Source organism: Zea mays, chromosome 8 (assembly GCF_902167145.1).
Source record: "Zea mays cultivar B73 chromosome 8, Zm-B73-REFERENCE-NAM-5.0, whole genome shotgun sequence".
NCBI classification, from domain to species: domain Eukaryota; kingdom Viridiplantae; phylum Streptophyta; class Magnoliopsida; order Poales; family Poaceae; genus Zea; species Zea mays.
Window position 1 is genome coordinate 45,503,713 of NC_050103.1, and position 72,089 is coordinate 45,575,801.

The 72,089-nt window shown below is 45.1% G+C and overlaps 1 protein-coding gene and 1 pseudogene across 3 annotated transcripts; one reads left to right on the forward strand and one right to left on the reverse strand.

Moving 5' to 3' along the window:
- The first annotated feature begins 24,570 nt into the window (after positions 1–24,570).
- Positions 24,571–51,352, forward strand: LOC100382371 (uncharacterized). Of its 3 annotated transcripts, none has more exons than NM_001175116.1 (12): positions 24,571–25,104; positions 41,726–41,959; positions 42,172–42,354; positions 42,468–42,572; positions 43,399–43,476; positions 43,617–43,698; positions 44,390–44,552; positions 48,450–48,785; positions 48,880–49,098; positions 49,784–50,384; positions 50,470–50,532; positions 50,696–51,227. In NM_001175116.1, the coding sequence occupies exons 1-12, from the start codon at positions 24,964–24,966 to the stop codon at positions 50,876–50,878; spliced, it is 2,388 nt and encodes a 795-aa protein (NP_001168587.1). In that variant the 5' UTR covers positions 24,571–24,963; the 3' UTR covers positions 50,879–51,227. The 3 variants fall into 3 exon arrangements, with proteins under 3 accessions (NP_001168587.1, XP_008655223.1, XP_020397816.1); XM_008657001.3 differs by lacking the exon at positions 24,571–25,104 and adding an exon at positions 25,642–25,659 and having other exon boundaries at positions 50,696–51,352; XM_020542227.1 differs by lacking the exon at positions 24,571–25,104 and adding an exon at positions 36,844–36,906 and having other exon boundaries at positions 50,696–51,352.
- Positions 51,353–52,456: 1,104 nt separating this feature from the next.
- On the reverse strand, positions 52,457–53,902 carry LOC103635148 (probable protein phosphatase 2C 12; annotated as a pseudogene).
- Positions 53,903–72,089: the final 18,187 nt, after the last annotated feature.

A 72,089-nucleotide genomic window follows, 5' to 3' on the forward strand; every position in this document is an offset into this window, starting at 1 on the left:
AAAAATTCATAACTAGAGATTCAGACATCAAAACAAAGTGATCCTAGACTTTCTAGAAAGATAATGAAATTGTCTGCAAATCATTTATAAACAACCCAGGTGGATTTAAAGTGTATCAAGGTGAAAAGACACTAGGAAGGCTTTGCTGTCCAGATTTGGACAGATTCAGTCTTCACACTTTAGACATCCATAACTTAACCTTCAGATCACCAAAAAGAGTGATCCAAGGCTTTTTGAAAAGATTAGCAAAAGTACTACATAACTTTTATAATCACCAAGAAGTGATTCTATGTTTAACTAAACCAAACAATTCAGTTTTCAAAATCTGTTCTGATAGTGGACAGAATATAGCAATCATTTTATAAAATTCATAACTCTCAAACTATCAGGTTTATTGCCATAAAAATTTAACACAAGTAAGATAAGAAAGTTATCTACAACTTTCTTATAGTTGACAAGGACTGATTCTAAGTTGAACTTAAGCAAACAATGCAATCTCTGAAATATGTACCGACATTGGATAGATTGAGTTACTGAACTTACGAAAAGCATAACTTCTAAACGATCAGGTCTGTGGCTGTCATATTTTAACACAAGCAAGGTAATAAAGTTATTTACAACTTTTCTATGTGGCTTTTCTACAGAAAACATAATTTAGTTCATTAAATAAACAGCACGACGAAAACAGTGCGTGCAGCCCAAAACAGCAACTATAAATTTCAGCTCCTATTTACTTCAAGAATTGTCATGTTCTAGAGACTGAAATTACTCTAACACTTTACTAATTATTAGAGTTGTAACAAACAAATTAGGACTAACAAGTCACTTATAAATTTCATCCGAGTCATTTCGTGCGCTAGAGTTATTACCACACAATTTAACAAACACATGCACCAAAATAAAGTACTTCGGCACACATGTCTGACATCACACAAAATTATGATGAAGTACTAATATTTAACTTTAGACCATCATGACATAACCATTTAAAATCTAATTGGTTTTAAGGTGTAACTCAAGCATTCCATGAAACATGCATGATTTTGTTTACTCCTATTTTTTCACTAACTATTGTAATTATAAAATGGGTGTTATTTTAGTACCATATGAAACTATCTAATTTGGGGCTGACATTTTTATGAGACATAGGTAATAACAAATCATGACCAATATATAAATTTCACATACCCATGTTTTATATTTTATTTAATACAAAAATATCAAATTGTTAATGCAATAAAGCTTGTGAGAGCAAGTTAATTCATAAGACTCAGGGGAGATATGAAACTCGAGATATGAATTTTTATAAGCAAGCCAACAAAACAAATTTCACGATTTTAGGAGCTATAAAACTAGATATATGAATTTTTGAACACAACACAAGAATCTGCAACTTTGTGTACTCACATCTCGCCTCGGGCCCACTTGTCATAGACTTAGGGGAGGTCTTCTTCTTCCTCTGGACTACATGAAGATGGACGCATGGCTTGCTGCGTGTGCCGTCGAGCGAAGTAGAGAGGGGCAGATAGCGTGTGCTGGGCCTCGTTCCCTTCATCACCCAACTCAAATCCATCCCAAACCTCCACGCACACATGCATAAGTGAAAGGAGCCTGGACAGCACCGGCCATGGCGAGGTTGACCGGCGCATGGAAGAACAAGGGCGATGGCTCGCCAAAGGTGTAGGTCCAGGCGGTTTGATGGCTACCAAATCCGAGCAGGGCGAGTGTGTAGCTCGAACCTGGGCACGCGAGGGGTAGGGATAGGACGCGGACGCAGAGAAGCGGCCAGCGTGACGTGAGGAAACTTGCGGCGACGCCATAGGAAAGCAAGGGACTGCAGAGGGAGGCGTAGCCATGGGAGAAGAAGAGCTCCCCACTGCTCTGAGTTTTGGATCGAAAGGTGGAAGAGAGGAGATGGCGTGAGGGAGAAGGGAGAGGGCAGGGGGCTGCCATTTATAGAGCCAAGCTCTGGACATGTCAGCTAGCTGCAGCAGGTGGCAGGTGCTACAGTGACAACCTTGGGCGACGTGTTTTGGCAGTTTATGCTTGGAATCGGATCTTGGTTGCTGCATAAAATATCTTCCTTGATCTACACTCTGCAAATCTTGTACAGGGCTTGAGGTGATTCGGGCACTGGTTAGAGAGTTATAGACCCACGAAAATTGGTTTATCAGTGGGTTAGAAATCAGTGGAAACTTGTGAAAACTGAATGTCAAGATATGTCAAACGAAATCGGATGAATGCCATCTTTTAATATGTTGTGTCCCTATTAATTATTAACAACTTTTATATTTGGAAAAACTTGAGTTGTTCAACAAAAATTTGGGAACGCGAGAAGTCGACCCGAACGACACTGATTCTAGACTTAGAAGAATTCGAATTCTGAAATCAGATTTTTATTCTGTCTTGATGGCACTGTTTGAGATACTTAGAGATTGAATCAAGGCTTGGTTTAAATATAAAATTTGTTGTATTACATAGGTTCTACAACTTTTATTAAAAGTCAAACCTCATATCTTGAATATAAATTAAAGTTTCACTTTGGTCAAGCTAGCATCATTATGAAGCTTCAAACTATATTTTTAAGGCAATCGGGGTATTCTCTCGATATTTTTTTGGCATTTTCTCTACATGAACCCTTAATAACTTTTGTTGTAGAGTTCATATAGAGTGTTTTGGGAAAGGTTGGTATAACTAGGTTGAATGTCTAAATTTGCTTTTACTTAATCGAGCAGTTTCAAGCAAGCGTATGATTTATAATTTTATACAAATATTTGGTTCAAACTTTGAGAAATCTTTAGAAAACACTTGATAGATAGAGATGAATGATGACATAAATATAACAAGCTGAATTGCATAAGAAATAATTAGAGGTTGACACTACAGAGATTCTACGGGAGAATGCAGATTCAGATTACGTATTTGGACATAGACCGACTATCGAGAAAGCGGATTCGGACACCGATTGGATAACATAACAACTATCGAGAGTCTGAATAAATGAGTCTGGACAGGAGTTGTGAGACGATATTAACTTTCGAATGTGCATTTGTCCCGAGAAATAAAAGTTTTAACAGGCTCCAAATTTGGCTATTCTTGAGATCGAATAATTTCAAATTTGGTGAAACATTCATGAGTAACTTGATAAATGGAGATAAATGTGATAAAGAGATAGAAATTTTCACTGAGCATCCGAGATTAGGATAAATCTCCCGATATGATGCGAAATAGACACCTGGGGTGTCACAGGTAACAACCGCGTTCTGGGGCAAAAGCTTTGGCGAACAAAATCCGTGCAGGCTATGCACATCCATGTATACTCAAAATAATACATAAATTGATGCAACGATACCTTGCCGCCAACCACCTTTGGTAGCAGAGCCATTAAGGTTGTCCCCCTTGTACTAGATTTAAAATTCAAAATAAATATTAGACTTAAGTGCACCAAATGATCTATTCTACGTATATATAAAAAGTTCTACGTAAATCCATATGGGGTTCCTTGGTCGGTTGCTTCTGTAAAATGCTCAATGATGAGCCAAAGTAAGGGGTTCTGATGACTCATTTGGATGAGCATGTTTGCCATCCTTGTAAGTACATCGGTTGTGGGATTTGCCATCTGATCACGAATTTAAACTTTACATCAGTGCTCCTGATTAATTCTAAGCTAAGATGTGTAAAATATCAGTTTAAAATATCATTTTATTTAATCACTTCAGTTTGGTTTAATCCAAACATGGCTGATGTGTCCAGCGTGTGAATCCATACGAAACAATAGAACACAATCCTGAAAGGACAAATCTACATGAACAAACCCTATCAAATCCCTCCAAATGGATCGTCAAATCCAAGCCTGACCAAACAAACTCATTCCGCAGGGTAAACAAGGGGACATGCATGGGTGGGGGCTTACCTTGGAGTCGTGAATCCTGGCAGATGATCTAGTGGTGGTGGTCGCCAGAGGGACGGTAAAGGCAGTTGTAGGAGGCCTCACTGACGAGGTAGATCCTAAAGGCGACGATGCAGATGCTGAGCCTGGGTGTAGCGCCCACCATCGGGTGCATCCTCCACTCGTCCCTCCACGGAGGCGGGTGTACGCGCGGAGGTGGGTGAACAGATGGAGGTGGTATCACGACAGTCGCGGACGGGCGGATGACGCTGAGACGCAAGCAATAGAGCGGAGGAAGCAGATGCGAGGTGGGCGGGCGATGCGGGGGAGCCGAGGATGCTGGCAGGGAGCGCGGGCGCGAACCCGAGGGATAACGGGGGAGCGAGGCGGGGGCGAGAATGTCAGGGCGGAGACATGGTGCACCCTATGAACACCCACACGATATTTATAGAGTAGCAGTAGATAATAGACTTAGCCGCAGGCGCCCGATGCCGACACAGCACCACGACACACCACACGGCACACGCTACTTCCGTTCGCTGAAAACATTTGCCGATTTTTTTGTATTTTAGCCCAATTTATGGAAAATGTTCACATTTAGACCTATGGACGACTTAACAGCAGTTTTAGACCCTTTGCTCGGCGCCATAAATCTTGGCGCCAAGGTGTGTGTCACGCTGGCCACCGGGCGCTGACGTGGTGCCGACGTGGAACCGAGCTCGGCGTCATAGATCTCGGCACCGAGCTCAGAAGTAAAATATCTACCAACTTTTCTCTATCCTGTTGCTCTCTCCCATCCATCCTTTCTCCAATCTCCCACTTGTCGTCCCCAAGCTCCCACGTGCCGCCGTTCGGCCAAGCTCCCACGCCCCAGTCGCGCTCAAGCGACGCCGTCCGGCCACACCGCCGCGCCCAAGTGTCCCCGTCCGACCAAGCTCCCACGCCCTAGCCGCGCTCAAGCAACGCTGTCCAGCCACACCGTCGCGCCCAAGCGCCGTCGTCCGACCAAGCTCCCACGCCCCAGCCACGCTCAAGCGACGTCGTCCGGCCACACCGCCGTGCCCAAGCGCCGCCATCCGACCAAGCTCCCATGCCCTAGCCACGCTCCAGCGACGCCGTCCGACCACACCACCGCGCCCAAGCACCGCCGTCCGGCCGCCTCGCCGCCCGTCCGGTCCCAGCGCCGCGGCCGTCCGTCCCCAGCACCGGCCACCCCGTCTACCCCCATGTGCCTTCTCGTCGACTGGTGATTAGCTAATTGTTATTTAGTTGTTAGTTAGTAGTAGTGGTGTATTGTCTTAGTGTTTAGTTAGTGGTTAGTTAGTAGTTAGTGGTTAGTTAATATTAGTTTAGTTTAGTACGTAGTATTGTATTGTCTTAGTGTTTTTATAGTTTAGTTAGTAGTTTAGTATTACTTTAGTACTTATCTAGCACATGTTTTGAAGTATATAGTTAGGTAGATATTTAGTCGTTAGTGTATATAGTTAGCTAACTATTTAGTTGTTAGTATATTTACATGGAATGAGTATGTCAGCCATCGTGTTGTTGTTTCTTTGCAGGTTATAGAAACTTCACCGTATAGGGGAGGTGCTGACGATTTTTTTACTGACAATACTAATTTTTTTACATAGGTGCCGGACTCGACCTTCGCCACCGTGAGTTTGACTCATCCGCGATCTCGGGTATACCTTGTTTTCGTACATTATTCGTAGATTATGTATTTCTGTTTGTTGTGGTCATTTATATAATTATTAGTTAGTAAGTAGGTATTACTTATTTATTACTTAGTAAGTATTTAGGCATTAGTATTTAGTCATTAGTAGGCTAGGCATTATTGAGTTATGAATCCGTGTTTGCAATAGATGGACACCCTAGTAACACTATACCATGGAGGAAGCGTGGAGGAAGATGTTTATGAGAATGTTAGTTTTTATGGTATGAAGAAGGTGACTGTGATGTTCGATGAAAGACCCTCTTTTGGCCAAATTTTTGCTCGAGCTTCTGAGGAGATTAGTTGCAATTTAAACAACCCTAGCATATCAATTGAGGGTTTATTGTCCCATGTTGCATCTGGGACAGTTGTCCGACGGTTGATCTCCATTGGCTCTGAAGATGATTGGGTGAAATATATCAACCCTAAACCCTAAAACCCACAACAAAGATTATATTGATGAATGGGATCAGGAGTCAGACCTAAACTACGAGAACGACCAGCCACACATGAACTACCACTTCCGCAGGTATTTGACTTGGTATGCTGGTGTCACTAGGTACAAGCTTAAGGGCCAGTGGATAGCTACAGACTATGCGGAGTAAGAGTCCTCAGACGATGAAGACACTTCGTTCGATATAGCTGCTCGGCTAGGGTCTCAAATTGAGGCTGCTCCAATCGTAGATAGAGTGGTACCAAGTTGTTTACTCAATTTAGTTCTGTTAATTCGATGCATTATGTTTTGTTATCTGCATCCTAATGTTTTAACTTGTGAATATGGAAACTCTATGCTGGTATCTGTGGGTGGACTTGAGCGTATCTCATGGAGGACTTCAGACACCATGACACTTTCTTTACTATCAGTGAGTATGAATGTTTAGAAGCGAAGCAAATTCGTTTATTTGTATGTTCTAATCTATGTGTGTAACTAAACTTTCAATTACAGAGGGTATCGCGTCGCCTTCATCGTGCAGCGGCTCGTTGTGGATGTCGGTCCCTAGCCAGCGTTGACGTGCACCTGCCTGTGCCTCCTAGGCAGCCGAATGTTCACCTTCCCGTTCCTGCAGCTGGACAGAGCTCATCGCGTTCGACGCGTGATACGTTTGCAGATGTGAACGATGACGACGACGATGACGACGACGATGACGACCAGGGGAGGAGAACATCGTGGCCACAGGTCAGGACGTTATTGGACCGTCCCAGCTGTAGGACGCTCCCACAACTCAGCCGTCACAACTCACACCACGTCGACGACGTCCATGTGACCCCTACACTGCAGGCACCGACGCTCTTGGTGCCAAGGGTAAGGGTAAGGCTAGGAGGAAGTGAGTACTATGTGATATGGACTTTGTGATGTAAACTTTGTGATGTGGACCTTATGATGTCAACTTTGTGATGTGGACTATGTTATGTGGACCTTGTATTAAGGACTATGTTATGTGGACTTTGTGATATTCTATGTTATTTGTGATGTATTATATGCTGAAATGTGGTGATATCTTATCATATGTGATTATTTCAATTATGGTTGTTAATAAAACAAGGGAAACTCTTGCGATTTTTTTGTGAATTGGAAAAAACATGACAGTGCAATAGAAACATTACGAATCTGAAACATTACGGTTCTAAAACATTTTGGATATGAAAGTACTACATAACACACTACTAGCTTGTTCAATCAGAATCACAATCTATAAGTAACTCATCATCAGAGTCATCCGTCGCGCAATCCTCAACGACAACCTCGTTCCACTTGCTGCATCGTCCTGCATCACACTTTTCCACATTTCTCTTGTAATAATTGGCTTCTGCTTTATCTGCAGCTTAGGAGAATAGCTGATCCTCAGCCTAATCACACTTTTGCTTGTAATAAGCGGGCTCTACCTCTTCGGCGGCCTGAGACATAAACTCGTCCTCCTTCTCTTGAGCACGTAATCCTGCCTCAGCTAGTGCGATGAGCTCACTCAACCTTGATGTGTCGTCCTCCTCTTCCCCATGTAATCCCGCCTCAGCGAGAGCGATAAGCTCACTCAACCTTGATGTGTCCTCCTCCATTAGTTCCGCCGTCGCCATTTTTTCCTGAACGTATCTTGCACGAGCCTCATCTGCGAGATAGCTCACGGCACATCCAATCTCTGCAAATGTAATGAGACAAATAAGTTTGCAAAGTCAGGATAAATAAATTGTACAAGCGAAACTATCATGTCATTTTTCTCACTCACTTCCATTGAGACGATCAACAAGATTCCCTAACATTTATTTCTCGGCTCTAGCCGCCTCCCATTCCCTTGCATCCTGTGCTCTCTTCTCATTTGCCGCCTTCAATCTCCTCTGCTTTGCACACATCGGACTGTCAAAACTCATTGATTTCATGAACCTACGCATGTCCTGTATGCGATCGTTAATGTACAAATCGACGAGCTGAGATCCACAACGTATCTTCTGTCCCATTAGTCTCTCAGACTCTATTGTATGCATCACCTCTTCTTTGTCGTCGTATCTCTCCCAACCGCATTTTCTCGTATCCTACACAAAAGACAATAAGTACGGGTGCAACATTGTAGCTGATGCAAACAAAAAATAAATATCAACCTCATCGTAATCTACCATATGTCCATAAAAATAGCCAACACCAAGTTCGGAAGGAATTAATCCAAACTTAGCTTCAATACCACATTTGCAGAGCACGTGATCAAACTTCAACTCTTCCGCCCACTCATTTTTTTTCTTTTCCTTTGCCTCTGCTCTAGCCAATGGGACATAGGACCGTACAACCACTCTAAGAAATGACACTTACGCCACCCGTATGGCTGCAGGAGAATAATTTAGTAAATTTATGAAAAATAACAAAAGTTTGGACATTTTTTATGCACTCACATAATTAAAGTTCGGACACACGAAGTGCTTCGCAGTGTCCTCGTCGATGACAACACTATCTCTGCAATCGCATCGAGGTGACGACTCCATTCGTCTTTCTGTTGCTACACCCTTCTCCACATTCGTCATTGGTGGAGGATTCATGGGAGGAGGAACCCAACGCTTAAAACACTCATGACTAGTCCTTCCACACAACAAATTAGCGAAAAGAAGATATCGAAGGTCAAATTTATCAGGACCGTCGATCCACTAGAAAAACACCTCAGGTGCTCCTACAAAAATGGAACGAAACATCAGTACAAATCTAGTAAACAATATTAACTCACAAGTCATAAGCTACGTACGTTAAAACCGCCACAAAGGTAGAAGCACGTGTCTGGATGTTTGGATTGACATATCCAAGCCAGTCTGTCACAATCACATTCAGGCACAGGAAGATCAGGAGGAATAGGAGCATCCTTACTAGATACATCCGGATATAACTCCCGAGGACGACCTTTCTTCTGCCACAACGTCTCCCGATATATGTCTTTCATCTAAGAAACAATTATATATTAACACAAGTATCTAATAACCTGTATAATTGGATTTCACAAACTATCAAATAAACTGTAGTCATCATATGAACTATATATCCTTTTTTAGGAAGAACACACGTTCTGCATTATTGATTCAAAGTGACATTACAATCCCTGCTAGCAGCTTCCATAAGCCAACTAGGAAAGCAATCCAGCTAGAATAACACAGGAGCCAACTCTATAGCCTTACTTGCACAAAGGTGAGCTACCTCATTACCCTCTCTATTAACGAAAGATACTTCAAATGATCTGAAATTCATACTCCTCTCTTTGATTTCTTGCCATAAGCCTGCAATAGCACTCCTTCTTCCCTCCTCAGACCGGAGAAGAGCCACCAGGACAGAGTTGTCAACTTCTAAAATCGCTTTTTCCACGCTAAGCATCTGGGCCAGCACCACGCCGTCACGAGCAGCCAAAGCTTCACTGGTTAGCGCATCAGGGATGTGTTCATATAGTTGTGCTGCTGCCGCCAAAACCTCTCCCTGCGAGTTCCTCATCACCACACCCCCAGCCCCTTTGCCCGTCTCAGCAACAAAAGCAGCATCCGAGTTAATTTTCACCCAACCCTCCAATGGCGCTTTCCATTTAACCCGGCAACGCAGAGAGGCTTGCGGCCCCGGCACTTTTAAACAAACTAGATCCTCTAACATTTTCGCCACATGACTCACTGTAGCGTATGGATTCCAACGGTCACGCCCAAACCTTCTAGCATTCCTTCCTGGCCATAAGGACCAGGCACCACAAATAACCATCGTTTTAACTGAGTCAGTGAAGTGGTCATCAGCCAATAAGTCCTTTGCCCAAGTGACCTCCAAAAAAACTGGTAGTTTTATTCCTGTAATGTTTTTAACCACTCGCCAGAACTGCTTTGCAACTGGACAATCAATAGCAATATGGAAAAAAGATTCTCCTTCCTCCTGAAAGGGAAATGTGCCTTTGAGCCATTTCTAAGTATTTTGGTGATTGAGTGCAAACACAAGTGCTTAAATGTGAAAATATGCCCAAGGATGAACAAAGTGCAAATCACAAGTTAAGGTATGTTTCTAAGCCTTAGTACATTGGTTTTGTGTACTGATATATTTGTCTAAGTGTTAGAAACAGATAAAAGAAGAGAAGAGAAGACTTGGCTGTGTACAGCCAAGGGGCTGCTTCGGTCTGGGGCACCGGACTGTCCGGTGGTGCACCGGACAGTGTCCGGTGGTGCACCGGACAGTGTCCGGTGCGCCAGGCTACCTCGGCCGAAGAGGCCGCTCTCGGGTTTTTCTCCGGCGACTTCGGCTAAAATTCACCGGACTGTCCGGTGTGCACCGGACTGTCCGGTGAGCCAACGGTCGGCTGGGCCAACGGTCGGCCGCGCGATCGGCGCGCGACACGTGGCCGAGCCAACGGTCGGAAGGAAGCACCGGACTGTCCGGTGTGCACCGGACTGTCCGGTGCGCCAGATCTGCAACGGTCGGCAACGGTCGGCTTCGCTTTTTATGGAAACAAATCGGGCACCGGACAGTGTCCGGTGTGCACCGGACTGTCCGGTGCGCCACGAGACAGAAGGCAAAGATGGCCTTCCAGATTTGTTCCCAACGGCTCCTAGCTGCCTTGGGGCTATAAAAGGGACCCCTTGGCGCATGGAGGATGACACAAGCAACCTTTGAGCATTCTTGATCATCCACACTAAGTCTCTGCGCATTCGTTTGTGTTTCTAAGTGATTCGAGCTCTGTTCTAAGTGAGAACTCTGAGATAGTCTTGTGAGCTCGAGTCTTGGCCGTGTGTGTGCGCTTTTGCTGTGGATTTGTGTGTGTTGCTTCCCTCCCTTACTCTGTGTTTCATTTGTGATCATATACTTGTAAGGGCAAGAGACTCCAATTTGTGGAGATTCCTTGCAAACGGGATAGTGAAAGGAAAACAAAACACCGTGGTATTCAAGTGGGTCTTTGGACCGCTTGAGAGGGGTTGATTGCAACCCTCGTCCGTTGGGACGCCACAACGTGGAGTAGGCAAGCGTTGGTCTTGGCCGAACCACGGGATAAAACCACTGTGTCACTCTGTGCTTGATTCTCTTGTGGTACTGTGTTTTGTTGAGATTGTTGAAGACTTCACCTTAGCCACTTGGCAATAATCGTGCTAACACTTAACAAGTCTTTGTGGCTTAAGTTTGAAGTTTTTACAGGATCACCTATTCACCCCCCCCCCCTCTAGGTGCTTTCAATTGGTATCGGAGCCGTTCTCTTCACAAAGGGACTAACCGCCCGAAGAGATGGATCCTAAGGGGAAGGGTATAGTGATCAACGACAAAGAGAAGGAATCCTTCGTCAACGAGCCGAAGGACGATAAGCCTACCGACTCCGGCTCGGGCCAAAGACGGAAGGAAGGGAAGAAGAAGACCAGGCGCATCAAGGAGATCATCTACTACGACAGCGACGAGTCTACTTCTTCCCAAAAGGACGAGGACCACAACGACTACGAGAGAAGAAAACCGGTTAATTCGAACTTTTCTTTTGATTACTCTCGTATTCCGCAAAGTTCACATTCTCATTTGCTCTCCATTCCACTCGGCAAGCCCCCACATTTTGATGGAGAGGACTACGGATTTTGGAGCCACAAAATGCGTAGTCACCTATTCTCTCTCCATCCTAGTATATGGGAGATTGTAGAGAGTGGAATGCATTTTGATAGTTCGGATAGTCCCATGTTCATTAATGAACAAATTCATAAGAATGCACAAGCTACTACTGTTCTTCTAGCTTCCTTGTGCAGTAATGAATACCATAAGGTGAGCGGCTTGGATAACGCCAAGCAAATCTGGGACACCCTCAAAATTTCTCATGAGGGGAACGACGTCACCTTACTCACCAAGATGGAGTTGGTGGAGGGCGAACTTGGACGGTTCGCAATGATAAGGGGCGAGGAGCCAACGCAAACATACAATCGGCTCAAGACCCTTATCAACAAGATAAGAAGCTACGGGAGCACGCGATGGACGGACCACGACGTCGTCCGCCTAATGCTAAGGTCATTTACCGTTCTTGATCCTCACTTGGTGAACAATATACGTGAAAATCCCAGGTACACCAAGATGTCGCCCGAAGAAGTTCTTGGGAAATTTGTTAGCGGGCGAATGATGATCAAGGAGGCGAGATATGTGGACGACGCCTTGAATGGTCCAATCAACGAGCCGCAACCTCTCGCTCTCAAGGCAACACGAAACAAGGAGGCGCTACCTAGCAAGGTGGCACAAATTGAGGCGGCCGGACTCAACGATGAAGAGATGGCTCTCATCATCAAGAGATTCAAGACGGCGCTAAATGGTCGCAAGGGGCAGTCAAGCAAGACCAAGACCAAGGGGAAGCGCTCATGCTTCAAATGCGGTAAGCTTGGTCATTTTATCGCTAACTGTCCCGATAATGAAAGTGACCAGGAAAAGGGGAACAAAAGAGAAAAGAAGAAGCAATACAAGAAGGCAAAGGGCGAGGCGCATCTAGGAAAGGAGTGGGACTCGGATTGCTCCTCCTCCGACTCCGACAACGAAGGACTCGCCGCCACTGCCTTCAACAAATCGGCTCTCTTCCCCAACGAGCGTCTCACATGTCTTATGGCAAGGGAGAAGAAGGTGAGTACTCAAGACTCCACTTATGCTTCTTCTAGTGATAGTGAGTCTAGTGATGATGACATAGATTATTCATGCTTGTTCAAGGGCTTAGATAGATCTAAGATAGATAAAATCAATGAATTGATTGATGCATTGAATGAAAAGGATAGGCTTTTAGAAAAGCAGGAGGATTTATTGTATGATGAACATGATAAATTTGTAGAGGCACAAAAATCATATGCTTTAGAAGTAAAAAGAAATGAAATGCTTTCTTATGAACTATCTACTTGTCATGAAACCATTTCTACTTTGAAAGGTGTCAACAATGATTTAAATGCTAAATTAGAAGTAGCAAACAAATCCAATTCTTGTGTAGAACATGTTGAAATTTGTACTAGGTGTAAAGACTTTGACATTAATGCTTGTAGTGAACACCTAGTTTCAATTTCCAAGCTTAATGATGAACTGGCTAGTCTTAATGCTCAACTTAAGACTAGCAAGAATGATTTCGATAAGCTAAAATTTGCAAGGGATGCCTACACAATTGGTAGACACCCCTCAATTAAGGATGGACTTGGCTTCAAGAGAGAAGCTAAGAACTTAACAAGCCATAAGGCTCCCATTCCCGCCAAGGAGAAAGGGAAGGCCCCTATGGCTACTAGTGCTAAAAGGAACCATGCATTTTTGTATCATGATAGAAGACAAACTAGAAATGTAAGTCATGATGCTTATGATTCATATGTTTATGATTCTCATACCATGTTTGCTCCTAGTTCCTCTTATGTGTATGATAGAAATGTTACTAGGAGAAATGTTGTTCCTAAAAGAAATGCTATTCATCATGTGCCTAGAAGGAATGTTATTCATGCTCCTAGGAAAATAGCAAATGAACCTTCCACAATTTATTATGCTTTAAATGCTTCCTTTGCTATTTGTAGAAAGGATAAGAAAATTGTTGCTAGGAAGTTAGGGGCAAAATGCAAGGGAGACAAAACTTGCATTTGGGTCCCTAAGGATATTTGCACTAACCTTGTAGGACCCAACAAGAGTTGGGTACCTAAGTCCCAAGCCTAAATTTGCCTTGCAGGTTTATGCATCCGGGGGTTCAAGCTGGATTATCGACAGCGGATGCACAAACCATATGACGGGGGAAAAGAAGATGTTCACCTCCTACGTCAAAAATAAGGATTCCCAAGATTTAATTGTATTCGGTGATGGGAATCAAGGCAAGGTAAAAGGGTTAGGTAAAATCGCGATTTCTAATGAGCATTCTATCTCTAATGTATTTTTAGTAGAGAGTCTTGGATATAATTTGCTATCTGTTAGTCAATTATGTCATATCGGGTATAACTGTCTATTTACAAACGTAGATGTGTCTGTCTTTAGAAGGAGTGATGGTTCACTAGCTTTTAAGGGTGTATTAGACGGCAAACTTTATTTAGTTGATTTTGCAAAAGAAGAGGCCGGTCTAGATGCATGCTTAATAGCTAAGACTAGCATGGGCTGGCTGTGGCATCGCCGCTTAGCACATGTGGGGATGAAGAACCTTCACAAGCTTCTAAAGGGAGAACACGTGATAGGTTTGACTAACGTTCAATTCGAAAAAGATAGACCTTGTGCAGCTTGTCAAGCAGGGAAACAGGTGGGAGGAGCACATCACAGCAAGAATGTGATGACCACTTCAAGGCCCCTGGAGCTGCTGCATATGGACCTCTTCGGACCCGTCGCCTACCTAAGCATAGGGGGAAGTAAGTATGGTTTAGTTATTGTTGATGATTTTTCCCGCTTCACTTGGGTGTTCTTTTTGCAGGATAAGTCTGAAACCCAAGGGACCCTCAAGCGCTTCCTCAGGAGAGCTCAAAATGAGTTTGAGCTCAAAGTGAAAAAGATAAGGAGCGACAACGGGTCCGAGTTCAAGAACCTTCAAGTGGAGGAGTTCCTTGAAGAGGAAGGGATCAAGCACGAGTTCTCCGCTCCCTACACACCACAGCAAAATGGTGTGGTAGAGAGGAAGAACAGGACGCTCATTGACATGGCGAGGACGATGCTAGGAGAGTTCAAGACCCCCGAGTGCTTTTGGACGGAAGCCGTGAACACTGCTTGCCACGCCATCAACAGGGTCTACCTTCATCGCCTCCTCAAGAAGACGTCATATGAGCTACTAACCGGTAACAAACCCAATGTATCGTACTTTCGTGTATTTGGGAGCAAGTGCTACATTCTAGTGAAGAAGGGTAGAAATTCTAAATTTGCTCCCAAAGCTGTAGAGGGGTTTTTGTTAGGTTATGACTCAAATACAAAGGCGTATAGAGTCTTCAACAAATCATCGGGTTTGGTTGAAGTCTCTAGCGACGTTGTATTTGATGAGACTAATGGCTCTCCAAGAGAGCAAGTTGTTGATCTTGATGATGTAGATGAAGAAGATATTCCGACGGCCGCCATACGAACCATGGCGATTGGTGATGTGCGACCACAGGAACAAGATGAGCAAGATCAACCCTCTTCCTCAATTATGGTGCATCCCCCGACTCAAGACGATGAACAGGTTCATCATAAGGAGGCGTGTGATCAAGGGGGAGCACAAGATGATAACGTAATGGAGGAAGAAGCGCAACCGGCACCTCCAACCCAAGTTCGAGCGATGATTCAAAGGGATCATCCCGTCGACCAAATTCTGGGTGACATTAGCAAGGGAGTAACTACTCGATCTCGATTAGTTAATTTTTGTGAGCATTACTCCTTTGTCTCTTCTATTGAGCCTTTCAGGGTAGAAGAGGCCTTGCTAGATCCAGACTGGGTGTTGGCCATGCAAGAGGAGTTAAACAACTTCAAGCGCAATGAAGTTTGGACACTGGTGCCTCGTCCGAAGCAAAATGTTGTGGGAACCAAGTGGGTGTTCCGCAACAAACAGGACGAGCATGGGGTGGTGACGAGGAACAAGGCTCGACTTGTGGCAAAAGGTTATGCCCAAGTCGCAGGTTTGGATTTCGAGGAGACCTTTGCTCCTGTGGCTAGGCTAGAGTCAATTCGAATCTTGCTAGCATATGCCGCTCACCATTCTTTCAGGTTGTTTCAAATGGATGTGAAGAGCGCTTTCCTCAACGGGCCAATCAAGGAGGAGGTGTACGTGGAGCAACCCCCTGGCTTCGAGGATGAACGGTACCCCGACCATGTGTGTAAGCTCTCTAAGGCGCTCTATGGACTTAAGCAAGCCCCAAGAGCATGGTATGAATGCCTTAGAGACTTTTTAATTGCTAATGCTTTCAAGGTTGGGAAAGCCGATCCAACTCTTTTTACAAAGACATGTGATGGTGATTTGTTTGTGTGCCAAATTTATGTCGATGACATAATATTTGGTTCTACTAACCAAAAGTCTTGTGAAGAGTTTAGCAGGGTGATGACGCAGAAATTCGAGATGTCGATGATGGGCGAGTTGAACTACTTCCTTGGGTTCCAAGTGAAGCAACTCAAGGACGACACCTTCATCTCCCAAACGAAGTACACGCAAGATCTGCTAAAGCGGTTTGGGATGAAGGACGCCAAGCCCGCAAAGACTCCGATGGGGACCGACGGACACACCGACCTCAACAAAGGAGGTAAGTCCGTTGATCAAAAAGCATACCGGTCAATGATAGGTTCTTTGCTCTATTTATGTGCTAGTAGACCGGATATTATGCTTAGCGTATGCATGTGTGCTAGATTTCAATCCGATCCTAAGGAGTGTCACTTAGTGGCGGTGAAGCGAATTCTTAGATATTTGGTTGCTACGCCTTGCTTCGGGCTCTGGTATCCAAAGGGGTCTACCTTTGACTTAGTTGGATACTCAGACTCCGACTATGCTGGATGTAAGGTCGATAGGAAGAGTACATCGGGGACGTGCCAATTCTTAGGAAGGTCCCTGGTGTCATGGAACTCTAAGAAACAAACTTTCGTTGCCCTATCCACCGCTGAGGCCGAGTATGTTGCCGCAGGACAGTGTTGCGCGCAACTACTTTGGATGAGGCAAACCCTCAGGGACTTTGGCTACAATCTGAGCAAAGTCCCGCTCCTATGTGATAATGAGAGTGCTATCCGCATGGCGGAAAATCCTGTTGAACACAGCCGCACAAAGCACATAGACATCCGGCATCACTTTGTGAGAGACCACCAGCAAAAGGGAGATATCGAAGTGTTTCATGTTAGCACCGAGAACCAGCTAGCCGATATCTTTACCAAGCCTCTAGATGAGAAGACCTTTTGCAGGCTGCGTAGTGAGCTAAATGTCTTAGATTCGCGGAACTTGGATTGAATTGTAGCATACATGTGTTTATGCATTTGATCAGGTTCAGTCTGCATTTTGTTGCTTATTGTGGTGCTCAAGTTGTACCAACACTCCCTGGACCTCACAAGTCCGTTGCAAAGTGATGCACATGTTTAGGGGGAGATGTGTTACAACTTGACCCTTTGAGACTAACCATTTGCTTGAGTTTGCTTGATTTAGTCTCGAAGGAGGATTGAAAGGGAAAAGGTGGACTTGGACCATGAAAGACTTCCACTGCACTCCGATGAGAGGGTAACTAATTCCAAGTTCATCTCATGAAATCTTATTGCCATTTGCTCGTAATTGAAGACTTTGGTGAGGCAATGGGGTTAGAGGGCCAAGATTGATCCCGTTTTGGTGCTTGATGCCAAAGGGGGAGAAAATAAAGGCCAAAGTGATAAATGGATCAGCTACCACTTGAGAGATTTTGAAAATAGTAGAATAGAGTTTTTGTTTTGTCAAAAGCTTTTATTGTCTCTTATTGTCTCTATTGTCAAAAGTTGGCCTTGTGGGGAGAAGTGTTGATTATGGGAAATAGGGGGAGTTTTTGAACTCTTTGATCAATCGCTTTTGGAATGACTCTCTTTATGTCTCAACATGTGTGTTTGACTTAGAAATAGAGATTTGAGTTTGATTTGCAAAAACAAACCAAGTGGTGGCAAAGGATGATCCATATATGTCAAAATTGAATAAAACCAATTTGAGTTTTTATTTGAAGTGATTTTGCACTTGTGCTATCTACTTTATGTTGTGTTGGCATAAATCACCAAAAAGGGGGAGATTGAAAGGGAAATGTGCCTTTGAGCCATTTCTAAGTATTTTGGTGATTGAGTGCAAACACAAGTGCTTAAATGTGAAAATATGCCCAAGGATGAACAAAGTGCAAATCACAAGTTAAGGTATGTTTCTAAGCCTTAGTACATTGGTTTTGTGTACTGATATATTTGTCTAAGTGTTAGAAACAGATAAAAGAAGAGAAGAGAAGACTTGGCTGTGTACAGCCAAGGGGCTGCTTCGGTCTGGGGCACCGGACTGTCCGGTGGTGCACCGGACAGTGTCCGGTGGTGCACCGGACAGTGTCCGGTGCGCCAGGCTGCCTCGGCCGAAGAGGCCGCTCTCGGGTTTTTCTCCGGCGACTTCGGCTAAAATTCACCGGACTGTCCGGTGTGCACCGGACTGTCCGGTGAGCCAACGGTCGGCCGGGCCAACGGTCGGCCGCGCGATCGGCGCGCGACACGTGGCCGAGCCAACGGTCGGAAGGAAGCACCGGACTGTCCGGTGTGCACCGGACTGTCCGGTGCGCCAGATCTGCAACGGTCGGCAACGGTCGGCTTCGCTTTTTATGGAAACAAATCGGGCACCGGACAGTGTCCGGTGTGCACCGGACTGTCCGGTGCGCCACGAGACAGAAGGCAAAGATGGCCTTCCAGATTTGTTCCCAACGGCTCCTAGCTGCCTTGGGGCTATAAAAGGGACCCCTTGGCGCATGGAGGATGACACAAGCAACCTTTGAGCATTCTTGATCATCCACACTAAGTCTCTGCGCATTCGTTTGTGTTTCTAAGTGATTCGAGCTCTGTTCTAAGTGAGAACTCTGAGATAGTCTTGTGAGCTCGAGTCTTGGCCGTGTGTGTGCGCTTTTGCTGTGGATTTGTGTGTGTTGCTTCCCTCCCTTACTCTGTGTTTCATTTGTGATCATATACTTGTAAGGGCAAGAGACTCCAATTTGTGGAGATTCCTTGCAAACGGGATAGTGAAAGGAAAACAAAACACCGTGGTATTCAAGTGGGTCTTTGGACCGCTTGAGAGGGGTTGATTGCAACCCTCGTCCGTTGGGACGCCACAACGTGGAGTAGGCAAGCGTTGGTCTTGGCCGAACCACGGGATAAAACCACTGTGTCACTCTGTGCTTGATTCTCTTGTGGTACTGTGTTTTGTTGAGATTGTTGAAGACTTCACCTTAGCCACTTGGCAATAATCGTGCTAACACTTAACAAGTCTTTGTGGCTTAAGTTTGAAGTTTTTACAGGATCACCTATTCACCCCCCCCCCCTCTAGGTGCTTTCACCTCCCCACACACTTCACAGAAATTTTCACGAAGAATATGTCTCCTCTTCAATTCCTGTTTGGATGGCAAATAATTATGAAGGACTCTCCATCAGAAAATTCTTATTTTTGGAGGTATATTCAGCTTCCATAGTTTTCTCCACCAGTCTTCTTCATTCGATGAGCTTGCTGCATTTACAACATGAGCCTTCCCGACACTTTGAGACTGCTTCAACATTCGATAACATGACCGAACTGAGAACACACCATTTTTCTCATGCGCCCACCCCATCACATCAGCATCCATCCGAGTGCCAGGCCTCAGCTTCAGAATTTCCTTAGCATCCATAGCAACGAAAGACTTCCTCACCAAATCAACATTCCAGCATCTAGTACCTGGCAGAAAAAGTTCGTCCACAGATTGCACTTGGACTCCTTCAAGATGGACAGTGGGCTTCAACTGCCTAAGACTTGGAATCTAGTTGTCCTCCCAAATACTTATTGAGGATCCAGGACCCACTCTTTTAATCAAGCCCTGCCATAAGGCTTCACGTCCAAACAACACCGCCTTCCAGATTTCTGAACTTTGCTTCTTTTTATTTGCTTTCAAAAAATCATTATTGGGGTAATATTTCCCTTTAATGATCCTCGCACAAAGAGAATTAGGCCTTGTCATTAGTCTCCATCCCTGTTTTGCAAGCATCGCCTTGTTAAACAGAGGTAAGTCTCTAAAGCCCATGCCCCCACTTATTTTAGGCATTGTCAGCTTGGACCAGCTTTGCCAATGAATTTTGTGACTGTCTACTGCACTTCCCCACCAAAAATTTGAAATATAAGTCTGCATCTTTTTACACACATGTGCTGGCAATTTAAAACAGCTCATGGGATAAGTAGGAACTGCCTGGAGATTAGCTTTGATGAGCACCTCTCTGCCCGCACAACTAAGCTTCTTTTCACTCCACCCATACACAAAGTTTCTAATATGATCAGCATAAGACTTTATCACGCCATCTGTAGCTCTTCCGGGTGCTATCGGCAGGCCCAAATATTTTTCACCCAAAACTTCGGAACTGATCCCAAGAGACTGCAGCACCTCCTGTTTCCCTTCCTGATCGCAGTTAGCACTGAACAAGACACCAGATTTCTGCTTATTAACCAACTGACCTGAGATCTTGTTATAGAGATCCAGGATCGAAGCAATCCGGTCAGCGCTCCTCTTATTTGCCTGGCCAAAAACCAAACAGTCATCAGCAAACATCAAGTGGGATACCCAAGGTGTCCGCAGACTGATACGAATCCCCCTCGCAATATATTGTGGTCCAGTGTTCTTTAACATACACGTCAGACCTTCTGCACATAACAAGAATAAATAGGGTGAAATTGGATCACCCTGCCTTATGCCCCGAGATGGCTCGAATACCTCAGACAAACATCCATTGACCTTGACTGAAAAAGTAACAGAAGTAACGCACCGCATCACCAGATCACGCCATTTGTCAGCAAAGCCCAAGGCTCTCATCCCTGACTCCAAATATGTCCACTCCACATGATCATACGCTTTTGCCATATCAAGCTTCACTGCAAAGGCTCCGACCTTCCCCTTCTTCTTTCTCAGATAGTGAAAACATTCATGAGCAATCACTACATTGTCAGTGATGAGCCGGCCAGGGATGAACGCACTCTGCTCCTCTGAGATAATATCATCAATCACTGCCCTTAGTCTATTGGCCATGGTTTTGGAACAAAGCTTATAGAGCACATTACACAAAGAAATGGGTCTGAATTGTGTAAGTTCTTGAGGGTTAGCCACTTTAGTGATAATAACTAGAACTATTGCGTTAATAGAATCCGGAAGCTCCCCATCGTTCAAGAAATCCACCACTGCAGCCCCCACTTTCCTTTCAAAAGGTTCCAGTGTCTTTGGAAAAAACCAGCCGTAAAACCATCCTCGCCAGGTGCTTTATTCGGGCCCATCTGCATCAAAGCTGCTTCTACCTCCTCCACTGTGAACTGACGGCACAAAGTTTCATTCATTTGGTCAGAAACTTTTCGTGTCACGAACTCACATACCTTCTCTGGTTGCAGATCAGATTGGGTTGTGAACAGCTGTTGGTAGAACTCATTTACCATCCTCTCAAGATCTACTTGATCAGTAAAGACCGATCCATCCTCCCGTCGCAGAGCTTGGATTTTATTAGTTCTTGCCCGAGATTTAGCCTTTCCCTGAAAAAAGCAGTGTTTCGATCGCCTTCCTTGAGCCATTCCACTCGAGAACGTTGGCGCTCCATGATTTCTTCTCTCATCAGAGTCTTTGACAAATCAGCCATTAACCCCCTCTCTCTAGCCGTTGGACCCCTATAAAGTGTGGCATTCCTTTCCTCCTCCAGCTGCACATGAATGGTTCTGAGCCTAGCTTTGACCGATCCAAAAAACTTTTTATCACAGGTACTAAGCGATGATCGTAAACCAGCCAGAGAAGATGCAACCATCGCCAAGTTGCAAGGTTCAGGCCCCGGATCCCAGGTTCTCTCCACAAAAGGCCCATAATCCTGATGTCGCTGCCACATATTTTCGTATCGGAAAACCCGACGAGTATTTTGTCCTTTCGGTCGAGGATCCCTTTCCGAAGCACGAACCTGCACCAGCACAACACAGTGATCTGATTTCGCCAATGGAATATGCTTCACCCACGTCTCCCCAAACCTGTCCAGGAAACTTTGGTCGCCCAACCCCCTATCCAATCGAACCTTCACATTCCTACTTCCCTCTTGTCTGTTGTCCCAAGTGTATGGCACACCAGAGAAGCCAAGGTCCATAAAGCCACAATCCTGCACCACTTCCTGAAAACCATCCATCTATCATTGTTCCCTCCCATTGATCCCAAAATGCTCATTTGCTTCCAATACTTCATTAAAATCTCCAACACACAGCCATGGAACACCCAATTGTGCCCGAAGAAACCGAAGAAGGTACCAACTATTCTTCCTCATCGCTCTCCTTGGTTCCCCATAAAAACCAGTAAGACGCCATTGTCGATTACCAAGCCTGTCATATGTGAGAAGAACATCAATATGAGATCTCAACATACTTTGTATAGCCACAGTAACATCCCCCCTCCACAGTAACATTAAACCTCCGCTTTGGCCTAGAGAGCTAACAACCTCTGCGTTCTGAAAACCCAGCAACTGCTTTAAGTTCATCACACGGTCCCTGTGCATTTTTGTCTCCATCAAAAACACCACTGCAGTCTTAACAGATTCCACCACATGGCGAATCTCCTGAACTACCTCGGGCCGCCCGCAGCCCCGGCAGTTCACACTCAAACAATTCATTGTGCCCGGCGGGGGCTGCCCATCGCAGCCGCCACCGATCTTGCCTTTGGTTGGGAATACTCCTTTTTTTGTTTCTTCGATAACTCATCAGGGACAACAGGAGGATCTCCATCCCCCTCATCATCAAAAAGTTGATTCACCTGAATGGACACTGAATCTGCCGGTACAATAGCCATGTTGTTCATAGGCAGTTGGCTGTGACCCGGTGAATTATCCGAACCCGGTTCTGACATCTTAGATTTCCTTTTCCTTGGAAGGCCCCTGTTTCCCTCTGAACTCTTCTTGAACATAACATGGCGAGCATTCAGGGGGTTTGAAGCCTGCCCTTTCCCAACTCTTGAATCATCAAACTGTGGCCCTGGGACCTCCCTATTCTCCTCTTGATTCACCTTATCCTTATGAGCATCTGAACTCCCAGATCCCCCAGAGTCCCCCATAGCCTGCTCTCGCTTTGAATGAGAGGAAGACTCCCTCCCAAAGGATTCAGCCGCTGCTTCCGAGAAACTCTGCATCTTCCTCCTTCTAGGCTCGAAAACCCGAAGATTAACATCATAAGGCAGCTTCCCCTCTGCATTCCGAACTAGGGGTTTATCACAATTCAGTTGAGAATGACCGATGATACCACACGCCAGGCAATAGAACGAAAGCTTCTCATATTGAACCTCAAACCACTCAGGCGAACCATCTTTTTTTGTTTTCAGTTTCACTCCTCTACGCACCGGCTTTGACACCTCGATAGCCACTCGAGCACGAAGAAATGGACCACTGGCCTTTCCCCCACCGTCGACATCCATTTTTTTCACCTCACCAATCAGACCCATAGCCCGTTCACCCTTCAGCTTATTCATCCAGCCTAGTGGAAGATCAAGAATTCTGACCCAAATGTCCAACGTGTCAAAACTGATCTCCGAGGGCTTCAGTCGCTCATCATACTCATGCAGAATCACTGCATGCTTCCCCACCACCCATGGAGAACCACCCAACGCCCGCTCCATGTCTTGCTTAAAACAAAACTCCGCCACAAAAAGATTCTCTTCCTTCGCGCCAACCATGCGAATATTCAGACCAGCCGGGTTGCCCCACGCCGGCTCCATCGCTCCCTGAATCGACGTGGCATGAACAATCGTCGGAGACAAAACTTTACCGACCAGAGCCCAACTCGCATCAGGGACTCCCTCGTCCTCCTCGTCGCTAAAATCCGCAACCTCTTCCTCCTCTGCTGTCAGAATTAGGCCCTTCAACAAATCCGCAACTTCATCTTCCCTGTGATCCAAAAATCCATCTTCCCTGTTAGCCATATCTGCCAAAACGGGGAGACAAAACACGAGGATGTGATATGTGCACGAAGCTGTAGCACTCACACCAGATAATCCCAAAAAAACTAGGGTCCTAAGCGGCACTGCCCCTAGTGGGAAAATTTTGTGGTCAACGGCGCCAGAGCGGCTAACCGTCGATATGCGTTGGCCGCCGGGGACAGGCACGTCTCTGGCGTGGCGTGGACACCGTGGCCGCAGTGGCCGGCGGCGAAGCAGGTCTCAAGCCGCGTCGGAGAAGACCGCAGATAGACAATCGTCAGGATCGCCTCGCCAATCGCCTCTCCGTGATTAGCGGGCGTTTCCTTTCCGTAGCAAATTTGCCATAGTATGAACTATATATCCTAGGAGCAACAATCAAAACTAATAATCGAAAAATTATAATTCAATATACAAAACGAATCAGTGAGACACCATACCTTGGTATACAAAGTATTCCAACTCGATTCCGACCGTTTTTGAAAAAGATTTGAATGGAGGGAAAGTTGAGAAATGAGAAGGGCGCATCTCTCGGCTAGCAGAACGGTCGATTTATAGGACTTTCTAGCTCGGCGCAACACCAGCCCTAGCCACCGCGAGCCGCCACCGCCACGTTAGAGCTCGACGCTATTGACTATGACGCCGACATGTGTAAGTTCGGTGCCATAGTCTATGACACCGAGCTAAGTGTCCAAATCCTGAAATAAGTCATTCAGTGGTCTAAATATATATTTTTATCGGAAATATAGTTAAAAAAGAAAAATTCCGAAAACATTTGAATCTGCCTGAGAAAAGTGGAGCTCACCCCATTCCTCCTACTTTCTACCTTTTCCACGTAAAAAACTAATATCTGCGAGCTCTCTCCTCTGCGTGGTGTATTTTCAAATTTGTGTGAGCAGAATCAAGGCCACCAATAGCCAACAGGCAACAGCAGCGGAACATCTCGCCTTCTCTGAAAGCCATTTCAGAACCACCTTCAAAGTTCGAACTCCATCTCCTCCGCGTCCGCAAACCAATCCCTAGATCCTCTCGCCCTCGCACCAACCCCCAATTCGATCCACCCCGTCCCCTATCCGCCTCGAGTCCCACCCAATTCGGCGCTAGCCTGATCGGCATTGCCTGCCGGCCTCGTCGTACAGATCTGAGCGCCGTCTCGAGCGCCAGATCTCGCCGGCTCCGCGCCTAGCATTCCGCCAGGACCAGGATTCGCGCAGCGCCGGCGCCGGCACCGGCACCGGCGCCTGACGCCAAGTTGGCGCCTCAGAAGCGGTCCCAGCGTGGCGGCGGCGGAGGTGGCGCCTCCGCCGCCGCCGCGGCTTCGTCAGCCGCCGCGGGGGACTCCGGCGACGCCGTTATGGCGCGGTGGCTGCAGTCCGCAGGTCTGCAGCACCTCGCCGCGTCCTCGGCCGCAGGCGGGGCCGGGGCCGGCGACCTTCGCGTTGGTGGCCTGAGTGGCGGTGGCGGCGGCGGCCTTCTCCCGAGTCTTCTCATGCAGGTCTGTCGAAGATTCCGTGTCTTGCCTATTACGCGTTGGACTTGTGCTTTCTGGTTTCTTCGCCGGCTGTAACCATATATCTTTTGTACGTCTGTATAACGGAATCCATGGAACCGTACCTGTAACCATGTATCTTTTGGATTCTTCTTGCATTTATCCCGTTATAGAAATGGCCGGAATCCACTGAGTTTTGCCACACTTGCTGAATATAGCTCATATACATTTAAACAACATCCATTCTTAAATTTCATTTTACATCTTTATATTATTATCAAAGTGATTTTAGTGAAAGAAATTGCATGTTTCTCATCGAGCCAATCGTCATAGTTCATACATTTAAACATGTTGATAGTCCAAAGTTTCAAAGTTTGGCAACAATGATTCTAGGATGTCAGTGGAAAAGACCGGGGGATTAGCATCCTTTTATGTCTTGGATTTTTACCGGTAGCTCGCACAGCTTGATTGTTTGAGTTTGTAACTTAACAAGGGGTTTACTGCAGAACCTTGTGCTAACTGCTAAGGAAGTAACTAGAAAGTGAGCTTACACATTGCATGGTAAGTTTACTAGTGATCAAATATTGCTGATGGTGTGCATGTGGCTTTGTTATTATTGTTATTTTGCTGGGTGTGGGTAGTTATTACATCTGTACTGTATTTCAAATATGTTTTCTCATAGTATTATGGTGCTTTTGATTGAGCTGTGGCTTTTAAAAAAGCTGTTGTGATATGTGGGCTGTGGCAAAACTACGGTAGATTGTGGACTATGGAAAAGGCGTAAGCTGTTTGGTTCAAACAAGTATAAAACTCACCTTCTATCTCTATTTTTCTTGAAACAACTGTGAAACAACTCTCTATTTGCACCATTTTGGAAAGAAGAAAGCCAAAAGCATGATCCAAGGTGCTTTCAAAACTGTACTAACCAAAATTAGCTGCTTCTGAAAATTAGCTTCTAGTTTGCAACCTTTTTGTTGGCTTTTGGCTTTTCGGAAGCAAAAGTAGCTCCCATAGGCCCAACCAAAAGCACCCTTAAACTGGTACCGGTAACTAGTGGGAGGAAAGAATGTATCCTTGATTCTGATTGTAGGCCACATTTTCTTATAAGATAAGATGTGGTCTGCATAGTTTGCTCTATATTAAATTCATACATGAAACATGGCTCCAAATCTTTGTCATCGTTTAACAATTAGGGGGTAAATGTAACTTAATGATTTTTTTTCTCGAAAGCGCAGGGGAACTGCGCCTTTAATTATATTAAGAAGAGGAGAAACATAATACATAGTACAATAGCTCTCCTTACGGAGGCCAGAAACAAGCATAAAGAAACAAATCCATTAGGAATTCAGGCTACCGACAAAGGAGCAGCCAAAAAGGAGAGACCCTTGGCCCCTGCTAGCTCCCAAAGGTTTCTCTCCTCATCAGCCTGCTGCAGGATTCGAGAGAGGCTGGGGGTCTCTCCATAAAACACACATCTATTGCGGAGGTTCCATATCTTCCAGGCACCCAATATGATGAGAGAATTCAGCCCTTTCTTGACCATTCCCTGCACTGCCTCAGTAGCCCCTTTCCACCACTCTAAGAAGGATGTGAGGCCAGGCTGTGGGGCCAGGGCATGTAACCCAAATTTCCTTAGGAGCATATACCAGAAAATTCTTGTGAAGACGCAGGAAATAAGGAGGTGGTTCATGGTTTCATCTTCCTGGTCACAAAGAAGACACCTTTGCGGGTGATTCAGGCCCTTTTTGGCCAAACGATCAGCAGTCCAGCATCTGTTGTGTGCCACCAACCAAATGAAAAAACGGCACTTTGAGGGGGCCCAAGATCTCCAGATTCTTTTGTAGTGATCAAAAGTAGCAGATCCTAAAAACAGGCCATTATAAGCTGCTTTCGCTGTGTATTTACCATCTGCAGCAAGGCTGAAAACATGTTTATCCCTTATGTTTGGCTGTAACTCAATCCCTGAAAGAGATTCCCAAAGGTTTAGATAATCAACCAAGACTCTTACTGTAAGAGCCCCCTTAATATCTGAAATCCATTTCCTGTTTACAAGTGCTTCTTTCACCGCCCTTTTGTTAGCAATTCTTCTTGGAATTGACTTGTGCAGGCTAGGGGCAATATCAGCGATTTGAGTGCCATGCAGCCATCTATCATTCCAGAACAAGGTGTTTGAACCATCCCCAACCATAGAAACAAGAGCCATAGAGAAAAAAGCCCTAGCTTTGTTTGGGACCTGTATGGGAAGACTTGCCCAAGGCCGCCCCAAATCTGTTTTCTGCAACCACAGCCATCTCATGCGGAGAGCCCAACAAAGCTCAGGGAGACTAGAGATTCCCAAGCCTCCCAGCTGAAGGGGACGACACACCTTTCCCCAGGCAACCAAACAGTGTCCTCCCTTTGCTTCCTTTGTGCCTCTCCAAAGAAAACCCTTTCTTATCTTATCAATGGCATCTAAGGCCCATTGTGGGATGTCAATTGCCATTGCTAAATAAACTGTCATGCCTGTGAGAACATGTTGCACATGAATTCTCCTTCCTGCTCTAGACATTAAGTCAGCTTTCCAATTAGGGAGTTGATCTGCAATTCTTTCAACAAAGGGCTGGAACTGCTGCCGAGAAAGCTTATGCAAGGATAGGGGGAGTCCCAAATATCTGCAGGGGAAGGTTGCCATCTCACAAGGCAGCAAACTCTGAACTTCCATCAAATTTCCCCCGGAGCATTGAATAGGATATACATTTGATTTCTGCACATTATTTATGAGGCCAGAAGCATCTCCAAAAAGTTGCAGGATGTCTAGAGTGATAGAAGTTTCTTCAGCAGTAGGATGTAAAAACACAGCCGCATCATCTGCATAAATAGAAATCCTATGGAGCTTCTTTCTTCTAGATAACTGCTGTAGCAAACCTGCTTCTTCAGCTTTAGCGAATAAGAGGCCAAGAACATCCATAACTAGGATGAATAGCATGGGGGAGAGGGGGTCTCCCTGCCTGAGCCCTCTCCTATGGGCTAAACGTTCCCCCGGGGAACCATTGAGCAGCACTTGTGTAGTGGAGGAGGCCAATAACCCACAAACAATATCCCTCCAGATATGACCAAAACCAATCTGCTGCATGACTTCAATTAGGAATGGCCAGGACACTGAATCAAAGGCCTTAGTGATATCAAGTTTGAGGAGTAGGCGAGGCAATTTCTGCTGGTGAAACAACCTTGCAGTTTGTTGTACCAACATGAAATTATCTTGGATGAACCTTCCCTTTATAAATGCGCTTTGAATCGGAGAGACCAGCTCATTGAGCCTTTTGGCCAGCCGGTTAGCAAGAATCTTGGTGATTAGTTTTGCAAAACTGTGCACAAGACTAATAGGCCTAAAGTCTTTGACCTGCTCTGCCCCCTCTTTTTTCGGTATCAAGGTAATAAAGGCCGTGTTGAGCTTGTAGAAATTGTTGAAATTCCTGCTCCAAACTGCCCTAACTGCAGCCATAACCTCTGCTTTAATACTTCCCCAGCAATCTTTATAGAATCGCCCTGTGAATCCATCCGGCCCTGGGGCCTTATCCAAAGGCAAGCCTTTAATGGTTTCCAAAACCTCTTGTTCTGAAAAAGGGGAGTCTAGATCCTCCAGATTATGTCTAGGCAGTCCAAGGGCATCCAAATCAATAGTCCTTTCCCTGTTTCCACATTGTCCAATGAGGTTTGTATAAAACTGATCCACTGCTGCTGCTTTTTCACTGTGGTTGGTTAGGATACGATCTCCATCAACCAACATGGCCACGAAATTCTTCCTCTTACGATGCCTTGCATGAATATGGAAAAATCTTGTGTTCGCATCCCCCTCTTTGAGCCATGAAATTCTTGACCTTAATCTTGCCATGGTTCGCTTGAAGGAGGACAACATCAAAGATTGTTTTTTGAGCCTGTTTTTAAGCCAGATCTCTGCCGGGGTAAGTGGTCTTTCATCATGTGCCATCTCCAGTCTATGCAGCAACTCCTTTGCCAAAGCCAACTGCAATCTTACATGCCCAACCTGCTTGTCACTCCAACCTTGCAGTCTTCTTGCTGTCATCTTTAGCTTCTTCTCTAGAGTCTGGAAAGGGCATCTGACAGCTTCGTCTGAGTTCCATGCTGAATGCACTTCCTCCTGAAAACCTTCAAGCTTGGTCCAAAAGGATTCGAAATGGAAACGTCGTTTTCCAGGCCTATTGTCACTGAGTCCCAGAAGCAAAGGACAGTGGTCCGAATCAAGTGATGCAGCACTATGAAGAAGAACTCTGGGGAAGGTTAGCTCCCAATCCACAGTACAAAACACTCTATCAAGCTTAACAAGGACAGGGTTATCTTGCTGGTTAGACCAAGTGAATTTGCGTCCTAACAGCGGAATCTCCTTGAGGCCAAGATCATTGATCAAATCCCTGAAACGACCCATCATGGCTCTATTAAAACTGGAGTTATTCTTATCTGATGTTTTATAGATGAGGTTAAAATCCCCAGCCACCAACCAAGGGCCAGCACAGGCTGTTCTGACATCTCTGAGTTCCTGAAGAAAAAGGATTTTTCCATCATCTCCCTAAGGGCCGTACACACAGGTAAGCCACCAAGCCTGCCCTTGCTCCATGCACAACTGGACTGAAACACTGTGATTGTCGATTCTTTGCTGCCCTGTATGACCTATATGTCTTTTCCAAGTGATCAAGATGCCACCACTTGCACCTGTTGATGGCAGGTAGACGTAATCAGAGAACTCAGCTCCAAGCATGGAGAGGATAGTTCTTGTTGAAATGTTTTGCATTTTAGTTTCCTGGACACAAACCACATCCACTTGGGAAGAGTCCACAAGCTCTCTGACTGAGTCTTGCCGTACTGAGGAGTTCAGTCCTCTCACATTCTAGAATAAAATTTTGTTTGGATTCATGGATAACAGTCTACAGAACACTACCACAAAGAACAGGGGGAGGAACCTAGGCTTCAAACAGGCCCTTCTGGTGGCGTGGGCCAACCGAAAAGGGCTGACAAGGCCTCCACCTGGAGCTGAGAAAGTGGGTGCTTGAAAAGCTCTGCATAAGCCTTGAGGGCTTCCTGACTGATGCCTTCATCTTCAGTAATAATCTGCAGGGCTTTCATGGCTTTTTTGGTGGCCCTGCCACCCCAATCTTGCATGCTGAATTCCAATCCAGCTCCAGCGACACGTCGGCTTCGTCTTGGCGCAGCAGCATGTGTTGTTGGAGAGGGAGGAGTTGCTTTCTTGCTGTTTTTATTTGGTATCAGCAGACAAGCGTCAGGTCTTCTACAGATTTTGTTGAGGAACTCTTCTTTTCTTGTCGCAGACAGCGGAGCACCCATGGCTGTGAGGGTATCAGGTCTTGGATCAGTTGTATGCCCATTCTCTGTTGCCAACAACTCCCTTCCTGTTCCATCTTGTTGGCCGTCGTGAAATTGACTTGCTTTTGACCCTCTGCGGTAATAGACCTTCAGCATTCTAGTTGGCTCTGTCTGCAAGGATGCAGCTGTCTCAAGCGACCCAGGCGGATGCTGAGGTGAGACAGGCGCAGGCAAGGCCATCTTCAGTGTCCTAGTATCTTCAATTGGCAAGACATCATCTGGGGTCATCTCTGGCGTCCCAACTCGAGGCCGGGGCGAGACATGCACAGAAGGCACGATCTCAAGCATCCCTGCTCGAATGTGGGGCGAGACAGCCCCAGGCATCGTCGTGTTCAGGAGCCCAGGTAGACAGTGGGGCGAGACTGGCGCTGGAAGCCTCGTCTCTAGCGTCAGGCAAGGCTGGGGCGAGACAGGCCTTGGGAGCCATGTCTCAAGCGGCCCAGTTGGCCGAAGGGGCGAGACCGAGGCATTCCAGGCCATCTCAGGCGGCCCAATCAGGTTCCGGGGTGAGCCCACCATCTCAGACGACGTTCCAACAGTCATGTCGCATTCAATCCGGGGACTGTTTATCTTCCCCGGGGAGATCTGTCCCACCATAACTGTCACGGTAGTCTCTCTGTCTTCCTGGGGCTCCTCGGAAACCGGTGTCTCATCAATGCGCAAAGAAGGCAGCGCATCTCGATCAGGATCTCTCACCGGATATGCTGTTTCCCTTCCCGAGGTCGTTGACGGCGCTGGAAGCGCAACCCGAGGCGCCAGGGTTGCAGCGCCGCGTCCCAACGACATCTGCGGGTCCAGGCGAAGATGAACCGATCGCCGCAGGAACAGGGACGGCGCGGGAAACACCGCCCGAGGCGCCAAAGTTGCAGCACCGCGTCCTGACGGCAGCTGCGGGCCCAGGCGAAGATGAACCGGTCGCCTCTGGAACAGGGACCCGTTCGAACGACGAGACTGGGGGTCCTGGTCCTCGCCGCCGCCGCCATCACCATCAGGTCTCCTGCCGTACGCCGGAGGTGGGGGCGGTGGAGGCCCCAGGTCCGCCGCAGATAGTTCTGACAGGGTAGCGCTCACACTGATCTTGTAAGTGAGGCATCTCTTCTCAAGTGCGTGCAATCCAGGCTCGACGATGAGAAGGTCCATATCACGGTGTAGTCTTCCAGGATCAAAACACCAAGCACTGACCCGAAAGGCTGAGTAATCTTTCTTTTGCAAAGTATCAGGATGCACGTCCGAAATCCAGCAAGAGTCTCTCAAGATGTTTTCTGCCGTAGAACGAAACCAAGCGTGCTCTGGGATTCCTCTAATCTCAACCTCCACCATACCAGACATGATCGTCGAAGATGCATGAGTAAACCTCGACCAGCGCTTGAACTTCAAACTGAAATGAGGCCCCCTATATGCCTTGCCATCATTAAGCACCCTTGAGGCAGTTTCTTCATCAGGTAGAATCAAGACGAAATCCTCTGGCTGGACTTGATGAATCCACATGGCTTCAACCTAATATTTAGCAAAATCGGATCTATTTGAATTAGCAAACAATTTCAGTGTCCACTATTTCTAGTAGCTGCAATGATAATGGGAAAGACACTGTTCTTTTTCTTAAAAAATATCATAGAACATATTACATGCATGACATAATCACATGACTTGGTTGTATTGTATGATTGTTTCTATGCCACTGGGAAACATGATACTCCTTATTTGATGCTTTTTATTTTTTGCGGCTTCCAAGATGCAAGTTTGAGCATTAATTGTTATGCCATACTACCTTTTATGAATTTATTTTAAAACAAAATGTCCAGTAATATAATTTCTGCAGTCAAGCTTGACAATTTAACCATATTAATTGTCAAACTTTGGAATTTTGATAACATGCTAGAATGAGAATTCAGAAAGAAAATTGGAGGGAATGTGTGAATTGCTTGCACTTTCAGTATCATTGTTTCTATGCATTGTTTTCTTGAACTTATTGGGATATGCCATTTTTTTCTCTTTTTTGGAGATAACTTGTCTATTCTTTCCTTCTCGTTTTGTGTTATCCCACGATTCACTCACCGTCTTAGTTTCATGGCTTCTGCTACTGCTACTGCATTGACACAGTAAGCATGCCTTAGTTTGTCCATGATTTTTTTTACAGTTTATCAGAATCAGCGCATCTTAGGACTTACTCATTGACAGTGATCCATAGTTGTTAAGACATCGCCTAGGTGACGCCTAGGCGGTAAGGCGCCCCGGCGACGTAAGGCGTCTTGCTCGCCTTACTCCTGCACCTAAGGCGAGTGGGAGAGGCTGTCGGCAGCTGGTGGGGTGGTGGTGGCTGCTCCAGCAGCGGCGCGGCGGCGCCGACACAGGAGAGAGGGAGCCAGCAGGGAGAGAGGGAGAGAGCTGGTAAGGAGTGTGAGCTCTGTTGTCTTGCCGGTAACAAATCACTCAAGGAGCTGCACGGTGGGGCGCGAAGGCTAGGCGCCTAAGTTTGTCATGTAGGGTCGTTGGTTTGTCCTTGCGTGTGGCAAACTTGTACTCTAGAGTGATGTGTGGTGAGGGGTGGACCTCATGCCTCCCCTCATGTGTTGTACTGTTATCTTTTTTCTTAATGAAATTACACGCAGCTCTCCTGCGTTGTTTGAGAAAAAAAGGGAGGGAGCTAGGAGAGAGGGAGAGGCGTCTGGGAGGAGGGAGTCGGCTGGGACTGGGAATGAGGCAACTGGGAGGAGGGAGTTGGCTGGGAGAGATGGAGAGAGGAAGTGGGCTTAACCTAATTTCAATGGGCTAGTGGGCTAGTTGGGTGTATTTGTAGGTTGATTGGACTGACTGGGCTAGTCCTTTTCTTTTCTTTACCTTTTTCTCTTCTTTTTAAATATTTTTGTGCTAAATACTTTCTCAAATATCAATAATTTTTTTTTCTATTTTTAACTATATTTAAGGCGTTGCCTTTGCTTAAGCCTTTTTTTCTCGAACGGCGCAGGAGGTCTGCGGTCATTTCATTAAGAAGAGTAGAAATAGGATCGTCCAGCATGGCCGGACAGAGAACACAACAACCATACACACCCCTACAAACCAAACTGAAACAATAGAAAAAAAAGATAGAAAAACCTGAAACTAGATCAGCAACAAAACTCTAAAGAAAAAGACCTGCTGCAAATCTAACTACACAACCAACAGAGAGCACAAAAACCTGGGGAAAACCTCCAGAAAGGGACTGTGGAGAATCATACATTCCTGGACAGGGCCCAGACATTGAAGTCCAAAAGCTTTGAAGCTCCAGCCCACCCCCACTTTTTGCATTCCCCCCAATCTGTGTAAGCAGGGCCTTGCATTTTCAAAGACGCGTGAATTCCGGTGCTTCCAAGTCTCCCAGGCTGTCAAGATGATTAACGAATTCAGACCCTTTTTCCTTTCTTTTGGCATAAGTCTAGACACTTTTCTCGACCAATTGGGGAAGCTAGACTCAATCAAAGTAGGAGCCAAATCTTGTAGTTTCAGAGCCTGGAAAATATGCGTCCAGAGCTGTCTAGTGAAAACACAGCTAACCAGAAGGTGTGGATGGTTTCCTCGTCCTGATCACAGAGAGGGCAGGCCTCAGGATGAGATAGCCCTCTTTTAGCTAGCCTATCCGCTGTCCAACAGCGATTTTTGAACACCAACCAAATTAAGAATTTGCAACGGAGGGGGGCCAACTCTTCCACATTCGCTTCCAAGGTGCAAACTTGATGGATCCATTGAAGAAAGCAGCGTAAGCTGACTTGCTACTGTAATAACCAGTCTGGGATAACCTCCACTTATATGTATTAGGCATATCATGATGTAGGATTGTTCCTTCCACTTGGTCCCAAACCTGGACATATTCTTCCAGCACCTGTACCGTTAGTTTCCGACGAATGTCAGCCACCCATTGGCGATCATTTAAAGCTGCTGCTACTGTTCTCCGGTTAGCCACTCTTTAGGGATAATCTGATTCAGATGGGGAGCGAAATCAGCAATGCAGTTTCCATTCAGCCACCTGTCCTTCCAGAATAGGATTTTCTCACCATTGCCTACAATTGAGGTAACTACTGAGTTGAAAAGAGCCTTAGCATTTATGGGGATCTCAATATGGAAACCAGCCCAAGGCCGAGGCTGGTCAGTTTTTTGTGCCCAGAGCCATCTGATTTTTGGCCCATCCCAGCTTCTCAAGACTCAAAATACCTAGGACGCCATATTCCAGAGACCTCTGCACATTTTCCCAAGACACATGACAGTTACCTCCTTGAGCCTTTTCCTATCCCATCCATAGGAAGCCCCTCCTTATCTTGTCTACTGCCTTGATAACCCATTTTGGGAGGTCCACAGCTAACATAAGATATACAGGTGAAGCTGTTAGCACAGCCTTGACCATGATTGAACAACCAGCCCGGTTCATTAAGGAAGGTTTCCACCCAGGGAGATAATTTGCAACCTTATCCACAAGCAGCTGCAAGGACTCCTTTGGGGGGGGGGTCTGTGGGCAGCAAGGGGCAGTCCAAGATAGGTGCAGGGTAACTCCTTAATGTTACAAGCCAGAGTTTCCACCAATAACATCCTCTCATCAGAGCAATGAATGGGAACAATGGAGCTTTTGGATAGGTTAGTATGCAGTCCAGAGATGTGGCTAAACATATCAAGAATATGCTTGATAACAAGTAAATCAGTTTGAAAAGGCCCTAAAGTAATTTTATTTTTAGCCCAGCCATTGGAACCAGAGGGGGTATTCTTGTAGCGTGGCGGGACAGAAACCTTTCCACTGGAGTTTCTGTCATCAAGGAGTTTTCGGTGTCAGTTCAGTTTCAGTTGCTGTCAGGTCAACTCTGGTGGTTCACAGGTGTTTATGGGCCTCATCAAGATAACCTTAAACTTGCCTTTCTTCAGGAGCTCGGTGTGGTCAGGAATGAATGTGAAGGGCCATGGATCATTGCTGGGGATTTTAACATGATTTATAGAGCAGAAGATAAGAATAATTCCAATATCAATCGAGCTTTGATGGGAGATTTCAGAAGCTGGATCAATTCTCTGGAGTTAAAGGAATTACCGCTTTGTGGGAGGAGATTCACCTGGTCAAATCAGAGAGAAGATCCTACCCTTGTCAAGCTGGATCATGTCTTCTGCACTAACAGCTGGGAAGAATTTTTTCCGGATTGTATGCTCTTTAGTAATGCCACTGTGGCCTCTGATCACTGTCCCTTGACTCTCAAACTCAAGATGGATATTAGGGGGAAGCGCAAATTTCATTTTGAAAGTTTTTGGCTTAAGCTCCCTGGGTTCCTTGAGGAGGTTGCTGCCTCCTGGAATCAGCCAGCTCACTGTTTCTGTCCTCTTGAGAAAGTGTCCATGAAGCTGAGGAGATTGTCCAAGAGACTGCAGTCTTGGGGGCACAAAACGGTGGGTAATGTTGGGACTCAATTGGGTTTGGCTCGCGAGGTGTTGCACAGACTGGAGATTGCCCAGGATGTTAGGACCCTGGCTGTGGAAGAGGTTTGGTTGCTGCGAAAGCTGAAACAACATTGTCTCGTCCTAACCTCTTTACAGAGGACAATTGCCCGATTAAGGTCTCGGATACAATATTTGAAGGAAGGGGATGCAAATACAAGTTTTTTCCATATGCAGGCTTGCTTTAGAAAAAAGAGAAACTTTATTTCTCATTTGGAGGATGAGGGCAGGACTGTGACTAATCATGACCAGATGCAGGAGCTGTTGGATAATTTCTTTTCAGATCTTTTGGGGACTGAAATCCAGAGACCTTTCACTCTTAATTTGTTAAATTGCCACAGGGATCCAGTTGACCTAAGCGATTTAGAATCTCCTTTCTCCGAAAGGGAGGTTCAGGATACTATTGCAAGCCTTCCCAATGATAAAGCACCTGGTCCTGATGGTTTCACTGGGAGGTTTTACAAATCTGCTTGGCACATCATTAAGACAGATATTATGGCTGCGCTGGACTATCTTCGTTTTGGAAATGCTCACAGTTTGGGGCTGCTGAATTCTGCATATATTGTGCTTATCCCAAAAAAACGGAGGCCTTGTCAGCCAGGGATTTTCGGCCTATTAGCCTAATTCACAGCTTCGCTAAATTGGTTACCAAGTTGCTTGCTAATAGGCTTGGCCCCCACCTTCAGAAGTTAGTGGCTGCTAACCAAAGTGCTTTTGTGAAAGGAAGATCGATTCATGATAATTACATGATGGTGCAACACGCTATTAAATCTCTTCACAAAAAAGAGTCAAGTTTATTTTTAAAATTGGACATCTCCAAGGCTTTTGACTCCGTTTCTTGGGCTTTTCTCATTGAGGTGCTTTCTCACCTTGGATTTGGAAATATTTGGCGAAATTTGATTTCGAATCTGTTGGCTTCATCATCCACTCAGGTGCTGCTGAATGGATCTCCTGGTATTCCTATTAGGCATCGGAGAGGGCTTCGCCAAGGTGATCCCCTTTCCCCAATGCTATTTGTGCTAATAATGGACGTCCTTAGTAGTATGTTTCTGCTAGCTGAAGATAGGGGGCTGCTCCATAACCTTCTGGAAGGGAATGTCCGAAACAGAATTTCTATTTATGCTGACGATGTGGTTCTGTTTGTTAAACCTATAGTGGAAGATCTGAATTGTGTTAAGGTAATATTGGACTGCTTTGGTTCAGCGTCTGGACTGGTGTGTAATATGAACAAGAGCTGCGCCATCCCAATTAAATGTAGCGACCAGGCTGTGCAGCAGGGTTGCAACCTTCTTCGTTGCAGCTCGGCGTCCTTCCCCTGTAATTATTTGGGTCTTCCAATATCAGATAGAAAGCTCAGAAAGGCAGATCTTTTGGACTGGGTTGAGAAGATAGCAGATAGACTCCCCAATTGGAAGGCTCGGCTACTTAATCTTGCTGGCAGGACGACGTTGGTGCGTTTTGTTCTCTCTGCCATCCCTATTTATCTCCTCATTGCCATGAGTATTCCCAAGTGGGTGATCAAATCGATTGATAAGATTCGCAGAGGGTTCTTATGGAGAGGCAGAAAGGACGTGAATGGAGGTAATTGTTTAGTCTCTTGGGATGTCGTTACAAGGCCGCTTCTATTTGGTGGGCTTGGGGTCCCAAATTTGTATTATCAGAGCTGGGCTCTGCAAGCTAAATGGTTGTGGCTGGAGAAAACAGATTCAAACAGGCCCTGGCATGGGCTTATGCTGCCTGTGCCGTTGCAGGTCAGGAAGTTCTTTCATGCTTCGGTTATTACTGCGGTGGGCAACGGAAACAACACTTTATTTTGGACTGATAGATGGATAAATGGCGGCTGCATCAATGATTTTGCTCCTGATGTCGTTTCCAAGGTTGATAAAATTATTGTCTCCACTAGAACAGTGGCCCAGGCTCTTGGAGGACAGCAATGGATCAGTGACATCTTGACACCTCTTTCCTGGATGGGGATCCAACAATTTTTGCTGATTTGGGATGCTGTTAGCACTATTGTGTTAACTCAGGAGGCGGATATTCACACCTGGCTGCATACTTCCTCTGGTCAGTTTTCTTCTAGGTCTTGTTACAGGGCTTTATTTATGGGAGCTATTACGTTTGAACCTTGGAAGAGGCTTTGGAAATCTTGGGCTCCCCCTAAGTGCAAGTTTTTCTTATGGCTGGCCATTCGGAACAAATGTTGGACTTCAGATAGATTGGAGAAGAGAGGTCTGGACCACCCAGTGTCTTGCCTACTCTGTGATCAAGAGCAGGAAACCATACAACATATTTTGTGTACATATGTCTTTGCAAGACAGTTCAGGCATTCCATTCTGTTTGGATTGAATGTTGGTAATCTCTCTCCATCTGGAGATGAGGTCTCCTTTGCTGATTGGTGGCGAAAAACAAGTAAGAAGATTCATAAAAGCAAGAGAAAGGGCATGAACAACATCATTATCTTAGGGGCCTGGTGTTTATGGATCCACCGCAACAAAGCTGTTTTGATGGGGAGACCCCTTCGCTAAGCTCTATCAGATGCGTCTTCCTTGATGAGATTGGGTGTTGGATTACGGCTGGTGCCAAGCATCTTCAGAGCTTTGGCTTAGAGCTTGCACGTAACCTTCACAGGGTCTAGGGAGTGGTGTGTGTTTTGTGTTTTTTCGTTTTTTGAGTAAGCCTGCTTAGGGCTTTGTACCTTGGTCCATTTTGGACCTTTTTTCTTCTCTAATTAAAATGATGCGCAGTTCTCCTGCGCTTTCAAAAAAAAGGCCCTAAAAAATGACTGCACCATCTGCATAAAAGGAAATCCGATGCTTGGCATGATGTGGACAGCAAGGGGCTGAAGCAGATGGTTATTTGTAGCATAATTAACCAAAGAATTCAGAGTATCCATGACCAAGGTGAAGAACATGAGGCTGTGTCCAGCAAGGTCCGGTAAAGGATCCGATACCTTAAATGTAGCGGACGTCAGCCTCCTTTTTCCCTCCAGCAAGGCACGCTAAATGCTCCGGTAATATAGCGGACAACGTCAGCGCCCGCCAAATGTGGAGGCTCTCTCAGTGCTCGCTATCACGTCTCTGCCTTCGCTCCCGCGCCCACTCGGAAAGTTCCCCTCGCACTCGTCGCCACCGCTCTGAGCAATGAAGCAGGTTCGTGTTTGTTCGGAGGCTTTCACTTCTGCTTCTGGTAGAGATTTGAGGCCTGTAGTTAAGTTGGCACCTACGAAATCAAATGAGAAGACATCTTGCTTCGCCATGGCCTGCTCAGCCGCTACATCCAGAGGTGAAATCTCTTGTTGAGGTACTCCCGCACAGCAGCCGTCTCATCTTAACGGTCAGTTCTTGGTGGCTAGGAGAAGCTCGTGAATCTTGAGAGCATGCAGTACTTGCAATGGTATGTGGTGCACACCAGTAAGGGAGATTCTTGAACGAGGAGACGTTCTGAATCATGAGGGCATGGGTTTCTTGTCGTTGATATCGTTAGCGCACATATGGTGTTTGACGGAATGCCATAAGCTATGCCATGCATTGTTGCTATTTTTTTTCAGCCCATGTGACTTACCGGCAAAGCCTTCGCTTGTCCTTGTCGGTCCCTCCGTCCTAAGGACTTCGCTTGGTTGGAGTAGACTTCGCTTTCCCCCGTCATGATTTATCCTGTTCACGTTATAAATGAACCGAGCGAGGGGGGCAAGTGTTGGGGCGAGGGCTGAATGCCCCCCTCGCTCGGTTCATTTCTAACGTGAACATGATAAATCATGACGGAGGGAAAACGAAGTCCACTCCAACCAAGCGAAGGCCTTAGACGGAGGGACCGCCAAGACAATCGAAGGCTTTGCCGGTTCCCGGTTCGGCTAGGAAAGGCGAAGGCCTTGTCGATTCCCAAAGACCCGGCGCCCTAAGACGAAGACTACTGTCACTACCCGCGCGTGTTAATAAAGCAGGCCCGTGCAGAACTGCCCTGGGTCGCCTGACCCCACTTGTAAGCCACAACGCAGGTAGGATAAATGGTGTGCCCATCCGTGTTGTACTTAACCACACTGTAATGACCTGTAATAACTCTTGAGGGGGGAATATTCCAGGAATAACGTAGGTAATCAGGGGCATAACTGTATTTACCAAGGTGAGACTGTCCCTTGGTTACCTATAAATACCCCTGCATTGTACCCTGATGGGACACGCTGAAAAAACACTGTTGCTCTAATCCACCGTGTTGTTAAGCATCAAAACATTCCTGTTCTCCCACTGTTTGGACTCGCTCGACCACGTGTTAGTGAGTTCCAACAAAGGCCTTGATGATGATAAATTGGCAGCCCAGGCTCCCCATTCACAAGAATGCGGGTGGAAGAGGTGGACAGCAGCAGACTAATGAGATCACACCAACGCTGTTCAAAATCCACATACCTCAACCTCCATAAGGAAAGGCCAAGAAATAGAGTCAAAAGCTTTAGATATATCTAATTTGAGAAGCACATGTGCTTCATTCTTCTTATGCAAGGCTTTTCAACATTTGCTGCACAAAGAGAAAATTATCATGAATATTCCTTCCCCTGACAAAAGCGCTCTGAGTCGTGGAAACAAGAGAGGACAGCACTGGCGCCAGTCTGTTTGCTAAAGTTTTTCTCACCAATTTGGCAAAACTATGTATTAAACTTATGGGCCTGTAATCCTTCACCTGGTTAGCATCGACTTTCTTGGGCAGAAGGGAGATGAAGGCCGTATTGAGCAATCTGAATATGAAGATATTACCCCTTGAAATGGCAGCAAAAGCTTCAATCACATCATATTTAATGGTACTCCAACATTCTTTATAGAATCGTCCAGTGAAGCCATCAGGCCCTGGGGCTTTATCAGAGGGTAAGTCCTTAATAGTTGCCCAGATTTCTTCCTCAGTAAAAGGAGCATCCAGACTAGAGAGATCATGTTGATGTATATCAATTTCAGAAAGGTCTAAAGTGGAAGTCCGATCTTCGGCAGTTCCTAAGACCCTTTCATAATAGTCAAAAACTGCTTCCTGTTTTTCCTCTTGGGTAACAGCCAGGGAAGTTTCAGTTTGGAGCTTTGCAATGAAATTCTTCTTTCTAAAGCGGGCCTGCTGGTGGAAAAAGGAAGTGTTAGCAATCCCCCTCCCGAAGGTAAAGAATTCTAGAGCACATCCGAACAATGGTGCGCTCCAGGGAGGCAAGATCAAGGCAGTGCAACTTTAGCTTCTTTGTCAACCAATCCTCACTATTGGAGAGTTTCCAACTCCCCTTGCAATTTCTAGTCGATGCAATATTTCCTTTGCCATTTGCAATTGGAGTTTGATGTTTCCCACCTTTTGCCCCCAATGTTGTAGGCCTTTACCGAGGCGCTGCAACTTAAGGAAAAGGCGCTCAACCGCGCAGGTAGACTGCACGGGAGCGCACCAATTCTGTTGAACAGCCTCATGAAACCCTGGTATCTTGCTCCAGAAATTATCATAATGGAATCGCCGCTTACCTTTGGTTTGTACTTTTAATCCCTGCCTTATGCCTTATCGCTTAAAAGGTAAAAAGGGGGACAATCGCCTTACCTCGCCTTGCCGCCTTAACAACTATGCAGTGATCTGAAATCTGCAGTTCATATTAGATCTATGTGCAAGGTTCCTATGTTGAACCTTTGGTTCTCATAGTTTGATAAGTTTGAATGTCGTTTTGTGCTTTTATTATTGCCTATCATGTAGTTGAAGTATATGCAATTTGTTTTTGCTCGTAGGTGCTTTATTAATGCACATTTGCTGCCACTGGTCGTGTTTATGTAGTTTAACAATATGGTAGTATTGTTTTTTGTAGGGATATGGACCACAAACAATCGAGGAGAAACAGAAGCTTTATACATTATTGAGGAGCCTAAATGTTAATGGTGGATTAGCATCTGCATCTATATCCGAGCCCTATACTTCAACAGGACAGAGCTTTGCTGGTGGTGCTCCTGTAGATGGATTTTATTCACCTGAACTTAGAGGTGAATTTGGGGCTGGCCTTTTGGATCTTCATGCAATGGATGACAGCGAGCTTCTTTCTGAGGTATTTCTCTAGATTTTACCTGCACGGTGTATTCCAAAAGATGCATGTCTACACTCTACACTTTGTTTCTCCCTTCCTTTCTGTTCCTTCTAGAAACTGGAGAGATGATTCTGTTGACTAAGATGTTCTCTAAAAATTTATATCCCTATTTGTTTCATGAGTTGCGATATCATTTTCATGCATCTAATCTAATTATATTATTGTCTTATCAGAATGCTGCATCAGAACCATTTGAGCCTTCGCCTTTTATGCCAAAAGAAATGGATGATGACGACTACGATGTAATAGCAGAAAACCAACAAGGTCTAGTAGACAACCAGAGTGCCTTCACCAACGAAAAAGAAAACACTGTGGTCAGTGCAAGAGAAAGTAATGTAGCAAAGATTAAAGTCGTGGTATGTTGATTCTGCCTTCTTCTGGTCCACTACTGTCATACATTTAAATCAAAATTCACTCTCTCTTTATTTCCTATTTCATTGAAAACAAGCTTTATCTCATCAACTGGCAGGTAAGGAAAAGACCTCTGAACAAAAAGGAGGTATCTCGAAAAGAGGAAGACATCATAGATGTACACAATTCTCAATTCTTAACTGTCCATGAGCCTAAACTAAAGGTGCTGCCTGTTCACCAAAGTACTTAATTATTTCTGTGATGGTAGTTTCACAAAAATAGTTAATTGTTTTGTCAAATATTGAAAAGTTACCTTATTGGGTTTGTTGGAATAGTTTGATTATTTTTTGATGCTAGTGATGATATTTATTGATTGTGAAAGAGAAAGATGCAATACACGTTCTCCTTCAACGGGTTACATGATAACCACTGTAGCTGTGTATGTAGGACAGCCTGCATGTTGACAATATTTATATTCACCTTGGCTTCGCTTAAGAAACAAAGCAACACTAAGTAATTATGATGCCAGCATGATTTAGGTAATTATGTATTATAACTTGAATTAACAAGCATGCTTTGAAGTGCTGAAGTTGACTGTTCTGATTGAATGGAAAATCACAAGGAATTTCAGAAATTGAATGTTCTGGTTGTCCAAAGATCTCAATTTCAGTCGGCATTTTGAGTTGTTTGTGGTCTACTGCGTCTCCCTGCAGTTAGCCTGTCCTTTTAGAGAAGTGGGTAGTATGTTGATTCTGGGCCTAGATGTACATTGTTATATAATAATCTGCATGGTGTTGTCACTATCTATAATTGAAATCGAACAAGGTTTTTTACCAGGGTTGCAAAATAACTTTCTATAAAGCTGGACTGATGGAAAGACAAACCATTCCTTATTTTACTATTTTATATAAGTGTATCGTATGCTTGCTCTGTTGATCAATGTGTTTATAGATGCACGAGCCAACATGCTTTAGGAACATAAGTTTCATTCCAAACATTTTTAATACCTTTTCATATCAAATATACTAATATATTGTTTTCACTGAAAGGTGGATTTGACAGCTTATGTGGAAAAGCATGATTTCTGCTTTGACACTGTCTTGGGCGAGAATGTAACTAATGATGAGGTATTTTTAATTATAATTATATCCAGTTATTGATCTCTAAAATGATTACCTTGCACTGCCCTCAATGGATGTTGTAGAATGTCCCCTTTCTTGTATTCATCTACATGTTTTGACATTATACTTGCTGTTTTCTTTAACAGGTGTACCGTGAGACTGTGGAGCCTATTATACCATTAATTTTCCAAAGGACAAAAGCGACATGCTTTGCATATGGCCAAACAGGTTATATAAGCTAAACACTAGAAGTCTATTTTATTTTTGGTGTAATTGTGACTTATGTCCTGGCTCTGCTAATGATTATTTGTTTTATCTCCTCGGTGAACTCTTTGGAAATAAGCTTGTGCTTGTGATTCTGTTTACCATGCTTCAAATTCTCCACTGCAATTTGTTTAATGGTAAACTTTGTGCTTGTCAAGCATTTTACTCTAGAGATATTGCAAGCATCGATTTGCACGACCCATTGGACATGATAAATCCAAGCATCTGAGATTTGACACTAAGTACAACTAGTGTGGAAACATTGGCAGTTTAGGGCTAGTTTGGTAACCCCATTTTCCCAAGGGATTTACATTTTCCCAAGGGAAATTAGTTCATTTTCCCTTGGGAAAATAAAAATCCCTGGGAAAAATGGAGTTCCCAAACTCGTCCTTAATAGTTTTTACATAAGTTTGATCCCTGTTTGGGGAACATTATTTTTGGGGGAAAGGTGCTTAAAATTGATGGTACTTGAACTACATGTTGCAATTATTAAATTATCTATTGTCTGAATGCCATGGTCTTCTTTTATTTGTCTCAGCTGGATCATATGGCAGTCATGGTGAATTATGATAAGGACCGTTCCTGTATATAGTTGTTACTCCTGAATTCTTTATTGTTTTACTTGGTAGTTTGGCTTATGAATCTTCATGTGCAGGCAGTGGCAAGACCTATACAATGCAACCCCTACCTCTTAGAGCTGCACATGATATGGTTTGTCTTTTACATCAACCTATGTATCGGAATCAACATTTCAAGTTATGGCTTAGCTACTTTGAAATTTATGGTGGCAAACTCTTTGATCTTCTTAGCGAAAGGAGGTAGGTTACTTGAATTCTTATGTTCATTTTTGGCATAGTATAATCCATCGGAATTTTTGTTTTTGGGTCATTGGTCAGATATACACTTTGGTTGCTTGCAGATTATTATGTATAATTCAAGTGCTCCCTCCGTTTTAAATTGTAAGATATTGTCTTTCATAGATAGTTAGATACATTACGTTACTAAGTATCTAGATGTATAAATACCTGCATAGTAAAAGCTATGTATGTAAAAAAGCCAAAATGTCTTACAATTTGAAATAGAGAGAGAGTATAATACAAGTGGTCATTTTGGTTCTTGTTCCTTTTTTCTTGTGCGCTCATCTTCATGTACTACTTTCACGCTGATGTGCCTTCCCTCCATATAAAATATAAAGATTTCTGGGTTTGTCCTAAGTCTTGCTAAATTTATATGAAAGAACAATAATATTTGTGATACCAAACGAGCATCATCAGAATAATTCTGAAATATATTTTTAATTTACTCATTTAATCTAGTAGACACTGTTTTAAAGGCGTCGCCTAGCTAAATCAGCAAGAGGGCAGAGGGGAAGAGGAAGGGGCGCCGCTGAATCAGGCTGGTGGCGGCTGAATTGGGGTCGGAGGCAGCAAATCTGAGGCCGCGGCGGCGAGATCAGGGGCAGTGGCGGCCGAATTGGGGCCGGCGGCACCTAGATCGGAGGTGGCAGCGGCGAAATCAAGTGGCGGCGGCTGAATCCTGGGGGGAGAGAAGGAAACCAAGGGGAGGAGAGAAGGAAAGCAGCAGCTCAATCGTGGGGGGAGAGAGGGAAACATGGGGAGTATATGGGTTGGCTGCTGGGCTTGGCTTCCTACCCCTTTCTTCTCCTTTTTCCTTTTTTCTTTTTGTTCCTCCTCCATGCTGATGTTTTGCCGGTTCTCATGTTGATAAGGTGTCGCCTTGCTCGCCTTAAGCGTTGCCTATGCGTCCAGGCGGTGGTCCAACACCTTATCTCGCCTTACCGCTTTAAGAAATGTTAGACAGTGTGTGTTCTATGTGTAGATGGGCTGGCACCACTATTGGGCTGCCGACCCATTAGGGTTAGGGTTTTCCCTGAGTCTATCTATTTGTATCCATCCTGTATGCAATACATCCAATAATTTACATTCTTACATGGTATCAAAGCTAGGGTTTGATTTCCCTTCCCTCCCACCCCACAACCGTCGACCACCTCTTGCACAGTCGCTGGCACCTGCTTCCGTGTGTTGTCTCCGGGAGGCTCATCCTTCCCTCCTGGGGCGGCCACCTTCCCAGTCGCCGGTCTTCCCTCCTCTCTTCTGCTCGCCCCCACCAGGACGCTAAGGTCCTCCCTCTGCCATCGATCTGCACCCCGCCCTGCTCCAACCCGGCAAGGCCGAGCAGCACGCCCAGGGTTGCCGTTACTGGTCCTGAGCCCTGCGACCACGCCGTTCGGCCCTCCAGCGCCCTACCCGTGGAGCTCGGTCACGCTGGGGCCTCGTCAAGATCCAATCGCGGCCACTCCTTCCATGGCGTGCGTATGTTTTCCTCACAGTAGAGGCCACCACGGCCACGCGGGCGTGCGCGCAGGCATCCGCCGTGGGACGCGAGGGAGTAGCAGCCGTTGCGGCTTTGCGGGCGATCCCTTCCCCAACGGCTGTCTACCCTTCCTCCACTGGCGTGGCGCCCCTCCCGCTCCCCTTGGCTGTCGGATCCACGTTGCTGCGGCCTTCCCAGCTGGATCCGTCGCCCCTTTGGCCGGATCGTCGTTTTCATGTCTAGACCCGTCCATGCTTATTAAAACGACGTTTAAACGTCGTTTAAACTATAAAACGCTGACAGGAAGTGAAACGACAAAACGTTTTACGATTCGTCGTAAAACGTCGTTTAAACGTCGCGTTTTGACGTTTAAACGCGGTATAGAGTGAAACGCCGCGTTTCGGGCATTTAATGCGTCTGCTGCTAGAAATTGGCCCACCCCAATTAGAAACTACCGCCCAGGCCGCACTTTCACCAGCCCAATTAGTAACTCGCGTTCTCACCAGTCGCCGCACTCCAGGGCGCGCTCTAGCCTCCAGGCCGCCGCTGCTCCAACCCTCCTGCGCCGCCAGGCCCGCCTCTGCGTGCCGCCGCTCCAGGCAGCTGCTCTCCAGGCTGTCCTCCCTCCAGGCCGCTGCTCTCGAGGCCGTCCTCCAGCCCCGCCTCAGAGCCTCTGCGTGCCGCCACGCTCCAGGCCGTCCTCCCTCCTGCGCCGCCCGTCCGGCGTTGCTAGCCCCTCCAGCCCCGCCTCTGCTGTCCCACTGCTGCAGGACTACAGAGTAGAGAGACTGACTGTCCCACTGTTTGGTATTTGACTTGATATAATTGCCTAAAATTATGATATATTAAAATTTCCCTATGTTGTTTAAAACTACGTTTAAACTTTGTTTAAACCGTTTAAAAGTTAAAACTCACCCATGAGCGTTTCAACGTTTCGTCGTTTTAATAACCTTGGACCCGTCGCTGCCGTGGCCTTCCCGACCGGATCAAATGTCACAGTTGAGGTGGAGGCCGGCGCTGGGGGAGAGCACGTCGGCAACTTGGCCACCATGGACGCTCGTCGGCCACGGGGCACTCCCGCAGGGGGCGCTGTTCGCCGGCCGTTGAAGGCCAGGGCGCGAGCGCAGGTCGGCCGCCACTGGCCCGCGAGGCTGGGGGCGAGCATGCCATGCAGGACGTCGGGAGAGCCGACGCTAGCTGCTCGCGCGAGAGGGAAGTCGTCGGGGAGCCACCGATCAACGGGAGGCACAGTCAGGGGGGTGGCAACGCGACCAGGCAAAGGAGGGGGCGTGCGGCGTGTCCGCAACCGAGGGGGGGGGTTGCCTAGGGCGATGACCCCATGGGGGAGGAGCTCGGTGGACTCCTCAGGGACGACGACGCAGGGAGCGACGCAGTCCGGCTGGGAGCCTGGCTCTGGGGAGTTGTCCGGGGAAGCAGCCAAGCAGGACACGCGCCGTGGGCATGGAGGACGCCTGCGTCTAGGGCACGAGCAGGAGAGGCGGCGACCGGGTCGGGGACGAGGGCGGCCGCCGTGCACGCGCCCAGAGAGGAGGTACTAGAGAGAGCCATAGTGGGGTCTGTCGGCAGCCATGAAGGCAGCGGCGACATATCTGGTGGGGGCGCCGGCAGAACGGCCGTCAGAGGTGGGTAGGGAGAGACGAACGACATCTCAGGGGAGGTCCGCCATGGAGGAGAAGGGGTTTAGTAGGTGCCGGCGCTGAAGAAGGAGGTCGCCCTCGGGAGAGGATGAGCCTCCCGAGGACGACGACGTGGAAGCAGGTGCCGACAGCTGTGCAGGAGGTGGTCGGCTGCTGTGGGGTGGGGAGGGGAGAATGAAACCCTAGCTTGATACCATGTGGGCTTATGTGGAATGTTTGATGTATTGCATAGGAGGTGGTTACATATATATAGAGACACAGGGTAAACCCTAACTTTAATGGGCCGACAGCTCAATAGTGGTGCCAGGCTGCCAGACCGTCTACGGATACATATAGGAACACACACTCTAACAGACCAGTCCAGAACTTGGTGTTTGCCCTATTGCCAACTTCTGTAGTTATAGCAGCAGCAAAAAGGGCCTGTGCCTTCCCATGAATTGAGACCGGGAAGGCTGCCCATGGTTTGTTGGGCTTAGTTTTACCCAACCACAACCAGCGGACTCTAAGCGCCCATCCAAATCTCTGTAGGTCTAAAATGCCCAAACCGCCTAACTCCTCCGGATGGCTTGGGCCATGCTATTAAACAGTGACCTCCCTTTGCCTCCTTATGTTTGCATAGTTTCATGGCACAATATTATCCTTTTGACTTAGTTTTGTGGATATTTTTTTTTACTTTTATGTATTTAAATCAGGCTACATTTTTATTCTTTTGCTTTTCTGTAGGCAACTCTTAATGAGAGAAGACGGAAAGAAACAGGTCTGTATTGTTGGTTTACAGGAGTTCGAGGTTTCTGATGTCCAGATTGTCAAAGAATACATTGAGAAAGGAAATGCTGCAAGAAGCACAGGCACAACTGGAGCCAATGAAGAGTCCTCACGATCTCATGCTATTCTGCAATTGTCTGTGAAAAAGCATATCCCAGTTACTGAAACCCGGAGACAGAGAGACCGAGATGCTATTGAAGCAAAGAATACAAAGCATGTGGGGAAAATGTCATTTATTGATCTTGCTGGAAGTGAGCGTGGTGCTGATACAACAGATAATGACAAACAAACAAGGTATTGTTTTTTTGCACTAGATTTGGTTTTTCAGCTTATTGTGCTCGTGCTGTATGATATTCATTTTTCCTTATGCTTACACGCCTTGTGCCAGAATTGAAGGTGCAGAGATCAACAAGAGCCTTTTGGCTCTCAAGGAATGTATTCGGGCACTGGATAACGATCAAATACACATTCCTTTCAGAGGAAGCAAGCTAACAGAGGTGCTTCGGGACTCCTTTGTTGGAAACTCCCGTACAGTGATGATTTCTTGCGTTTCACCAAGTTCAGGTTCATGTGAACACACACTGAATACGTTAAGATATGCTGACAGGTAATATTTCTTTTACTGTACTGAATTTACATGTATGCTCACATACTTTGAATATATATCTATAGTTATGAGTTATCTAGTTGTTAATTCTACTCTGGTTCCTACTCTAGTAAGTCTGCATACAGTTCATTCTTTTTTGAGTTTATTAAGTTTGCACCTTTGATGAGAATTTGGAGATCCTGGGCACCCTGTAATTTTTTTGGTGGTTTGTGGTCAAAAATCGGTGCGGGGCAGCAGATAGATTATCCAGACGGGGTTTACCTCATCCTGCTGCTTGCTTATTGTGTGACCAGGCTGAAGAATCCATCCAACATATTTTAGTTTCTTATATACTTTTGCTCGGCATGTGTGCCTGAGGGTGCAATTCAAAACGTGCAAGTGGTTCTCCAGATGGTGAGTATTGGGAGCAGCCTTTGGTGCTTTAATCCTCTGCGCTCCACAAGCTGCTCCTTTAGTTGCTCCCCCTTTGAGTGTGGTCCAGTATTCCTTGGTCATGATTGTGGTTGTATATATTTGCATTTAGTTTAGGTGTGGGCGTGGGTGTGAGTTGGAGTTTTTGGGGTGTTTCTAGAGTATGCCTTGTGCCTCTTGTTTCCCCTCCTTTTGTTTCTCTGTTTGAAATGGCACTCAGGTCTCCTGTGCCGTTCCAGAAAAAATCTTACTGATATCACGGATTGATAAACAGGGTTAAAAGTCTTTCAAAAGGTGGTAACACAAAAAAGGAGCAGTTTGCTGTGCAGTCTGTATCATCTGGCAAGGAATCTACCTACACATCGTACCCTTTATCATGTGAAGCTGAAGAGACTATGGAGCAGACTCAAGAAATTAGGCCTGTTGATTCTTCTAGGAAAGGTGTTGACAGTTTCACTTCCAATTCTTCCATTGAGCCTGAGAAAAACTCCTATTGTATGATTCCAAGCTATCCACATAAAGGAAAAGAAGAAACTAGTACTAGATCTGGTTTGAATGATAGGGAGAGAGGGGACTTGAAATATAACCAGGCTGGTTTTAATAGTAAAACACATTCACTTCAGGAATCAATAAATTCACAAGAAGAGGTGAAAGTGACAAAAGTCTCACCACCCCGGAGAAAAGCTAACAGGGATGAGAAATCAGAAAGGCAGGTCAACTACATGAAAAAAGAAAGTGGGCCTGAAATTAGTCGGACTGGTGTTAAGCAGCAACAGCAACTTAAACAGCTGCAAAGGCCATCATCAACCTCATCGTCGCAGGTTTTATCCAAGCAATCTGAGAAGGAAGATATGGAAATAAACACAATACTTGAGGTGAAGTCTTTTTTAATCAGCATGAGATATTGTTTGATCCTGAGTAGAGATGTGATATGAAATCTATTTTTTGAGTGCATCTTAGGAAGAGGCGCTGATAGCAGCTCACAGAAAGGAAATTGAAAGTACAATGGAGATAGTACGAGAAGTAAGTTCAAGTTACTCAGTTGTATTTAAATGTCACCACAGATGTCAGTGTTTGGTAATAAATGGTTGTCCAACTCTATGTTGCTCATCTCAGTAAAAAAATTTGCCAGTTCCATGTCTCAGCATTGCACTATGCTGCTAAACATGACATGCTTTTTTTTCAGGAGATGAATCTATTAGCAGAGGTCGATCAGCCAGGTAGTCTTATTGACAACTACGTGGCACAGCTAAGCTTTCTGTTGTCGCGGAAGGCTTCTGGTTTGGTAAGCCTTCAGGCACGCTTGGCACGGTTTCAGCAGCGCCTCAAGGAACAGGAGATTCTTAGCCGTCAAAAACCATTGAGATAGTTTAAACCGCCCAAAATGGAAACCTTTCGGTTTGTCGTTGATCGCGAGAAGCCTCGGATACTGGAAACTGCCATCGATTGCGACAGCCTCGGATCATGGCCTCCAACATCGCCTTTTAGGGATCTAAGGGTGAAAGGATGGGAGATGGAAATGTGGGCTGATGAAGTGCGCATTCATTATTGATTTTGAGGTTTTATGAACCAGTTTACTAATTTTTCTTTTACTGAAAAGGGTGCTTGAGTGTATTTTCTATCGATGTCATGGGTTTGTCAACGTTTGCCATTTTCTTTTGTACGAGTATAGTTGTAACTGTTGTTCGAATACCGGTAGTGAAGTGCTGCGAGTGAGGAAATAACCTTGCCTTGCCGTTATGGTGTTGTATCTTTTGTTGATATTTATTTCGCATCAACAAAAGAAAAGCAGCGTTCGATAAATGTCTACAGGATTTGCTTTGTACCTTGGGGGTGCCCTGTTTATTGTGACTACAAGTCTGTGATATGCATTTTTTATACCTTTATTTTTTGTACCTTTTTCTGATTGAATCCGAAATCCACACAACACCCGAAGCCAAATGTCAGACAAAAATAGTGCTCAGGCAAAAAAAAAAGAGCTCCTAGTTGCAGGGCCATTAGAAAGAGCTCGAGACATTATTCTTTGGAGGCTTCTAAATTTCTGTTGAGGTTGTAGTTCTATTTATTTCAGCTTCTATCAGAATCGGTTTCTGATAGCCAAACACTTCGTTTTAAGCTTGCTTTTGTGAAAATTGCTCAAATTAATGTAAATGTAGAAGTCGTCAAGTCATCGTGACGGGAGGAATCTATTGCTTACTAAATTCTAAACCGTGTAGATCCTTTCATCTTCTTTCACACGTAAGTCCTGCGATCTCAAATTTCTTGTGGCAGAAATCCAAATTCTTAGAAAAACTATTCTCAATATGCTTTGTATCTCTCACTTGATCATGAATTTATCTTGATCACGAATTTATCGATGGACCTCCACTTCTCTCCCTAGCCTAGGGGTTTAAACAATACAAATATTATCCGAGCATCCAACCATCAAAAAATGTCAATTATCGGGTTGGATAGTTTTTTTGGATATCTGTGACGTATCTAGATTTTCGAATTTGGATACGGATAGTATAGTTCGGATTGCAGATACAACTCATATCCTTCGGATTTTGGATATCCGGATCTTCCTGGATATATCTTTCTGGATAGTTGTGTGTATTTTGACGATTTTCTGTAGAAAGAAACTAATAATACATATATAGCCCTAGAAATTCATGAAATGTTATCTCTACTTAATCCTTAAGACGATAGTGTAGACTAGGCACAACTATGCCCCCGCCTCCATCCCCACCGTCCGATTGCGATGCCATCCTCGCTTGCGCCTAACGCCGGATCCGCCCCCGCATGCCTCGCTCCTGCTCTCGCCCCAGCATGCCTCGCTCCCGCCCCCGCCTCCATCCCCGCCATGCGCGCAACCGCCTCCGCCCAACAACCATGTGGGATCCTCGCTAGCGCCTAGCGGCCGTCGTCCAACAGGGATCCGCCCCCGCATGTTCAATCCAACGATGGATTAGGAGGACTCACGAGGCACATTGGGCTTCTGGTCGGTGGTGAGCTGCATGGCCTTCAGGTAGCCCGTCTCCGACACGGTCACCAGCACGGCCGTGGAGTCGCCGAGGTTGGCGACGACGAGGTCCTCCCCCTGCTTGATGGCGCACACGGCCGTGGTGCCACTGAAGCCGCAGTCCACCCTAGCCTGGACCCCGAGCTCCCTGTCCATGGTCTTGAACGCGTTGACGCAGGCCTCCCGCCACACCTCCAGCATCCGCGCCGGCGCCAGCGACGACGACGACCGCTCGCTGCGGCTGCCGTCCGTGGACGACGACGCCGCGGGCGACGTCGCTAAAGGTCAGGTCGTCCCCGTCACCGTCGGAGCCCAGGAGCAGCGCGTTCCGCTGGCTCAGGATCATGAAGGGGAGGTGGTCCCTCGCCAGCTTGCTGACCAGCTGCCCGGCGGACACGCCGTCCTCCATGCCGAATCCCTAGAGACGACAGATGAATCATGATCCAGGATGCTAGCCACCGACGGTCCGTACGACGTCGACAAATTAAAACTCTTGGGTTGTTTCGTCGTCGTAGCAAACCCCAAAAAAAACGGCGCAGAAATTCGAAACAGGAATCATCGTGATCTTTCCACCCTAATCGTACGGTGAATTGGTTGTGGTTGCTGTGTATTTACCCCCACTGTAGTACGGTGAATTGGTTGTGGTTGCTGTGTATTTATCCGACCGTACGGTGAATTGGTGGTGGGTGGCTGGTGTGATTGTTTTCGTACTGGTAATTGGTAGGACAGTTCCTGGAATTTCTTGACCTCCCAGTTCAGTCCCAGGTCAAGCGCTTGGGCAAGGACCGCGGCGTTACCCCCGCGAGGAAGAAAGACCAGCAGAGAAATCTCTGTACCATCGATGCAAGGAAAAATGAAGTACAGTCCGTGGAGTAAATTTTTTTGAAGGGATTAATTTTTTTAACCCAAACAAATAAATCTCTGTACCAGCAGAGAAATTCAGAGGATTGTTGAGACAACATCGAGAGCACCCCCCTCAATCAAGAAGCACCAGTCCGTTGACAGAGATTCGGTTCGGAAACTATTCGCACAAATAGTGGGTGAAGCGAAGAAAATAAAGCAATCCGCAGAAGAAACGACAAAAAACCATCTTTTTTGCTCCAGAAATAATGGTCGCTAATGATTGACGAAGTGAAAGCTCGAAGTGAATCGAGGCATGGCGGAAGAGAGATCGTGAGCGAATGAGTAGACAGGAGGAGCACGAACCTGGCAGAGGATGACGACGTCTTGGTTGGGCCCCTTCTTGCCCTTCTGCGAGAAGAGGGAGGCGGCCACGACCGTCCCCTCCCCTCCCCCGCCGTCGCCCTACCCATCCACCACCACGTACACCACGTTCTCGTCCGAGTCCTCCTCCTCCTACTCCACGTGCTTGGACGATGCGCAGATCCCCATAGCAAAGCAACCGAGAGCATACACCCCTCCACTGGCTGGCTGGCTGGCTCAACTCAGGCAACCGTCTCCCCTTCGCCTTCTTGGCGGGAGCACAGAGCTAAGCAACGGAAGCGTTGGCGGCAGGTGGCAGATGCGCTCGAGCTTGCTCACAATGATGGCAGCGAATCGCACAGGGATGATAGAGTGGTGGCCGGTGGGTGGGTGGGGGCGATGTGAGCCGCACTTGGATGCGCCGTGGCTTTTCTAAGGTGTGGAGGGCAAAACAGTGGGTGGATTTCCGGTGGTGTGGTGCGGTGCGGTGGCAAGCATGCTCGTTCGTGTGATGACCAAGTTTTTGGCGCGTTTTTTTATTATCATCTTTGCCCCGTGAAAACGTCCCCACGGCTACGGGAAGTCGTGCTCCGACTCTATTTTTAAGTGGCAACATACAATTCAACCTGGTGTTCCAATTAACTTAAAAGAGTATTTTCTCCGTACCATCTTCTTAGCAATTTCAATTTTTTCTATGATTTCTATTGTATTTAACTTAGTTGGCAAAACATTATTCTATAGGCTTAACACCAGCTACCTTATCCTACAAGCTATGGCCATGTGGGGGAATGATAGTCGAATGAAATTTGTTAGGGTGAGTGGAGTACGTTCCTTTCATATTCAAACATACATTCCAGTTACATAATAAAATGTTCTCTTATATGTCTTATGTGTAGGGTGCAAAGATTCTTCGGAGGAACTTTATCGAACTGTTAAGTTACGAGGACAATTCGTGCAGATATGCCATTCCAACAAATATACAACAGAGAGTTAACAATATTGTTAAAAAAGATTAGATTAGTGTACAAGGTGTCAACATATTTACTTATGATTAAGCATTATATATTTACTCTTTAGAAATAATTTGTGTGATTTCATTTCAATCTATTTGGGTATACACATTTATATCGTTCTGTATCTATGTTTAATAATCACATATTTTGTCGTCACTATTGTACTCACGCCGCCCGTCGCCAGGGCCCTAAGTCCATTGGAGGGTCGCAATTTGTGTTCCGTGGCATCGCACGGAGACGTTCCTAGTGGAGACATAATATGCCCAACATATAATCCTCAAATATTTGGACCACAAATTCCACAAAATACGAGCGTTTCTTTCATTTCACTTCCACTTGTTGCGTAAGTTACACATGAAATCACTCTAAGTATCCAACATAATCAATACTTCAGTAGTCTTATAAGATGTGTATATTTGATATTATATTCTTATAAAATGTTTATTAGTACACGTAACTTATTTGTAATTTTTGGTCGACACTAGAATATTTTATGAATTTAATTGCATTTTGATGATTTTCTAAAAAAGTAATATTACACAAATAACCTTTAATTCCATGAAATTTTACATAGGCGCAACATTTATCCATATATAATCCTAAAAAATGTTTGGACCATAAAATCTACAAGATGTCAACTTTTCTTTCGTTTCACTTTCAGTTGTGAATTACACATGAAATCACTCTAACTATCCAAGTTTCAACACAATCAATATTCACTTTATCATTTTCATATGAGGACTTGATGTTATCTTCTTATAGAATGTTTATTAGTCTTGGTAACTTATTTGCAATTTTGGCTAACACTAGAATATTTTATGAATTTAATTACATTTTGATGATTTTCTGGAGAAAGAAATTAATAATATATAGATAGCATAAAAAGTTTATGAAATTTTATGGAGGCACAACATATGTCCACATATGATCTTAAAAATGTTTAGACTAAAAGATTGGCTAAATGATTACAATAACCGTGTTATGTGTGGAATGGTGTTTTACACGATATCCAACAAAAATTCGTTACTGACGATATTTGTGCCTGAATAGTTTGCACGTTGCTATCCGTATTTGTATTATTCGTATCCGAATTCAAATCTGAATAAAAATATGAAAACAAATATGATTTCAATGATATATGTTCGTATTCAATTATACCCGTACCCTAGCCCACCAGCGCTCGCTCGCAACTAGAGCGATGGCTAGAGCTGAGGACCTATGCCGACTATGCCCTATTCTACAGGGTGGCCTTAAATACAAAGGAAATACTCTAATTTAAAGATTAGAGCTAGTGTTGCTCTAAGGTGTCTACAACAACATCATTTATATATGTCCTTTACGATCTCTTCTACAAGATTCCCTCATTTATACCTTTTTCCTCTTCAGGAGCGACCTATATATCTCATCCTTTATACATAATTATCAATATTAGATATAATGAAAGATCCCTTGTGGGTTTTGGTGTTTTGGATGGTGACACAATTAAAGGTCTTACTAGAGTGTTAAGTGTTGAATAGGTTCTAAGTGAAAAGTCTAAAAGGTTCAACACATAAAGACAAAAGTGATGGTCCATATAAGTTGAATTCACAATGGATTGTGAACATCACAAGTAAAGTTGAAGGATAATTGCTTATGGGAGTCTCGATGTTCATAACTTGGAGACAACTGGTCAACCCAAGGATGGAGGCAAGGAAAGCTTTGAGGTACCAAGTACACATGAGAAGGTCAATGTAACACCCTAAATTTGGGGGTATAAAATTTCTTCTCTAATATCTATCAAATTTAGGTGTTACCCCTTTTCTTTTCTCTATAGATTTCTTCTCTCTTCCTTTTAATAGAGTTTGTTTATTTATTTGGGAGATGTATTATTTCTTTAGTATATTAAAACCTATGGGAGACATGAATTGTTGCATCATGCTGAGCTTAAACTTTGTTTTTGGTTGATGCACATGTTTGAAATATTTAAATTTGAATTTATAGTTTGGTTGGATTTGAATTCAAAAGATAAAATAAAAAGAAAAGGGAATAGAAATTCAGAAGAAAAAAACCCAAAACAGACCAGCCACCCCTCCCTCTCGGCCTTTCAACCCATCAGGCGCAGCTCGCCCTCGCGCGCATCCACCCTTCCCTCCCTCTGCCCGTTGGGGCCGACCTATCGGTGCCGCTCCCTTCGCGCATGTGCCCCCGCTCTCTCTACGCTGTGGGCCCGCCCCATCAGCGTTGTACCATTTCAGCCTCGAGCGCGCTCGCGCCTCTACGCCATGGGCCCACCCTGTTAGTCCCGTCTTCCCCGCAACCGCCGCTGACCCATGCATGCATGCATGCCGAGAAGTCCAGCCACGTCGCCTACCCATGTCCCTCAGCTCCCTTTTGAGTCCGCCCGCACCTGCTCTCGGTCTCTCTCGTGCTCAGTCACCGCCGCCCGAGCTCACCGGAGAAACGCGCCCGTCGTGCCGTCCACCCGAAGCTCCAGACGCCATGCCGAGAATCCCCGAGCGTCGTCCCAAGGTGAGGAACATTTCCCCGTGCTCTGGTTGCCCTGATTATGCCTTGTCGTAGTGAATTCGCGCTCGCCGGAGCTCTGCCTTGCCGGTCTACCGCACTCGCACGATGTCTGGTCGATTTAGCCCCGCCTCACGACTGTGCTTTGGCTCTAGGTGTTCCCCATCCCTCACCCAAGGTCGTGCCAGCCTTGGCGCACCCAATTCCCGCTCCCCGCGGCCGGGATTGCTTGCCAGAGTAACTTCGACTCGCCTAGAGCGCCCCCTCTGCCATCCACTCGCTTCCAGTCACGTTCTCACAGCCGGAACGCCGCCATCGAGTTCGCTGGGCTCCCCTCACTGGTCCTGACCAACTCTGGTGACCCCAGATCCCCCGGAGTCCGCGCCTACCTCATCTCCGGCGACTTCACCGCCATGGACGGGAGCAGCGTCGACCACCGTGTTGTTAACCCCCTTGGCGTCTGATGCCAGCCATCCAGCCCTGATCCAGCGGTCTAGATCGCTGGATACCGCTTCGCGTGGGCGCCAATGCCCCTGGGCCCCACTCATCGGCCGCCTGCGCCCCTGGCGCTGGGCCTAACTGGTTAGCCCTCCCTCGCCCTATGCCGCCGACTGCCCTGGCCCAGCTGTCAACGCTCGCTCACGCCCCCGCGCGTGCTCGCTCGCAGATCTCATCTCTGCCGTTGATCTGTGATCGGATGGCCGAGAGCGCCTGATACCACTTCGGTTGGAATTTTTGTTAAAGAGCCACTCAGGTTTCCGAAAATCAACCCGCAGTCCATTTTTCTTGCGCCTGAATTTGGGGTATAAAATTTCTTCTCTAATATCTACCAAATTTAGGTGTTATCCCTTTTGTTCTCTCTATAGATTTCTTCTCTCTTCCTTTTAATAGAGTTTGTTTATTTATTTGAGAGATGTATCATTTCTTTAGTATATTAAAACCTAGGGGAGACATGAATTGTTGGATCATGCTGACCTTAAACTTTGTTTTTGGTTGATGCACATGTTTGAAATATTTAAATTTGAATTTGTGGTTTGGTTGGATTTCAATTCAAAAGAGAAAATGAAAAGAAAAGGGAATAGTAATTCAGAAGCAAAAGGAAAACCCCAAAACAACCCAGCCACCCCTCCCTCTCGGCCTTTCAGCACATCAGGCCCAGCTCGCCCTTGCCACGCTCGCCCCTCTGTCCCTCTGCCCAGTGGGGCTAACATGTCGGCGCCACCCCCTCTCTCTCTGCGGTGCGGGCCCATCCCATCAGCGCTGTACCGTTTCCCCCTCGTGCGCGCCCGTGCCTCTGCGCCGTGGGCTCGCCCGGTCAGTCCTGTCTTCCCCATAACCGTTGTTGACCCGCATGTTCACGCACGCCGAAAAGTCCGACCACATCGCCTACCCATGTCCCCCAGCTCCCTTTTGAGTCCCGCCTGCATCCACTCTCCCTCCGCTGCCTCATTTCACCCGCTCTCGGTCTCTCGCTCTCAATCACCGTCGCCCGAGCTCGCCGAAGAAGCGTGCCCACCGTACCGTCCACTTGAAGCTCCAAACACCGTACCGAGCCTCCCCGAGTGCCGTCCCAAGTTGATGAACCTTTCCCCATGCTCTGGTTGCCCTGATTTTGCCTTGCCGTAGTGAATTCACGCTCACCGGAGCTGTGCCTCGCTGGTCTGCCGCACCCGCATGGCGTCTGGCCGATTTAGCTCTGCCCCATGCCCATGCTTTGGCTCTAGGTGTTCCCCATCCCTCACCGGAGGTCGTGCCAGACTTGGCACACCCGATTCCCCCTCCTCGTGGCTGAGATTGCTCGTCGGAGTAACCCCGACCGCCAGAGCGCCCCCTCTGCCATCCACTCGCCTCCTGTCACGTTCTCACAGCTAGAACCCCGCCATTGAATTCGCTGGGCCCCCCTCACTGGTCCTAGCCATCTCCGACGACCCCAGATCCCTTGGAGTCCGCGCTTGCCTCGTCTCCAGTGACTTGGATGGGAGCAGCGCCAGTCGCTGTGCTTTTAACCCCCTGCCTGATCCTAGCCGTCCAGCCTGATCCAGCTGTCCAGATCGCTGGATACCGCTTTGCGTGGGAGCCCCTGCCCCTAGGCCCCACCAGTTGGCCGCCTGCGCCCCTGGCGTTGGGCCCGACTAGTCAGCCCGCCCTCGCCTTGAGCCACTGACCACCCTGGCCCAGCTATCAGCACTCGCTCACGCTCGTCCGCAGATCTGATCTCGGTCGTTGATCTGTGATCGGATGTCCGAGAGCGCCTGATACCCCTTCGCTTGGAAATTTTATTAAAGAGCCCCTCAGGTTTTCGAGAATCAACCCACATTCCATTTTTCTTGCGCCTGAGTCCCTGGTTTCTTGCATAGAGACCCCTGGACTTTATTTTAATCAAAGAAATAGGTTTTATTTAGGGGTTTTGAATTCCAAAACACGTAAATTTCATATCTTTTGCATATGAACTCCAAATTGGTTGGTTCGGATTGCAAAATGTTCATAATGTTATACTCTCTATCTGTTTAAATTGTATTCATTCACTGTTTTCATGTCTCAATTTTGTGGCTAGTCTCTAGGTTAATTTAAAGTGATAGAATATTTACTAAAGGAGAATAAAAGGTAAAACCCTAGTGAATATTCATGTGCCTAAATTTGAAGACCTAACCTCATTTAATGTAATCCCATCCCTGGAATTAATTTATTTAAGTAAGTAATTTATTGAGATAGACTTAGTTAGAGAACAGTAGACCCATAGGCATAGTGATCTACCCTAGAACCTAGATTTCACCGGTGTGCCTGTACCTTTTTTATTGAACCTTTGTTCACTCTGTTGCATATGTTTGGTGTACTGTTCTTTTGTCAATCCCCAAGTGTGTTGAATGAATGATTGCTTTGCATAGACAACGAGCAGTCCGAGGTTCCTGAGTGTGTTGCAGGAGACTTCCCAGAGCAGCAACCTGGTGAAAGGCAAGTGTCCTCTGACCCATTATGTCCTATTTACTTTATAATTCACTGTCTTGCATATTATGATCAACCTAAGAATTGACTAGTGTTCTGTTTTTCCTATCCTTGTTTACCCTTTGGTAATTGGTTACTATGGTTAGTATTATGCTACTTCTTTACTTTAATCAATGAACACGCTGAGAACATTTATGACATGTTGATGATATCTTGATCTATGATGATGAACTTGTGATACTTTAGGGGACTTGGGCTTTTTCCCGAGTACCTCTCCGTAAGGACCTGTTCGTTAGATGACCACCTTGGAAAACAGTACAACCAAGAGGTGGAATGGGACGCCCTTAGCTAATTAACTGGATGAATCTGGGGGTGTAGTTTGCTTCATAGTTGTGCCGTCAATGGGGACCGGGGCATAGTTTTTGCTCTGCTAAGGGTGGGTGCCGAGGTTCATTCGATTTGGTTTTGTTAGCCACCCACCTTAGGGAGGAGTGCTGTGTTTGTACAAATGGCGAAACCTAACGGGCAACTACACACCAGGGGAATCTTTGTAAAGTCTACATAGTGAAACCTTGCCGACTCACCTTGGTAGTGTTTGAGGGTTTGATCGACCTGAGGCAAAAAGGAATCACGACTCGTGGGTAAAGTTTGCAACATCTGCAGAGTGTTAGTGTCACACCCGGATTTAAGGGCAAATCTAGATGCGAATCAAATGTGTGCTAGGATCAAGTCTCACACATATGATGACTCATGGTACAAAAACGAATGTCACATCTTTACTATATAATAGGAGTTCTGTACAAAATAGCTAATTATTTACATCATTTGAAGACAATGATCCAACAACCATATTTGACTGGGAAACGGCGACCTAGACCTCTCATGAACTCATCGCGACATCCTTCATGCTCTTAATCTTGCGGTACCTGTCCTTGACCTAGGGGATGTGAGTACAGCAAGGGTGAGCTCACATACGTTCATCGCTCAACAAGTTGTGGGGAATAATGTGCATGAGCTCACTTACGGTGGGGGCTCATGTGAAGTGTAAGGCTTACCAAAGGAGATGGTTAAAGCTAAGCATTGTTTTAAAAGTTGATCAAAGTTTTATTAGTAGTTACTAAGTATAAGTAGATACTAACCCAATTAAATAAGAGATCACAATTAATAATAACACCCACAATGCAATGCATATGACAGATTAAGTTTAGTTCCATAAGTTAATCATGTGAGAGTCCTGAGTCGCTCATGATCGTGAGCACGACTGATATACCAGTTTTACACTCGACAGAGGTTGCGCATCTTTACCCACAAGAAGAGTTTCCCATTTAGCCAGAGTTAGCTAGACCCTTATCTCGCTATGCACCTCAGGATGTCAACACTGATGCCAAGAGGCTGTACAGGTTCTTGAGAGGTTTGGTCGACCCCCTGCACTATCAGATGATGAACCACACCTTCCCTACCTTCCAGCATCTGATTGATAGAGCTATAATGACTGATAGAAAGTGCTAGGAGATGGAAGACCGAAAGCGCAAGATTGGTGGACCGCAGACCCGGAGTAGCAACCGTCCCTGTTTCTTAGGCAATTCACCCTAGCAGTTCAAGCAGAGTCACCCTCAGGGATATCAACACCAGAATCAGCGTCCGCATCAATAGCAATTCCAGAGGCAGTTCCCTCATTAGCAGCAGTAGTACCGCCAACACAACCAACTAGGAGGAAGTCAGTATCAGAGGCAAAGTAGTCAGGCTCCTTGCCTTCCTGCCCCAGCAACTAATCAGAACATTCAGACAGCCCCAGCGCAAGCAGCAGGCCAAGGATGTTCCATTGTGGAGAACAAGGCCATTATGCATCGTACTGCCCAAAGAAAGAAGCTCAACAGCAGTCAGCTCCCAATGCCCTAGCACGACAGAATGCACAACAGCAAGGAGCAAACAACCGTGGACAATCCCGTGCTCAACATGGAAATGTGAACCACCTAGAGGCCGACACAGTTCAGGAGACCCCATGAGTGGCACTAGGTACATTCTTAGTCAAATCTCATTCTATAAATGTGTTGTTTGATACTGGAGCCACACATTCTTTTGTGACTGCATCATGGGTAGAAACACACAACATACCAGTATCACACATGTATCCACCTATGAGGGTTAGTTCTGTTGGTGGGAGGACCCAAACAGATAAATTTTGTCCAAGTGCAAGAATCCAAATAAGAGGGATAGAATTTCCCGCTGATCTGATAGTAATGGGTACTGGGATGTAGACATAGATGTCATCCTAGGGATGAATTGGTTGACCAAGTGAGAGCTAGAGGGGGGGGGGGGGTGAATAGGTGATCCTGCAATAATCAACTCTAAACAACACAAACTTGGTTTATAAATGTTAATGAAATGAAAACCAAGTTATTGTGAATAGAGAGAGAGAGGAATATAACTCTTCACTTGATTGTTCCTCTGAGATATGAATTAAACTTTGGTACAATAATGCAAGTGAATATGTGAGATCTCTATGGAAGAAAGACAATAACACTAAATAAATGCACAAGTGACATAGTGATTTTATCCCATGGTTCGGCCAATGCTTACTCCACGTTGTGGTGACCTCCTTCGGTCAAGGATTGCACTCAATCCCTCTCAAGTGATCCAAAGATCAATCTCGAGTACCATGATTTTCTTCCTTTTCTCAAGAATTCCCTTTGTGGGGAATCTCCACAAGTTGGAGTCTCTCACCCTTACAAAATTGATCACAAGTAAACCACAAGAGTAAGGGAGGGAATAGAAACACATACAAGAACTAGAGTCGCAACAACAACATGCACACAAGTCAAGAAATGAGCACACGAAACAACGTAGCGGAGTTACAACTCAAAGAAATGCTCAAATCTCTATCACAATGAAACGAATGCGTGGTTGCAAAGCCTAGGCGTTGTAGGATGTTCAATGGATGCTTGGTGTAGAGCTCCATGCGCCTAAGGGTCCCTTTTATAGCCCCAAGGGACCTAGGAGCTGTTGGAGCTCCATTTGGTAGGTTTTGGTTGCCTTCTGTCCGTGGGTGCACCAGACAGTGAACAGTACGTGATTCCCTTCCTTGTTTGGTGAAGCCAACCGTTGCAGCCACCAGCCCCTTGGCACACCGGACAGTCCGGTGCGGTCTGGTGACCGTTGGTGAAGTCCATGTGTAGTCCGTTGATTGCGCGACCGATCGTTGGCTAGGCGCTCGGTTGGCACACCGGATAGTTTGGTGGCGCACCAGACAGTCCGGTGAATTTTAGTCGCGGCGTCCCTAACTTTTCCCGAGTGCAGCCAGTTCACCGGGGCGCCAGCCTAGACACCAGACACTGTCCGGTGCAACGCAGGCTGGTGCAAGTTTTGGCTGTACTTAGCCAAACTTCTCCAACTTAATTTCTCTTGAATGGAGAAGATTCCTGACACTTAATAGAACATAGCTAGTACCAAATACAATTTACTAAGTGATAGAATCATACCTTTGTTTCTCCAATTTGCTTCTCCTTAACTCTGAGCTCATACTAGACAAAACAATATGTGTTGAGCATCTAATCACCAAAACTCATAATGCATTTACATATCCAAATACAAGCTAAAAAGCGCAAATTGATGTCAAATTGAAGACCAATTAAACTTCACGTAGGATTTGGCATATTTGGATCACTTTTGCCACCACTTGGTTTGTTTTTACAAAACAAATTCATTTTCCTATCTCTATGTCAAAAACACTTGTTTTGGAAAATCAAAACATCTTTAAAGACTAGTTTTGATCAAACACCAAAACTCCCCCTTTTTCCCATAATTAACTTTCTCCCCCTTACGAGAGTAGTTTCTGCATTAAAAGGGTTTTGATCAAAAAACAAGTATACTTTCACTATTTTTTTTGAAATTCTCAAGTGGTAGCTGATCCAGTTGCTTTGGCCTTAATTTCTCCCCCTTTGGTATTAAGCACCAAAACAGAAGAACTATTTGGCCTTTTTAACCCCATCGCCTCACAAAAATCACAAGTAAAACCAAAGGCAATGAGAAAAACATAGATAGGGACTTGGGACAAGATACATTGATATCGGAATGCAGTGAAAGCCTCTTCTTTGTCCAAGCCCACCTTTTCCCTTTCAATCCATCTTTGAGACTAAATCAAAATTACTCAAACAACCATATTAGTCTCAAAGGGTCAAGTTGTAGTATATCCTCCCCCTAAATATGTGCATCATTTGCATAAGGATTTGTGAGGTCCGGGGATGACTTGTACAACTTGAGCACCGAAATAAGCAAGTAAAGATAGAAATTCTTAAAAGAACATGATCAATGGCATAAAACACATGTATGATAAAGATCAATCCAAGTTCCACGAATCTAAGACATTTAGCTCAACACGCAACCTGCAAAACCTTTTCTCATCTAAAGGCTTGGTGAAGATATCAGCTAGCTGGTTTTCGGTGCTAATGTGGCAAACATCGATATCTCCCCTTTGCTGGTGGTCTCTCAAAAAGTGATGCCGGATGTCTATGTACTTAGTGCGGCTGTGTTCAATATGATTATCATCCAAGCGGATTGCACTCTTATTATCATATAGGAGTGGGACTTTGCTCAGATTGTAGCCAAAGTCCCAAAGGGTTTGCCTCATCCAAAGTAATTGCATGCAACACTGGCCTGCGACAACATACTCGGTCTCAGCGGTGGATAGGGCAACAAATGTTTGTTTCTTAGAGCTCCAAGACACCAGGGACCTTCCCAGAAACTAATAAGTCCCCGATGTGCTCTTCCAATCAACCTTGCACCCGACATAGTCAGAATCTGAGTATCCGATTAATTCAAAGGTAGACCCCCTTTGGATAGCAGATCCCGAAGCAAGGCATATGGACTAAATATTTTAGAATTTGCTTTACGGCCACAAGATGACATTCCTTGGGGTCGGATTGAAATCTACACACATGCATACACTAATAATTATATCTAGTCTACTAGCACAAAGATAAATTAATGAACCTATCATAGACCGATATGCCTTTTGATCAATAGACTTACCTCCTTTGTCGAGGTCCAAATGCCCGTCGATCCCCATTGATGTTTTTGCGGGCTTTGCGTGCTTCATCCCAAACCTTTTGAGTAGGTCTTGAGTGTACTTTGTTTGGGAGATGAAGGTTCCTTCCTTGAGTTGCTTCACTTGGAATCCAAGGAAGTAGTTCAACTTGCCCATCATTGTCATTTCAAATTTCTACATCATTACCCTCCTAAACTCTTCACAATACTTTTGATTAGTAGAACCAAATATTATTTGGCATACAAACAAATCACCATTACAAGTCTTAGCAAAAAGAGTAGGATCCTCTTTCCCAACCTTGAAAGCATTAGAAATGAGAAAATCCCTAAGCATTCATACCATGCTCTTGGAGCTTGCTTAAGTCCATAGAGCGCCTTATAGAGCTTATAAACATGGTCAGGATACCTGTCATACTTGAAGACAGGGAGTTGTTCCACGTACACTTCCTCCTTGATTGGTCCATTGAGGAAGGTGTTCTTCACATCCATTTGAAACAACTTAAATGAGTGGTGAGCAGCATAGGCCAGTAATATGCATATTGACTCGAGCCTAGCTGCAGGAGCAAAAGTCTCCTCAAAATCCAAACCTGTGACTTGGACATAACCTTTTGCCACAAGTCGAGCCTTGTTCCTTGTCACCACCCCTTGCTCATCTTGCTTGTTGTGGAACACCCACTTGGTTCCCACAACATTTTGCTTTGGACGTGGCACCAGGCTCCATACTTCATTTCTCTTGAAGTCATTGAGCTCTTCCTGCATGGCTAACACCTAGTCCGGATCTTGCAAGGCTTCTTCTACCCTAAAAGGCTCAATAGAAGAAACAAAAGAGTAATGTTCACAAAAATTAGCTAAACATGAACGAGTGGTTACTCTCTTGATGATGTCACCCAAAATCTGATCCACTGGATGATTCCTTTGGATGGTGGTTCAGACTTGAGTTGGAGGTGCCTGTGGTACTTCTTCCTCTTTATCCTTTTCTTCATGTGCTCCCCCTTGATTCATGCCTGCGTCTTGAGGTAATTCACAGATTTAAAAAGATAATTATCAATACAATATTACACCATATATTTATATCATAATGAATGTATTGATACTATCAAAATCTGTATCATGCTGATACCTTCAGCTTGCTTGAAGGTAATGACATGAGTACAATTACAATCCAGCGTGAACAGTACGGGGTACTGTTCATCTATTTATACGCAATCATACAACTTCGTACGTTATTACATTCATACCCTTAACAATTGCATACAAGGTTTACAAATGTCACAAAGACAGTACTGTCATTTGTGATCAACAACTTGAACAACACCTTCTCCCTATGTTGCCTTCCTGCTTCATCGTAACGAAGCTTACTTCGTTCCCATTGATATAGTTCAAAGCTTTTCTGTTATTGAAGCTCCTGCAATACTTAATAATATGCTGAAGACAGATGGTTAGCCTTGTTTTTGAGGACCTTCAGAAGACAAAGGCCCCCCAACAAACAACATCCTAGAGAAGGTGACCAAAGCACATGAGGAGCTAAGGTGCTATAATGATGATTTGGTCCAACAGTATGATTTGATTTTAATCGAGCAAGTTTTATCTTGTGTTGCTCAGTTTAAAGTTGAAAATGACATGCTTAGAAGTCAAGTAGAAATGATAAATCTAGAAAAACTTGCTCTAAGTGAAAAGTATGCTATGTTGTCTTATTCTCATAATGAATTAGTTGATGAGCATATTATGCTTAACATTGCTCATAAGGTCGTTATGACTAGCTTTAATTATTGTGAACCTCATTCTTGCACATGTGCAAATCTAGATAATATACCATGATGTGCTAACCCGTAATGCCAATCACTAATTGAGAAACCAGCTACAACAACAATAGATAAGATTGTGGAGAACGTGCCATGCTCAACCTCCTCAAGATATCCACGGGCACGTGGTGTAGAACCTTGAGAAGGGAGAAACTGAAGCATGTGAAAGACTCTATCGACCACATGTTCCTGGAGCAACAAAGGAAGCAAGCAACTTGAATAAAGATAAAGGTAACAAATCAAGTGTTCATATTGTTTGCACTGATGATATTGTTATGTACTCTAAGAACAAAAAGGGAAGAGGAAAAAGGAGATGCTTCAAGTGCAAGGAGTTGGACTACTTCATTGCCTCATGTCCACACATAGACACTGAGAATGAAGTAAGAAGATGTTTCACATACTTGTGCTAAATCACATACTTGTGCTAGATCTATGATTAGTTCACCTAGACCAAGCACAAAGGCAATTTGGGTACCCAAGGTAGTGTTTGCTGATGTGTATGGACCCATCTCGAGATGGGTACCAAAATGTGCCAACTAGACCATGCAGGTGCCCGAGATGAACTAGAGACCTTGGGAGAGCTTAAGATGGTTAATTCAAATTCAAAACTTAAGCTATCAATTTCATGGTTTAAGCTATCAATTTCATGCTTTACTTATTGACCCATGTTCATCTCGAGTTTAGTTGAGTTGTAGGGATAAAGGACTTCAATGGAGAATGAAGCAGAAAACCTACAACATGGATATCTCCAAATGATGTTAACTTTGTGCATTAATTTCAATTAGCATACTCCTTGTGCTTTGAGTAGTCGCATAGGAAATTCTTGATGCTATTGAGTATGTGTATTTTCCTTTTTATCCGTCTTTGGAGTGCTTCTTCATATGAGATTGCTTATGTGTTATCTAGCTCTTTCTAGCAAACTGTATGTTTAATTTGGTTTAATCATGTCATAGTCTTCAAATGGTGCTTATCATGTGTATCAAATCATGAGATCATTCTATTTTTTTCATGTATCTTCCATGGCTTATGATATGCTGATTAATGTGGCTAAACCTGGAGTTCGTCTCTTGTATTAATCATGCTATCTTGATTTGGCGCATTTCTAAAATTGGCATAAGTATGCGTCAAATGGGTATTCACTTTATGCAAGCATGATATTTAAAAGTTTATGCCATATTTATGAGATTTCTTTGTTTTAGTAACCTTGGGTTGCTAGAAAAAGAAAAAATCTCTTGATTGTGTTTTAATGCCTCTGTGAGCTATGCCAAGTAGAGATTAAATCAGGAGTGGCATGCACAAGCAAAGTAAGAATTTCCTTGAGATTGTACTGCGTTGCAGTCAGGTAAAAAGGTAAAGGTATGGAACTACATACTTCTTTTGGCATTATATGAGTAGTTCCATTGATTGATGTTCCTAAAGTGCATGTGGTGTGCTTTTACCTTTCAATTGGTATCCATATGCACTAGAGTTGAAGAAATTTGATTAATGCTTGATGATTTGTTTTACTTCATTTGAAATATTGTAGTGATTATCCTTATGTATAGCATGTCTGTTTTTGGAGTTATGTGATTTAAAGGCATGTTCTTGAGTAGGAATAGAATTAAATTCTTTCAATCATTTGTATGCCTTGACCAGGATATGTGTGGCATCCCTCTAGCTTCGTAAATGCTAGAATGTGCATAGGGCAAGTCATTCAGGTACTTGATGCACATTTTAGGGGGAGCACATATATCTTGTGTCATTTGAGACTAACAACTTTCTTGAAGTGATATCATGTAGTATCATGCGGGGAAAATAGTTGAGCGAGGTACAAGAAGACAATTTAGACATGGTACCGTCAAAGTTTGAAAATTTGGTATCTCAGCGAGTACTCTAATTTGATGTCTCAAGCTTTGTTGCAATTTTCCCTGATAAGCTACTCATGTCACGTGTTGAAATGCTTCCTTGCTCATTCATGCTAAATAGTGCATCCTGCTTCATGATAGATGAATGATTATCCTTGTATGATTTTTGTTAGGCATTCATCTCGTTTAGATGTACTACCTTGATAGGAAGTCATCAATCTATTGTCTTGCGAAGTTCTGTGATTCATGCTTCATTTCAGTTGATTCTGATTCGTGCTTCAGTCTCTTGATATGTTTAATTGGTATTGTATAAATCACTATATTGTAGGGTGTTTTCATCTAGTGTTTCATCATATGGTTATTGAGTATCAATTGGTATAATAAGGTGATCACTGGCTTTAGAAATATTCTCTTGTTTCATTAATGCTATAACTTGTTTTTAGCCCATTGGTTAAGTTACAAGTGTAGATTAACATGAAGGATCAAGCACAACGAGAATCTCCTATGAGAAGACTCTAAATTGGTGTCATTAAAGAGGAGTCTTCATCTAGTATCAATGAAAAGGTACATAGGGAGTTAAATCACTTGTAACATTTATCCATGTACCTAGATTCCCTCTAATGTTTATGGTGCATAATTTTAAGTTGTAAGGGGGAGTAATGTTAGTGTGATGCATTTCCCTACTTCATACTCTGCTTTCCATTGACATCATCATATGTTCTTTTTTAGTATAGTTTTCGTGTTTGATGTCAAGGGGGGGGGGGAGAATTTGTGCATTGAAGCTTGCCTCGAACTGAGAGGGAAGCTTATCTTAAGGGTGAAGGTGTTTTGTGTGCTAAAGGGCTCAAAGCTCAACCATGTGATGATGATGTACTCACCTTGGTTAAGGTGGGGTTTCCTTGAGTTCCTTTAGATCTTAAGGGGGAGAATGCATTAAGTGTTAATAATGCTTATCATGATCTTCTTGTTGATTATATGGTTATAATGAAATAGTGTTATTTTTTTGTGTTAATCGATGCTTAGGCCCTGTTTGGGATCGCTCCAGGTCCAAGAAATTTGGTGGAGTTGGTGGAGCAGGTCATTAGGTGCTCCAAAAAATCGTGGAGCTAGAGCTGTAAGGCTTTAGAAGACACTTAGATAAGTCATTTTGTATATTATTTAGATTAAAAATATTTTTAAAAATATTTAAATTGATATTATAAACTACAGCTCCACACTGGAGTTAGAACCTGGAGCCATCCCAAACACACCCTTAATCTTTCATTTGATATGATCTTGGTGTAGCATCACCATAGCTGTTATTGTGTTGTATATGTTGTAGATCAATTGGTATCTTTGGTGTTCTTTGTTTATCTTGTTGATAGATAGCCATGTTTTGATATGGTGTCTTAATCGATATCTTTATGGTGTATAGTGATAGGTTGGGATCCTAGAGTCATATCTGTTGGGGACTTGTTCTCAAATGCTATGAATTAAGAACAAGGCAACACAAAATGTTAAAAGTTAATGACCTTCGTCCTTTGAAGCATTATTTCCCTTAGGATATAATGATCTTCAGACGAAGGTCATGAAAGACGTACCTTCATCATTTTGTGTTGCCTTGTTCTTAATTCATAGCATTTGAGAACAAGTCCCCAACATTGGCGCCCACCATGGGGAAGCTAGTCTTTATTTTCTTCACGCAGCCCAAGGATTTTTGAAAGCATCTTTCCTTGGATGCGCGAAGTTCTTCAACAGTTTTCTCTAAATGTTTTTTCCAATATTCGCTAATCTCTCGGTTAGCTTCTGTGAGTGCGCATTTTTCTTTGGCTTCTGCCAACTGTTTCCGAAGGTCTTCAATTTCATTCTTTTGGATTTTGGCCTGAGCCTTGAAACTAGCTTCATCTTTCACTTTGTTTACCAATGAAATCAAGATTCTGTCTTTTTCAAGACCTTCATTTCTTAATTCAATTACCCCTGAACGAAGTTGTTCAGAGCCATCGTATACCCTTCATCTTCAATGTTTTTTGAGCCCTAAGCGCATTGCTAAGAATTAATGAGAGCACCTAGAGGGGGGGGGTGAATAGGTGATCCTGTAAAAATTTAAAACTTAAAGCCACAAAACTTGATTAAGTGTTAGCACAATGTAAATCACGTGGCTAAGGACTAAGCTCGTGTGAAACACAATAGTCACAGTGAAAACAAGTACACGAGACACGATGATTTATCCTGTGGTTCGGCCAAGTATAACACTTGCCTATTTCACATTGTGGCGTCCCAATGGACAAGAGTTGCACTCAACTCCTCTCAAGTGATCCAATGATCAACTTGAATACCACTGTGTTCTTTTTCTTTACTCTTTCCCGTTTGTGAGGAATCTCCACAACTTGGAGTCTCTCGCCCTTACAATAAGGATCAAAGTGAAAGCACTAGAGTAAGGAAGGGAAGCAACACACACAAATCCACAGCAATACGCACACACACAGCCAAGACTTGAGCTCAAATGAATAGCACAAAGTTCACCACTAGAACGGAGCTCAAATCACTAAGAATGTCAATCGAGTGCGCAAAGACGGAGTGTGAATGATTAAGAATGCTCAAAGTATTCTTGGTGTACTCCTCCATGCGCCTAGGGGTCCCTTTTATAGCCCCAACGCAGCTAGGAGCCGTTGAGAGCAATCTAGGAAGGCAATTCTTGCCTTCTGTCGGGTGACGCACCGGACAGTCCGGTGTGCCACCGGACAAGCACTGTTCACTGTCCGGTGCAGATTTCTTTCCTAATTTGGTGCTGCCGACCGTTGAAGATTTGGAGCCGTTGGCGCACCAGACAGTCCGGTGCCCCCATCAGACCGTTGGCTCGGCCACGCGTCACGTGCGGATTGCGCGGCCGACCGTTGGCTCACCGGACAGTCCGGTGCACCACCGGATAGTCCGGTGCACCACCGGACAGTCCAGTGATTTTTAGCCGTACGCCGCCAACGAAATCCCGAGAGCGGCCAGTTTGACCAAAGCCAGCCTGGCGCACCGGACAGTCCGGTGCACCCAGACTGCGCAGAGTCTTGGCTGCAAAGCCAAGTCCTTTTTCCTTTTGTCTTTTCTCTGATTCTAGCACTTAGACAAATATGTTAGTACACAAAAAAACAATGTACTAAGTCTAGAATCATACCTTTGCGTTGATTTGCACTTCATTCACCAGTTGGCACAGTTTAACACTTAGACCATTTGTGTTGGCACTTAATCACCAAAATAC

Excerpts from the sequence above, each read along its gene's own strand:
- LOC100382371 (NM_001175116.1), top strand. The coding sequence starts at position 24,964 with ATGGCGCGGTGGCTGCAGTCCGCAGGTCTGCAGCACCTCGCCGCGTCC. Across the intron at positions 42,355-42,467 it reads TAGCAAAGATTAAAGTCGTG|GTAAGGAAAAGACCTCTGAA; the intron begins GTATGTTGATTC and ends ATCAACTGGCAG. Across the intron at positions 43,477-43,616 it reads AGAATGTAACTAATGATGAG|GTGTACCGTGAGACTGTGGA; the intron begins GTATTTTTAATT and ends TTTCTTTAACAG.